Source organism: Petaurus breviceps, unplaced genomic scaffold, assembly GCF_028583685.1.
Source record: "Petaurus breviceps papuanus isolate PSGF00001 unplaced genomic scaffold, PetGlider_PUasm1.0 91041, whole genome shotgun sequence".
Lineage (NCBI taxonomy): Eukaryota > Metazoa > Chordata > Mammalia > Diprotodontia > Petauridae > Petaurus > Petaurus breviceps.
In genome coordinates, this window is record NW_027187400.1 from 92,888 (window position 1) to 164,423 (window position 71,536).

The following is a 71,536-nucleotide window of genomic DNA, read 5'->3' on the forward strand; positions in this document are numbered from 1 at the left end:
TCTTCACATGCTTGAGGTAAACAACCCCCAACTCACCAACAGGTTTGAGACCCCTCAGTTACCCTCAACCTGGTTTAACAAGTATGCTGGAACAGTTTACTGGGGTGTGGCCACTATGCATGTTAAACTTCTTAGAGCCACAGGGGAGAGTTGGGTGAATCAGGTGAACACCAAAGGTAGAAAAAAGCCCTGAAAAAGGCTTGTCAGTCCTCAAACCAGAAGTACTAGTCTTCCCTGAACACACCCTACATCCCCTGTCACACAGTAGGTGCTTAATACTTGTTGAAATAAATACACTAATAAACCATTGGCTGAACTGTGAATTGTAAGCTGGTCTGACATTCTGAAAAACTGCCCAAAGGGCTATAAACTGTGCACATCCTTTGACCCAGCAATACCACTACCGAGTCTATATCCCAAAGAGATAAAAAGAGGATTTATAAAGAACTATATAAATATTTATAGCAGTTCTATTTGTGTTGGCAAAGAACTGGAAATTGAAGGGATGCTCATCAATTGGGAAATGGCTGAATAAGGTGTGACAGGTGATTGTGATAGAGTACTATTATGCTATAAGAAATGACAAGGGCGTGGTTTCAGAAAAAAACATGGCAGGACTTTCATAAACTGATGCAAAGTGAAGTGAGAAGAACCAGGAGATCACTGTACTCAGTTAACAACAATGTTGTAATGAAGATAACTGTGAAAGACTTGGATACTCTCTGATCAATATGATACAAATATTGCCAAAGGTCCCATGATGAAAAAATTCTATTCACCTCCAGAGAGAGATATAATGAACTCTGAATGAAAACTGAAGTATAATTTTCCCACTTTATTTTCCGGCTTTAAAAAAAAAAATGTGGCTAATATGGAAACGTTTTGCATGATTTTAAATGTATAACTGATATCATATTGCTTGCCTTTTCAGTGAGTTGAGGAGTGGGAGGAGAGAATTTGGAACGCAGAAAAAAAAATTTTAAAGAATGTTAAAAATAAATAATTTTTTAAAAACCAAAAAAATAAATCAAATGAGATTAATATATGTAAAGTGCTTTGGAAATTTTAAAGTGATACGAATTCGCTATTATTAATAAACACACTTACTTTTCTAAAAAAAAAAAAAAAAAGAAATGTTAACTTGACGTGGTAGCTTGCTAGGAGAACAGTGTGTACAGGACAGCTGTCTTCCAATACGTGAAGGGCGGGTCACGGGAAGAGGGGTCAGCTTGTTCTCTCTGGCCCCAGGGGGCAGAACTAGGAGCAATGAATGTAATAGGAGATGTCAAGAGTCAAATTTAAGCGCGGTGTCAGTGGAGTCACATCCTAACAAAGAGAGCTTTTCAAAGAGTGGAATGGCTTACCCCTAGAGAGCTCCCACTTACAGGACAGATTGCACGACGGATCCCAAGGGGATGCAGCTGACACTGTCGCCCCGCCCTCTCCCGAACCAATAACTAAACAGGTCGCCTGCGATTGGTGAGCTTGACAGAGGACAGGAGAATTTTCTCCACTGGTAGGCTGAGACTGCTGTCACTTGGCCCGAGGCAGGCCCCAAACTCGGTGCGAGGCACCCTGGGAGGTGTAGTCCAGAGTATCGCCCGTCTCCCGGGAGAAAAGAGGCGTGAGGACCAGAGGTCCCAGAGACCCCTGCGCGTTAAGCCCTCGGGGGCTTCCGTAGAGCGAGCGGAGCTGAGCCGACCGTTGCAGAGAAAAGCTGAGTGGGCACCGGGACAGACTGGCTGGGGCAGGGCTGGTGAGTCGGGGACGGGGTGGGGGCGCTTTATTCCCCAGACAGATGTCCTGGACCCACGCCGCCTCTTTGGCCGAAGGAATGTGCGAGGCCCGGGAGCCAGAGCAGAACCCGCGGCGGCCCGCCCATTTTACAGCTGGGAAGACTGAGGTCCCGCAGGAACTCCGACTCCACAGTCAGCGCTCAGAGCTGACAGGGACCTCAGAGGCCATCTGGTTCAACCCTCCCCCGTTTACCGTCAAAGACACTGAGTCCCAGAGAGGCCAAGTGACTTGTCACCCAAGGTGTTCCTCGCAGTGGGAACTCGAACCCAGGTCCTCTGACTCCCAAACCCAGGGCTCATAGATGACACTTTACCCCGAATCCACTTTTCCCCAGACCCTTAATGCTTGTTGAGTGTTTGAGAAGCTGCCCTAAACTGAAAGAAGAGCTGGATGCGGAGTTGGGGGAGCAGGGTTCAAATTCTGTTTCCTCTTTGCCCTTTTATCTTCAGCAGGGTGCAGAAAGCCCATAACAAATGATAATAGGTAGCATTTATATGCCTCTTAATAAACGTTATCTTATTTGATCTCACAACCCTGGGAGGCAGGTGGTGTTTTTGTCCCCATTTTTACATCTGAGAAAACAGAAGCGACTGAAATTAAGGGGTTTGTCCAGGGTCACACTTTCGAGGTCGGATCTGAATTCTAGTCCTCTTGCCTCCCGATCTAGTTACCTTCTAGCCGCCTTCCACAAATGCTTGTCGAATTCCAGCCTTCTATCTGTGTGACACGGGGCCAATCTCCTCCCGTTTCTGTGCTTGGGTTTCTTCTTCTGTAAACTGAGGCATTTTCCTGCCAGCAAGAGGACCCAGCTTCTTCCCACGGTAGACTCTTAATAAATGCTCATTGAATGAATGAGTGGATGGGTATGGGGTTTAGTGAAAAGCTTTGTTTAGAGTATCTAAACAAAGGGAGAGAGTCCTGCCCTCATCGCCTAGTGGGATGTTTCCCTAGATCTCTGAGCTCATGATTTCACCCTCCATAAATTTAAAGTACAGAACCTTAGCAGCGCACCCTGACTGCTCCTTAGAAATAATGCTCTGTGCTTCTTGCCTCCTAGATTCATTCTTCCACAGAAACTGTTCCAAGCCCTTTTTGGTTGACAATCCCTTTTGTAATATAGCCTTGAGTTACTTGGCATGCTGCAAGGTTAAATAATTTTCCTGTGGTCAACTGTGTTAGAGGCAGTACCGGAACCTAGATCTCACTGACTTCAAGGCTAACTCTCTACTCACTGTGCCAATCTCACTCTCTTTGCAAGACCAGAGCAGTGTTCTCGGTTTTGTCCTCTCTATTTTTTCCAGGACCTTGTCTCAACCATTATTCCCTTTCTTTCTTCTTCACTTTATTTTTTCTTTCTCCCTTCCATTGCTCCTTCCTTTTTTCTTCCTTTTTTTTCCTTCCACTCTTCCTTTTATTTCTCCCTTCTTTCCTTTATTCCTTCCATTCCTTCTTCCTCTCTCCCTCATCCTCCATCACTCTCCGTTCTACCCTCCCTCCTTTCTTTCACATTGAATCTTTCCTCCACTAGCCCCTTCCCATCTATTCATTCAGCAGGCAAGCATGTTTAGATCTTCCCAGTCTTAAAAACAATTTTCCATTAACTCTTCTACTGAATCCAGCTACAATTGCCCATCTCTCCTCCCTCTCAGACCAAGCTTTTTGGGAAAAAACAAAAAGCCTCTACCTAACTCTTCCGTTTTACCACCCACTCTTTTCTCAGCTTCTTGCAATCTGGTTTCTGTCTCCACTTTTCTGAAGGTCACCAGTGACCTAATTACCAAATTCAGTGATTTTTCTTTTTCAGTTATTATGCTTGACCTCTCTGTAGCATTTAACATTGTTCACCACTTCCCTCCTGGTAAATGTTCTGTCCTCCTTTAGCTTTTCAAACTGCTAGTTTCCTGTTTCTGCTGATTTATCATCTTCTATCTACCCTTTAATATTTCTCAAACTTCCACCATTGGCTCTTTTCTTTCTATATTCTCTCCCTCAGCAACCTGATTAGCTCTCAGGGCTTCAGTTATCAAATCTGTAAAGAGGACTCCTAAATTTCTATCTCCATCCTAGATGAGTTCTAGAGCTACACCTGAAACTGCCTAAATAAAATCTCCACTTAGATATCCTCCTGGTATCTCAAACTAAGTATGTCTAAAGTCCAGCTTCTCATCTCTCCCCCCAAAATCTGTACCTCCTCCTGATTTTACTATTTCTTTCAAGGACCCCACAGTTTACCTAGACCCCCACATACAAAACTTCAATGTTCTTTCTCATGTTAGTGAATATAGACTAGAAAGACCTTGGGTTCAAGTACCATTTCTGCTATACTGGCTCTCTAACCTTGGGCCAGTCACTTAAACCTCTTAGTGCTTCAGGCAGCCCTGTAAGACTATAGGAAGCAGAAAAGGTGCCAACCTGAATTGGTACTAGGAATTTCTTCACCAGGAGTTCCCTATAGCTAAGAAATCACAGTTCCAGGGGCATCTAGGTAGTGCACTGACCCTGGAGTCAGGAGGACCTGAGTTCAAATCCGGCCTCAGACACTTAATACTTACTAGCTGTATGACCTTGGGCAAGTCACTTAACCACAATTTCCCTGCCTTCCCTGCTCCAAAAAGACAAAAAAAAAATCACAATTCCAGCCACCGTTCTTATCTAAGCAGTTACTTGCCAAAGTTTACTCTGTTTCTTCTTTATCTTCTTTGTCTATCCCTCCTTATTTCCACCGCCAGAACTTTACCACTCACTTATTATCTTCTAAGAATTCTTCTAAAGAATCATATAATATAATATATATTATCATATAATATAATATAAGGTCCTGAGAGGACCTTAGAAATCATCTCTTCTAATCTATTCCGGAACAGCATTCCTGACAGGTGATACTATAGTGTCCACTTGAAGACTGCCAGTGAGTAGTAAGCCACCACTCCTAACACAGCCCATTTTACTTTGGAGTAGCTCTAATTATTGGACAGTTCTTCCTTTTATCTAGCTGAAATCAGCCTCTGTGCTATTCACACCCTTTATATTCTATTTTGACTCTGGGATCCAAACAGAATATGTTTGAAAGGAGGCATCCTGCCCTCTCTAAGTCTTTTCTTCTTTAGACCAAACATTTCTAATTCCTTCTCTTTTTAGCTACCTATTCATCTCTCTGCCTTCTACCTCCTCTCTTACCAGTCTAGCCTTCTTGCCATTGCTGTACTAATGCAAAATCTGATCATATCACTTGGTGCTCAGAAACCTCCTTATGTCATAGTATAGGGATAGGGAACCTTCAGCCTCGAGGCCCCATGTGGCCTTCTAGGTCCTTGGGTGTCTGAGTTTTACAGAAAAAAATCCATTTATTAAAGGGATTTGTTCTGTGAAGTTTAGATTCAGTCAAAGGGTCACACTTGAGGATCTAGGGAACCACTTGTGGCCTCGAGGTCATGGGTTCTCCACCCCTGTCCTAGTGGATCAAGTTTAGACTTTGTCTCCTAACATTCAAAGCCGTTCATGCTCTGGCACAACCCAACCTTATCTCATACTATTTCCCATGTTCTCAGACTCCAAAGTCTCATGCTTTGCCCTTTCTTGCCTCTGCACTTTTGCCAGAGCTGTTTCCTATGCTGGGAATTGTCCTTCCTTCCCCCTTTGCCTGTTGGATTTTGAGCTGTCCTTTATAGCCTAACTCGAATGCCACTTCCTCCAGAAAGCATTCCTTAATTTATCTCGCCCTCTATTGATAATGCCCTTTCCTCCACTGAACTTCACAAAGCAGTTTGCTTGTCCCTATCTTATGTAGTTACAGTGTATTATTTCATATTTGTTCTGTTTGTGCTATAACCCCTTTCTAGATTGGAATCTCTATGAGGATACGGCTCATGTTTGAACATTGTTCTTTTTCCAGTTTAGAATATAGTGCTTAACAAAGGAATCACTTAATTTGTTCTCTGTGAAAGCAAATTTGAATTGAATTTTTCTGTTCTGAAAACTTAAGATGAAAATTTCTTTGTGTCCAGTGGAGAGACTGCAGTTTCTCCTGTCTAGTGGGTGGTTCAGAGGATGAACCTGTCCACATACTTCAGTATGTCTCTTTCTCCTTCCTTCTCCCCTACTTCACCCCTCCCTCCTCACTCCAACTCTTCTTAAATTTTTCAGGCATGATTTTTACCTTCACTCAAGCCCTTGACCCTCACACTTGTCTGTCACTTTGTTCTTTTGTTTATTTTTCTAAATTAGAGTCTTGTGTAACTTTTTCATTTTATATGAAATGAAATATGAAATATTTCAAAATGAAATATGGCCCTCATCCAGGATGCTAACTTCCTTTCACCTCCCACCAGGAATATGCTAGTTAGCTAGCTATATCTGACCCTGGGCAATGGACCCTTGGTTTTCTCCTCTGTAAAACAGGGATAATACAGCCCCTACATCCTTGAGCTATTATGAAGATCAGATGAGAGAATGTATAGGAAGCACTTTGTACACCTTAAAGTGCTGTATAAATGTCAGCTGCTTTTATTGTTACTTGAACAGCCTCTCTCCCAGTCTTTCTGTCTTTCCCCCATTCCCTTATAAATCTGTAAGGATTCTCTTTATCATAATTTAATATATCATTCCCATGTTAGGATTCTTCTGTGGGTCCAGTTACTCCTTAGAGCAAATTAGAATGCCTCATAATGGAACTTAAGCCCTCTACTGATCAGGCCTTCCATTGGTTTATAGTATTTAGTCTGACTAGCAAGACTTCCTTCCCTTCCCTCCCCTTCTGCTTCTGAGACATGAGTAGTATGACTCTTTCTGGCCAACCCTTCCCCACCAAAATCCTTCTCTCCAGCTTAGTGACCTTACTCCAGCCGTTCTCATGTTCTCTGTGCTTCCTTCCCACCCTCACAGTTGTGTCTGTGCAGCCATCTATGTCTATCTGTTTGTCTATATGTATACTATGTAGTTAGTCTCTATGATGTGTACACTTTCCTCACTTGGAAGATAGGGCTGATACTGGCACTGTCTGTTAGTTATATTTCTACAGTTTGTGTTTGTATGTATTTTATCACCCACTTCTATACTATAAGTGCTGAAGGATAAGAAACAGCGGTGCCTCCTCCACAGTATCATTAGTGTTGGGCAGTTGGTGCAGTCTGACTCTTCTTTCTAGACAAGTAGATATCCTGGTGTTTATTTAATTCTTTTAAGTCTTTTTCTGACCAGAGATACTCTTAACAATCTTTTTGTACTGGTATTTTTGTTTTTGTATCACCTTCATTTCCCAATATAATACTCCCTTTTCCCTCTCAGAAAACCATCTTATAACTAATAATAATAAACCATTTACAGTGTGCCAGGCACTGGGCTAAATACTTTGAAAATATTGTCCCATTTGATCATCACAGCAATCCCAAGAAGTAGGTGCTATTATTCTTCCTATTTTACAGATGAGGAAACTGAGGCAGAGATTAATGACTTTCCCAGAGTCATGAAGCTAGTGAATGTCTGAGGCCTGGCTCAATTTCACTGCCCAATAAAAAGGGGGGGGGGGGAGTGACAGTGCGACAAAACTGCCAGCCCTATCGACCAAGACTTCCATTCCCGGGCAGTGTTTTGGGAGCCCTGTGCATTTTCCTATCTCTTCGGGGCCAAGCATGGTCATGATGATTTCCATTTAGGTTGTTATGATCAAAGGGCATGTTGTAGTCCTGGCTCTGCTTCCTTTCCCATCAGCCTGTATGAGTTTTCCCAAGCTTTTCTGTGTTTGTTAGAGTCATCATTTCTTCCATTCCATTCCATTCATCTCCAGAACTTGTTTAGCTCTTCCCCAGTGGCTGAGCATCTTCTGTTCTCTCCTACTACACAAAGAGCTGCCATAAATGTTTTGTTGTGTCTGGGACCATTCGATCACTGGCGTTTTGGAGGCATATGTCTTGCAGTGAGTGGGCTCTCTGGGCCAAAGGTTCAGTTTTTAGTGAAATTAGATAGTTTAATTACTTTCTTAGCATAATTTCAAATTGCTTGCCAGAGTAGTTGGCCCAGTCGCAGCTCCACCGGCAGTCCATTGGTGTGCCCACTCCTCCAACATTGACAGTGTTCCAATTTTCTAGATATGAGATCAAACCTCAGAGTTGTTTTGATTGTCCCCTCTCTTCCTAGTGATTCGGAACAATTCTTTGTATAGTTGTTACTTATTTACTGTTCTTTTGAGAACTGTTCATGCCTTCCAGCCACTAACAATGTGCTTTTCTTGCGTACACTCAGTACCCTGAGTAGACTGGGCTATTCTCATGGTTCATATTCCAACTTCATAGGGCAAGAGAGGCCCATTTTCTAAGAGGAAATGAGGGAAGGCATTTGCAGAACTCACTCACCAAGTCAATCCAGCAAGCCCTCATTAAGCACCTGCTGTATGCCAGGCATATGGTCTGCAGATATGGTCTCTGTTCTGTTTAATATCTCAAAGAACTTACATTCTACAGGTGAGAAACAACATGTACATAGATAATTAAATACAGAGTGAACTTTTTCACCCAGTGGGGGAGCACTTTAACAAATGGAAAAATCCGAAAAAATCCCTTGAGAGAGGCAGCACATGAGTGGGTCCTTGAAAGGGGTTCAATACTCCAGGGTGAGAAAGAATGTTCTGGGCATGGGGGACAGTCTATGCAGTGACACATGGGGGGAAAATAAAATGTCATATACAGAGAACAGCAAAGTAGGACAATTTGTCTCAAATACAACTAACACTTTTTTTTTTTGATACACAGTTTCAGAATATATATAACATGTTTTGAGGCCAACCTATCTACACAGATGGGGCAGCAAGGTGGCACAGTGAATAGAGCACCAGGCCTGGAGTCAGAAAGACCAGAATTCAAATTTAGCTTCATACACTTACTAGCTGTGTGACCCTGGATAAGTCAGTTAACCCTGTTTGCCTCAGTTCCCTTATCTATAAAATGAGCTGGAGAAGGAAATGGCCATCCACTCCAGTATCTTTGCCAAGAAAACCACAGGATGAGGTCACAAATAGACATGACTGAAAAACAAATGAATAGCAACTGAATTCACGATCCTCCTAGTCTTTGATGTTGTAAATAATCTTGAATCTGTTTTCAAATTCTCTTCAAATACTTTGTACGTTTTGCCAGAGTATATTATTAATGTTCATTTGCCACAAATATAATAAATACAAGACAAATAATTAGTACCAAATACTGAGGAATTCTTATGGGACCTGATAATTAGGTTTCTGTTTTCCTGTTTTTATCTTGCTCAGTCCTCTCTCTTTCTCTCTGTCTCACCCCTCCCTGTCCCTCTCTCCCCCCACCATGTCTTCCAGGAGCAGCTCCAAGTGATTTTTGAGACAAACAGAGATGTAAGCCCTAGAAGTCAGGCCTGCGCTGGAGCAAGGCTGACCTTCCCCCCAGACAAACAATGTCTGCTGTTCTTGCCCCCTCATATCAAAAGGAATTCCTGTTAGTGAAATTGGAGGAAGATTCCTGTTTGGATCAGGACCCTAATCTCTGGGGATATGACCCTAACTCTGAAGCCTCCCGCCAGCACTTCAGGCAGTTCCAGTATGAAGAGTCCACTCATCCTCACGAAGTGCTTTCCCGACTCCAAGAGCTTTGCCGTCTGTGGTTGAAGCCAGAGAAACGGACGAAGGAGCAGATTCTGGAGCTCCTGGTCCTGGAGCAGTTCCTGAGCATCTTGCCAGAGGAGCTGCAGGCCTGGGTGTGGGACCATCATCCCAAGAACACAGAGGAGGTGGTGACCCTGGTGAAGGCTTGGCAGCAAGAGCCCAGGAGACCAGATCAGCGGGTGAGAGCAGCATGGTCTAAGGAAAAGGGCCTTGCTCTGGGAAGGGGGAGATGTGGTGCCAATCCCAGCTCAGCCTCAGGCCAGCTGGGCAAGTCACCATTTCTCTGTGCACCTGTAAAAGGAGGATGCTAGCTCTGTCCTCAGAGGGTTGTTGTGCATACAGAATTAGAAAGGAAATTCAAGGCGACGTTTTCAGGAAAGATAGCACACTTTAGCAGTAGGTGGAGCAGAAGAGAATCTTGGCATTTTCCTTCTCTCTGTGTTGAAAATTCAGTTCAGGCTTCTTTCCTGTCTCATGGGGGTGCCTTTAGTTTAAATCATTGTGTAAGTTTATGTTCTCTGTGCCCACCATAGTACTTTCTATAACCATGACCCTCAGTTCTGGATGATCTCTGCCCCTCAGCCCAGTAACTTGGAATCTGTTACCTTAGCCTCTGAATTTGAAGGGCCAAAGTTTTCCTGGATGGGGCTTATGCACAGTTTGCTTTTGAATTAGAGTTCTATTGTCCTGGTTTCAGAATAGTCACAGACTAAAGTTAAATCGAGAAACACAGAAGCCTAGCTGTTCTCTTGAGAGGTTATCTGGTTCCCCAAAGTGGGCCATACACGAACTCCTAGCTTTTAATTTAAATATATACATAGCTTCAGTTCTCTTATTTGGGGGGCTAGATGATGTAACACTTTTGACCAGACTCCCTGCACCAGATAGAGAAAAACAAACAAACAAAAATACCATTGAACTAATTAGTTAAAAACTATTGAGCACCCACTAGACATTGTGGGGAATGCAAAAGAAGTCTAAGAATGAATACTTGTCCCCAAGGAACGTAGGATCAGGTGGACAAAACAAGACAAAGCATTAAACAGATGCCAATTAGCCGCTAAAGCATTTTGTACTGACTGGAAACAGACTAAGAATTTGAAGAAAAGAACAAGAGGTGAATATAGTTAGGAAACATTCCTGCCACTCCCAAGCAGTAGTGCCCCCATTGCCAACATGATAAAGTCATTAACCTGCTGCTTCAAGATCCCTCACAGTCAGGCCCCAGTCTAGTTTCCAGACTTCTGTGCTCTTTTACACATGTCCTACGCTCCAGTCAAATAGTCAGTGTACTGTCCCCTAAATGTGGCTCATGCTTTTAAAGCCTCTGGGCCTTTGTTCATGCTGGCCCCCTAGACAAAGATACCCATGACCTTCTCTCTATCAGAATACCCATCCTTCAAGGCCCAGTTCAGATCCTCCCCCTTGAAGTCTTCCTTGCCTGCCCCAGTCGGACTTGATCTCCCTCTTCTCTGCATTGCAGCACAGTGTTGGCACCACTTATCTGGCACTTAGGATATTCTGCCTGATAGTGTGTTGTTATATCTTCATGTCTCTCCAAGTTGATTAAGCTCTTTGCGGGCAACAACTGTGTCACTTTTCTCCCTCTTTTGTGATACCTAGCCCAGTACCTTGCTCATGTAGTAAGTGCTCAGTAAGGATTTTTGATTACCTGATTGCTGGACAGGAATGCAAAGCAGTGAAAATTTGATTTTAGGGCACCTGCCTCCCCTAGATCTGGCTTCTTTTTCTTTAAAAGCTCTAGATGACAAATTGCTTTCCTCAGAATAAAATAGATTTGATTAAAGAGGCAATGCGGTGTAGTGGACAGATGTTTGGATTTAGAGTCAGGAGGCCTGGGTTTCAGTTCCAGTGCTACTGCTTATTAATTGTGCAGCCCCCGGCCAGTCACTTAGCATCCCCAAGCCTTGGTGTCCTCATCTGTAGAATGGGAACAATAGTTGTTGCCCTGCCCATCTTCCAGGGCTATTGTGGGTCTCAAACAAGGTAACTACAGATAAAGTGGTCTATGTCAGCAGTAAAGCATTGGGCAGATGGTCTCAGCCAGCATCATTGATTACTCTTCCTCTGTCCTGGGTTCCTGTCTCCTTATGGGGGTTTTCACTTTGATTTCACCAAGAATCCCTGAGCTTCCATGACAGGAAGCATGCCATCTCCAGGTCCCCTTTTGTGTACAGGCACAGGAAATGCTTTCTGAATTGCCAGCACCCTGGGGTACGGCACAGGAGTCACGAAGCTTCCACTTAGGGTCAGCAGATATCAAGCCAGAGGGAGTGTTCCAGGAGAAGGGAATACAGAGCCCCTACTGGGAACCACTGGAGCGACTGAGCCCTATGGAGGAGCCCAAGCCCCTGCACAAGAGTGGTGAGAAGCAGAGAATAAATTCTAAGATGGCTGGGGAGGAGCCTCTGCTAGGAAGAGGGATCTGTGGTGTGGACAACAGGATGGTGGGACTGGGGAGGAGGGGCTGAGGGGGAGAACACACAGGTCTATCCCTCCTGTCCCTAAGTGGCATCACACAAGGGGATGCTGCCTTTGTTGCTGTGAGTGATCACCCTCATGTATGATTGGCTTCTTTTGTCCTGGCACTCTGAAGATGGGCTCTCCTTCTCTCAATCCCCACTGAGGCCAGAGAATCGGGATAACCAGACCTTGGGGAGCAGGGAGCTCCAGAACAGGGCGACCATCTCATGCATAGGGCACGTCAGTTGTGGTCGAGTGCATAGAGCCATTGAACTTGAAGAATGATAGGACCAAGTACAGAGTCATGACAGTACTGGCTACGAGGATAGTGGTAATTGGATTCAGAGCAACAGATTCTCAGAATTGATGTCTCACCAAAAAAGTATGACTGTGGCCATCTGGAAAATAACTGGGACTTACACAGCTCCTTTTTCTTCTTAGACAGCCTGACTCCTCAGGTTTCTGCCCTTTCTAAGATGAAGACCATTGGTGACTGCAAGATGGTAGCCGAGGCTCAGGTAAACTGCGGTTTGCTTTTCTTTCCTGAAATGTTTGTACCTTGGAGACTAGGCACACCATCTTGACAGGGTTCCCCTGTTCTCTCATTCCTTTGACTTCTCCAAGTGTAACATCCCACTGTAGACAAAAAGCCCATACTTGGGGATCTTCAGCCCCAGTTCCTGAATTACTCCCTTTGGACCTTAGCTCTCCCTGTTGCATTAATCAGGCAATGGAATGCCTGTGAGCCCTGAGTCCTGACTGGGGGCCTGTGGGTCAGTGACATTTGAGGATGTGCCCTTATATCTCTCACAGGAAGCCAGAGGCCATGGAAACCGTGCTCAGGACCTTAGCAAGCACATCAAGGGAGAGAATTATGGGAATGAGCTCTTGCTGGGTAAGAACATATTTCCTTCATAAATGAGAAGTTTTCAGGTGTCTGCAACTCCTAATTCTCTGGGACTTCTGAGGGTGTCCACCTCACTGAGCCCAGCCTTAGGAGGTTTAAAGAGAATGGCCTATGGTCTTCAGGCATGTCCATAATAGAAGCACAAGACTGGGAGAGCTCTCCAAAGACCGTCTAGTTTGTTCTTTGCCCTTAAAATCACCCTCTGTCTCCACTTACTTCAATTCTCCCTAGAGGCACATTCCACGGACTTCAGAGTTTTCATGTTTTTTAAATTCTTCCTTTTCCATTTGGTCCTGATTTCCTTGTTATATAGGCTTACCAGGTCTTGCTCAGAGGGAAAAAAGAATTTCACTGCCCTTGAGCCTTCCACTCCCAGTAGTAGAACCATCACCTTTCAATCATCATCACGTTGGGTGTCCATTTTGTAGAAGAGCAGTATAACCCAGAGCACCTCCATTGACCTTCAGTTGGTCCACAGCCAGTTGGCTCCCCAGGCAGCTCTCTTCAAGTTTACTTTCTATGCCTCTGTTCTCCTGACACTTTTTTTGATGGTCAGTTAAGATTATGTTTTCCTTCCCAAACATATGTTTCTTGCTCACAGGTAGAAGATAAAGAATGAGAAAAGGGGCAAAGGAAAATGGTTTTGAACTCTACTCTTAGACTCTACCCAGAGAAATTATAATGCAGGTTTATATTGCTGGTGGCCTGTTCTTTCTCTAATAAAGTCCTGCCTCAGTGGTGTAGCCATGGCTCTGGACTTTTGAAAACTATACCAGTAGAGTACAAGATCTGGTTGGCTTCAGCAGTGGGCCAGGTGGCACACCGCTATCTGTTGTCTGAGGCTGACATGGCTAAGTTCAGGTAGACTCATCACTAGAAGGTTGGCCACTAGTCGATATATTCTTTGGTCCACAACAGCTTACAAAGACCATCTGGTTTTGTGTAAAGAGTCTGACATCTGGTGCAAGCTCTTAGCTGGCTCTAGGTAGACTCTTTCTAGCACAGGATCCTGACAATCTAGTCCAGCTTTAATGGTAAAATGATGTGATTTTGCCTCACCTGGAACCTATCAATGGAAAGCAGAATAGCAGGGGAGAGGAGCTTGGACACTTGGATCCAGATGCCATCTCTGTCACTTCTCAGTGATGTGACCTGGAGCAAATCACTTCTTTCCAAGCCTTAGTTTCTTTGTTTATAAAATGGAAACCTTGGACCAGATGACCTTGTAAGTACTCTTCCAGTTCTGACCTTCTGTAATTCCTTAAATTCTTATAAGCTCCAGTGTTCACCAACCAAGTGATTATTCTATAAAGCTTTTGTATAGTTGGTTTGCTTTCTTTGTACTTTGTGTGCATTCCCTTGCTCATGAAAGGAGTTCCCTGATGGACAGAAGAGTTGAATTTCTTAAAGGTGCCTTCTGACTTCTGCTTATATCTTAAGTATATTCTTTCGTCCCTAACAAATCACTCCCTACCTGGCTTATTTTTTAAGCTAATTTTTAGTCTTGGCTCTGCCATCAAAGTTACTGAACCTTTCTGGCTCTCAGTTGTTATGATATAATGAGGTTGTCAAATTACATCATTCCCATAATCCCTTCTGTCCTTTATATTCTCTGATTCTCTCTTGCCCCCCGGGTGAGGCTCTGATCTCTGAGCTCATACAAATCTGTGAAACTCTCACTGTGACCAAATCACTAAGTCTCCTTATTCCCCTCATTCAGTGACTTAAAAGGAGAATGTTTAGGGTTGCACAGTGGTCTCTTGGTCATTCCCTCGGAATCTCCCTGATATAGCCCATTGAATTCTAAGAACAGCTTTGTAGTGATCATATACTGTCATTCCCTGTTTGCTTACCAGCAGAGTTTCCAGTTCCCAAGTCCAACATCACTTTGCCATTAGAGCAAGAAAGGGACCCATGGGACTCAAATCTCCAGTGCTCTGAGGAAACAGAGAATCCAAGAGACTCCCACACAGATGAAAAAGAAGTAAGGTCTGGCCCAGCATTTGCCAGGGAAGTGAGAAGCTGGAAAGAGCAGAAACAGTGTGATGGAACAGACACAAAAGTTTCTGGAATCCTCTGGAGCTATGAGGAAACTATGACATTTCTTGCAATCCTTGGTGAACCTCAGTTCTCAGAAAAACTTCAGTCCCGTCGTCGAAACCGCCAAGTATACCAAGCAGTAGCCAAACGGCTTCGGGAGCAGGGTTTCCTTCGGACATTGGAGCAATGCCGCTGTAGATTCAAAAACCTCCAAACAAGTTACCGAAAAGCGAAGACTGGCAGAGCCCCTGAGTCCTGTGCCTTCTATGGGGAGATGGCCACCCTACTAAGCACCGACACCTCCCCTTCCTGTCCTGACACCTTGAGAGAAACTTGGAATCCTTCTCAACAAAGGGACAGCAATGTTGACACTGAGGAACCAGAGAACAGGGAGCATGAGGAGGGGACAGAGGATTGTGACACTGACGGAACAGTCAACCAGGAACTGACCCATAAGGGCAAGATGCCAGGCACCCAAAGCCCCTTCTCTAGCTGCTGGGGTAAGAACCTAATAAAAATGCCTTCTATCAGGCATCAGCAGAATGAGGACTTTGTTTCTTCTTTTTCCTGTGGTGTTGTGACACTTATCTTTGTGTTTTAGTGGACCCCATTTGGTGATATTCTTGTCATTTCCCTCCACAGGGTGTTATTAGAATGTATTGTTTACCCAACAACCATGACCGGATTACCTAAAGATAATGAGTGTCAGTAGCCAAATTCTTCATTATAGTATCACTGATTTGAAATTAAGACCAATAGATTCAGAAAGGGGAGAACACAGTTACATCTCTGAGATAAATGCTGACAATATAACAAAAAGTTTTTTCTCTAAGGTAGACTCCTGTTTACCTAAAATTCAAATTACCAGATGTACACAAAGGACTAGAATCTGTTATTTTATGTCTCTGTCCAGTAATAATCTGTGTTCATAATGATGCCCTTGAGGTACTGCAAGGTCCTCGAGTGTTCTAAGAGAGGCAGTGATAGTTAGCATCGTGTGGGGCAGAGAGATGGCCGAGTGCCGGGCTTGCAGTCAGGAGAAGTCTTGTTTCACATCCAGCCTCTGATTTGTGCCCTCTGTGTGACCACAGATCAGTCATTTGCCTTCTTTGAGTCTAGTTTCTAGTAAAAATGGAGATGATAGGGGCGGCTAGGTGGCACAGTGAATAGAGCACCAGCCCTGGAGTTAGAAGGACCTAAGTTCAGATCCAGCCTCAGACACTTAACACTTACTAGCTGTGTGACCCTGAGCAAGTCACTTAACCCCAATTGCCCTGCGGTTTCCCCCTCTAAAAAAATAAAAGAAAAAAAATGGAGATTATACTCCATGTAGTACTCACCCCACAAAGTTGTGACGATCAGATGAGTGAATGTATGTATAAATGTGCTTCACAAATTCTGAAGTACTCTATAAAGTCAGTTATATTTTTGGTATTATTAGGCATGTTTTATTAAATTCTAATTCTTTAAACGTATTAACCCATATGTAGCATGTGGTATGTATGGTAACTCAATTAACAATAGCATTCAGTACCTTAGAAGACCTCCATTCCCAAAGCATTCTGGATAAACAAGTGTTTCCTGATGATTCAGTTTATCACACTGGCCTGAACCAGATTATCTTTGGCTGCCATTTGGACAGAGATTGCCTCAGTCATACACCATGGGAATACTGTGAAAATGGCTTCTTTCCTGAATCCAGTCAGATAATCAACCTTTTGTTCACCTAATTATCTTGGCTGTGGTAACATTATGTGAACACATGTTCACTGGTTTGTCTAAAAGTTGTCATAGAAACATAAATTCTTAGATTAAGAAGGGATCCATGAATCTTCCCTATAGTATCAGCAAGGTCATCCATCATCTTGAATACCTTTCATGATAGAACCTTACTATTTCCCCAGACAACTCATTCCATTCTTGAACTTCTCTAACAGTTAATCCTTTCTTCCTTCTATTAAGCCAAATTATGCCTCCCTGTAACTTGTTGTGGTCCAAGCAGAACAAGTCTGCTTCTCGTCCCCATCCCCTCACGTCATCCTCAGCTCTTCTCCACATGAAATATCCCTGATTCCTTCAGCCTAGTCACAGTATAGCAAGCAACATGTTACAGATGTGGTGTGGCCAGCATAGAATCACAGAATACCAGACTTGGAAGGGGCCTCAGTGGTCATCCAGTCTTACCTTTACTTAAACATGAGCTCCTTCTACAGAAGAATACAGCGAGACTTCCTCCTTCCTCATCCTCGATGCCTTACTTCTTTGGATGCTGCTCAGTTTCATGATCTTATTGGTTTGGGTCCTGTCTTTGTTGGTAGATGATGCTACATTTGGTCGATGATGGTTCTCATCCTTTGTGACTCTTGTCCTTCTTGTCTCATAAATATTCCATCCAAGATGTGCCCAATACACTGGATTCCTCCATGGAGATGGTCCGGTTCTCTCCCAGGCTGTCCCATCACCATCCCAAACTACATGACCAGCCCACATCTCTTCTGATCTTCTGTTTCCTGGTTGGTAGCTTTCCTATCGTTCTTACATGCAAAACTATGCTTATTAATATGCTTCATCCAATCCCCATAAGCATAGTAGGCTGGATCCTAACATCACTTGATTTTTCGATTATTTTAACTACCACTTAGACTGCAAACATACTACATGCCAGTGAGGGACATTAGGCCTGCAAACTTCCATCAAACCTCCGGGTCTTTTTAACATGAATTGTCTAGCCCTGTCTTCAACCCCAACTTGTTCATTTAACCTTTTTTATCAAAAGACTTGAAATATGACAGGAATGAATAGAATCTTATTAGATTGGGCCATTTCCCCAGACTATTTTTCAGATCTTTTGGGAATCTGATTCTATCAGTGTATTAGCTATGCCTTCCAGTTTCCTGTCATCTATAACCATTTATACCTTTATCTAAATCATTGATAAGAAGTGTTGCACCTATAACCATTTATACCTTTATCTAAATCATTGATAAGAAGTGTTGACCAAAGCTAGACCAGGGACAAAATCCTTAGGCAGACTCGAGATGCCATTCAAGCTTAGCACTGATTCATTAATCAACATTCTTTTGTTCTGGTTTGTTCCAAGTCAACCTGACTTTCCATCTTGTCCATTAGTATATGGCGAGGAACTTTGTGAAAATCCTCCTGTTGAGCTCATCCCCAGGACTTCACACTACAGAAAATGGACCTAAATTCCTTAGAGTCAAGCTAATTGTTTATGCTTACAGCTTGGTTTGCATAGCTTTTGCTTGGGACTAACCCTTTTCTTAAGCTTTAGAGCCATAGTGCAGTACATGAGGCAGCTCCTACAGCCCCCTTGCAGCTACAACCCCCCTGATGCAAGAAAAACTTCATTAAGTGAACGTTGGGTACAGTCATGAAAGAGAAAGGTAAAAAGAAGCATTTATTGAGATGGCACGGTTGAGTGGACAGGACAGCAGATGGGGTGTTAAGGAGACTGAGTTCTAATGGCTGTGACTAACTCACTGGGTCACCTTAGACAAATCATTGTATTTCCCTGGCCTCAGTTTTTGCATAGATGAAGTGAGGAGCTTAGACCAGATTATTTCTAGCAGGAGTGGGAAACCTGCGGCCTCAAGGCCACATGTGGCCCCCTAGTCCTCAAGTGCGGCTCTTTGACTGAATTCAAACTTCACAAAATAAATCCCCTTAATAAAAGGATTTGTTCTGTAAAACTTGGACTCAGTCTAAAGTCTACACCCAAGGACCCAGAATGCCACATGTGGCCTTGAGACCACAGGTTTCCCACTCCTGCCAGCACTCTCCAGTTCAAACACTCTCAGATTCTTGGAACAATCATAAAAGACAGCTTGCCAGTGGGAGAGGAAGGTATGGATATTGTTATCAGAGCTTTAAGTGATGACCTATCAATCAATAAACATTTTAAAAGCACCTACAGGTGACAGGCCCTGTGCTAATCACTAATAGAAAAAGAGGCAATAGATAGTCCAATTCCCTAGAACCAGTTTCCAGGCAGTCTTCTTTGCCCACCACCTTTCACATGGTTCCCCTGACAGTACAGCTATCCCCCCTGCCAAATCCCACATGTTTTTAGCTGACCCAGAGTCAGCTCTGATTGCAATGTGTGTGTTTGTGAAAGAATTCCTAGTTTCATTAACCAGGGTTGCCAGGAATGAGCTTATTCTGGATAATAAGCAAATAAAATAGAAGTTCTTACGAGAAGACAAGCACGAATAATGTAATGCAAAGAACACTGGCTTTGGAATCAGGAAACCTGAGGTCTAGTTCCTGTTCTGCTATAAACCATGTGACTTTCAGCAAATTCCTCCTGTTTTTCTGAGTCTCAGTCTTGTCTATAAAATGATGAGGGTAGGTCTCAGTAGTCCTTTCTGGCTCTCTAATTCTGCGATTCTGCATGATAGGGTCATTGCTCTCAGAGAGTTTGCAGTCTTGCTGGAGAAATAGGAATTCTGCCAATGTCCTATCCAGGTGTACCTGAGAGACGAGGAGATGGTGACAGTAATGATAGTAACTAGTAATTATATAATAGTAATAATAACCAGCATTTATATAGCACTGTAAGGTTTGCAAAGCAATTTACATATGTTATCTCACAATAAGCCTGTAAAGTGAGTTCTGTTGTTATCCCCATTATAGATAAAATGTAGAAGATGATAAATCTGTAAAAGAAGCCATAAAGTTACAAGGGGAAATTGCTTTGAACTGGGGAAAATCAGGAAAGGTGTCCCGGATGAGATGTCATTTGAAGAATGAGTTATATGTCAGTAGACTGGGGTAGGGGGTAGATTTAACAAAGGCATGGAGGTAAGAAATCCTGGTATATTTTTGAAGGATCAGCTGGAGTGGAGATCTGAAAAATAGTCTGGGGAAAAGGCCCAATCTAATAAGATTCCTTTCATTCCTGTCACATTTCAAATCTTTGGATAAAAAAGATCAAAGGAACAAGTTGTGGATGAATATAGGGCTAGACAATTCACGTTAAAAAGACCTGGTTTGATGGAAGTTTTCAGGCCTTATGCCCCTCACTGGCATGCAGTATGTTTGCACTCTAAGTGGTAGCTAAAATAATCAAAAAATCAAGTGATGTTAGGATCCAACCTGTTATGCATATTAATAAGCATGGTCTTGCATGTAAGAATGATATGAAAGCTACCAGCCAGGAAACAGAAGAAGATCAGAAAAAGATGTGGGCTGGTCATGTAGTGGGAGACAGTGATGGAACAGCCTGAGAGAGAACTGGACCATCTCCATGGAGGAATCCAGTGTATTGGGCACATAAATGGGAGAAGTGTGAGATAAGGCCCTGGGAAAGAGCATGTAGACTGCCTTGAATGCCAGGTGAAGTCCAGTCTGTGTCCCACAAGCAGTAAGTGCTGGGGAAGGATTGGGGGGAGGGGGAGAGAGCTAAGTGTTGGAATGATCAAGGCTGAAAGGCCTTTCAAAGGACCTTAAAGGATAGATGGAATTTGAGAGGGATACAAGCCCTTGGAATGAAGACTCCTAAAGCCCCTCTACACTAACTCATGGCCCAGGCCTCTCAATGCTCTTGGGACTCAATACAAACAGAATCTGTCGTGCTCTCCTCCAGGGAAGCCACAGTCTTTGCACAGTCCAGAGTATAAATTGTTCTGAGTTTCTGTCTACCATCGGACTGTTATCTTTTCATTTTCTCTAAATTATTAAGTCAACTAGGACTGAGTTTTTTAAAAAATACCAGATAGTCTCTGGGACAGGCAACCTTGCATAGTAGACACTTAGTAGATGTTTGTTTTATTTAATTGGTTACCAATACCAGTTATTATGTCTGCTATTTATTTCTCCTCCGTTGGCCTCTCCAGATCCCAAATCCAAAGTGGCCCACCAAGAGAAGTCAGGAAAAGGCTCATGGGACTCAGATCTCCATAGATCTGAGGAAGGAGAGAACAGCAAAGATTCATACCCTGGTGAGGATCAAGGAAAACCGTATCAGGCTCCAGCAAAGAAGGGCATGAAAGGCTGGAGGGACCAAGAGCTGGGCAGTGCAGAGGATGAGAAGTATGCAGGTGTACATTGGGGCTATGAGGAAACCAAGATCTTTCTGGCAATTCTCAGTGAGACTTCATTTTCTGAAAAACTTCGGACCTGTCACAGAAACAGCCAAGTTTACCGTGCCATCGCCGAGCGACTGCAAGAACACGGCTTCCTCCGGACTCTGGAGCAGTGTCGGTACAGATTCAAAAACCTCCAGACCAGCTACCGAAAAGCAAGAACCAGCCATCCCCCAGGGACCTGTCCCTTCTACAAAGAAATAGCAGCTCTGATGCATTCTCGGGCTGCCATTAAGCCAACTTATCCTATGAAGAAGATAATCTGTCCACTAGGGAGGACAGGTGGAGACTACCAGGGGCAGGAGCCAGACGATTGGGAACAAGGGAATACTGGAAAGGGGGCCATGGCCAAAGACTGTGAAAGGAAGGAAATAGGCCTCAAGGTGTTTACCCAGGAGCCCAAAGGTCCCAGGACAACAGCCCTTTTCCAGAGTCGAACAGGTAAGGAACTCTTTAGTAATGAGGCCTGGGCACCTCTTCTAAAAAGGAATGCAGGATGATCTAGGGCATAGAGTAGTGGCATGAGGTTCTAATCCTCTTGCAAACTGAATTGCCCTTTCACACCCCCCAGAGGAACTTTACAAAGTTAAGGAGAAGCTGTGTTAGAAGTCCATAAGAAAGGTGCCAGAGAAAGCAGAGACTAGATAGGTAACAGACTGCATGAAAGGATATTGAAAGGTCTTGATAGATTAGAACATTAGGCCAAATCTAATAACATAAAGTCCAGTAGGGCAAATGTAAATTTATGTGTAGGTTCCAAAAATCAGCTTCTTAAGTATGTATGACATGAGGAATGAGTGACTAGATAGCCATTTATCTGACAAAGATCTGAGAGTTCCTTTGAGCTATGAGTTAAATGTGACTAAAAAGCATGTTAAGTCACCCAGGAGAACTAATGCATTCTTAGCCCAAATTAAGGAGAGCATGGTATCCGGTACTGGGATGGCAAAAGTCCCACTGTCAGGACCATATTTTGAGTCATGTTCATTTCCAGGCACCACCTTTAAGGAAGGTCATTGATGAGGTGGAATGTATGCAGAGCAAGGCAGCCAGACCAGTGAAAGGCCTAGAGAACTGACTGAAGAAACCGGGTATATTTAGCACAGAGAAGACGAGACTGGATGGATTATGACACGTCTCTTTAAGTCCTTAAAGGACAGTTATATGTGAAAGGGATTACATTTGCCCTGCGTGGTCCCAGAGGACAGAACCAGGAACAATGGGTAGAGTTTCCAAGAGGCAGATTTAGGCTTGATAAAAGGAAAAACTTCTGTCAGTGAGCTCTCCAAAAGTAGAATAGGCTACTCCTTGGGGTCTTAAGAGTCCCCTCCCTGGAGGTCTTCAGGCAAAGAATAGATAATCACTTGTCAGATACATGGTAAAGAAGACTTATTGAAGCAGAGGTAGGGCTAGATGGCCTGTGATGTCTCTTCTTACTCTGAGACTCTGCACTCCTGGTGTGAGAGCATGGTGGAAATCAGGGCCTCAGTTCTGTAGGCAGACCTGACCAGTGAGCTCCTCTCCCCTAGGATAATCATGATTATTCATTATTATTATCACTCCCCTGATTTTCGCTTGCTCTGTGGAAACTGAAGTAGTAGCATAGCAGGTGTCCCTTTTAATATGGTACCAGTCCTGAGGGTGGCTCAGTGTTAGGGTGATGCTTCTACCAAGGCTGGGTTTTTAGAGCAAACTGAGAATTCCCTGGATCCACCCTAGACTCAAAGGTGGAAAGAGAGCATCATCAGGAAAATAAAGGGTATTCACTTTGGACCTGGGCCAGGATCCTTGCAGGTGCTGGAGCTACTCCAAGAGTACTAGGGGCTCACTAAGTCTTTGCTGGAATAATTTACCCATCAGCAGTCTGCACCCCCCCCCCCCCCGGAGAGCCGGTAGAGTCTCCTCACCTTGGCTCCAAGTGTGGGTTTCTGCCTAGACCACTTTTCTTTAACATACAGTTGTTGTTTCAGGTAACTCCACCCAATTTTTAACCCAAGCCCTGTGCCTCCATTTACCCCAGAGAAATGTGAAACTATGGAATGTCTGCCTCCAAAAGGTAGTGTAATCTTATTGATAGGAAAGCTGGTTTCACAGAGGAAGACTCATTATCACTGATGACCTGTAGAACTGGACTCCCACTGGGCACTGTGGCAGATCTTTACCTTGGAGAAATCATTGTAAGCTATAAAAAGGAAAAACAGAACATGGAAAAAATGGGATATGCCTCAAAGGGCCTAGAGAATTCAGAGCATGGCAGCCACATGCTCCCTTTCTCTTAGTTCCTCCAGCTCCTTCCCAGTGTAAAGAACTGGCCAGCTTCCATTGGCAGAGGAGCCTCTCATGGACACAGAGCTTGGGGCAGCTACTCAACACGTACTTATTGTGGGCCAGGCAAGGAATGTCCTTTGGACTCTTCATCTTTCAATCTGTAGAACAACATGATGAGACATGAGTCATGTGCCCAAAGCCCCGCTTACCTGGTAGCACTTGGGTCCTCTGTAGACGCTGTTACTGGAGTCATTTAATCAATGGTTTATTCATCAAGTATGAATTGAATCCCTGCTGTGCAAGGTTCCCTCTAGTCAGGGCTCCTGGGGAGGCTGAGATAAGTAAGACAAGGTCCTTGTTTGCCTCCATGGAGCTTCCCACTCAAGAGGGTGGGTCAGGCACAGAGAGATAACCAAAACACAGGGAGAACTAAAGGGTCCTGAGCACTATGGAAAATTTCAGTCTTGTACGGAACCCCATCATGACAGCTTTAATTTCTTTCTTCCTGTGTCAGGTGTGCACTGGGGCTATGAGGAAACCAAGGCTTTTCTGGCAATCCTCAGTGAATCTCAGTTTTATGAAAAGCTCCAGACTCGCCACCCCAACCGGCAGGTGTACCAGGCCATTGCTGAGCGCCTGCGTGAGAGGGGCTTCCTGAGGACGCTGGAGCAGTGCCGGACAAAGTTCAACAGCCTGCAGACCAGCTACAGGAGGGCAGGGAACAGCCGCGCCCCCGACACCTGTGCTTTCTATGACGAGATGGATGCCCTGGTGAATGCGCCCACAGCTGTAGCAGCTATCAGCATCCTGAAGGAGGAGGCTGCCCAGCCCGGGCAGGCAGGCACTGATGCTGACCCTGAGGAGCAGGAGCAGGACATGTGGCATGGTGAAGAAGCAGTGGAAGATGGTGACAGTGATGAAGCGACCATCAGAGGAGCCAGGAGTCCTGTCCAAGTCTCAGCTGGTAAGACAAGTCTCATTTTTCATTGGAATGTGCCCCACCCCCTCCAACTCATGGGCTTTATGCAAGGGGAGCTGCCTGGTTTAGTAATAAGTACAGTAGACAAGAAGGTTCATTTCCATCCATATGCTGAAACTGATTAACTACATTCATCAATGCAAATGCATTTTTTGATTTGCTATTTGCTTAGCTCTGAGCAAGGCATTGTGAGTAGTATCCTATGAAAGGGTGTATAACATGGTCCCTTCTCTTGAGGAACTAATAGCCTTGTTGAGGAAAATTAGAAAATATGAAACAATAGAAAACATAATTGGGAGAATAAGAATCACCGACCAAGGTCCCAGCTCTGCCTCAACCTAGTTTCATGACTACCTGGGGCCTCAGCTTCCACATCTGTACGTTCCAGGTAGAAAAATTCCTTAATTCCATGTCGATAGCTAAAGTGCTAATTCGTGTGCTCTCTAATAAAAATGCTACAAGAATTTGGAAGACGATAGAGTGAATGAGGCTTCCGATAGTCAGCAGTGTGACCTGATGAACAAAAAATGACCAGCCTGGTAGTTCTCACCATAGGCAGGTAACCTAAACATCCTGAGCCCCAGCTGGAGGGGTACAACCTGTGGAGTCCCTACCTCCCAGGGTTATTGTAGGGCTCAGATTATAAGTGTGGATAGAACACCTGGACAGCTTGAAGGTGTTGTATCAGTTACGATAGCAGACTGATAATGCTCACAGTACTGTTGGAGCTGGACCTCAGAGGATGAATGGTAAAGGGGAATTTGGCTAGGCAGAGCACTTCTGGTCAGGAGAACATGAGTTAAGGGCTGGAGGTGACAAGTAGTGTGTGGCAGAAGGAGGGCAATGAGGATACCCCAAAACTACCTGATTTTGAGCACGTCTCTTTCCATGCTCTTGTGTCCTCCTGTGCAAAATGGCTATTTTAACATGGGATCCTTATTTGTAGGAGAAGATGGGTAGGGTTTATGAATCTAGCTGGAAGATAGAATTGTGTTCTCTGACTAATTTGGTTGGTTGGAATCATCCAGTTTTTTTGTTGTTGTTTTTCCCAGAGTTGAGGATCCAGAGTGAGAACAAGGAAGAGACTCAGAAACAGGGTGTTTCTGAGAAAAGGCAACCCTGTGAATCAGGAGATGTAACTCAGCTTCTTAAGTGGGGGAAAAACTGTGGTAGTAAGTACAAACCAGAGAGACCATGGGAGAGAGAACTAGGAGAAGGAAAACTGACTTCCAAAGAGGATTTACAAAATCCTACAGCTCAAAAAGGGGCCTCTGCAGAAGGAAAGCCATACAAATGCCTTGAATGTGAGAAGAGTTTCAGCTGGCGGTCACAGCTGGCTACACACCAGAGAATACACACAGGAGAAAAACCCTATAAGTGTCTTGAATGTGGAAAAAGCTTCAATTGGCGGTCACACCTCAACACCCACCTGAGAATCCACACAGGAGAGAAGCCCTATAAGTGTCTAGAATGTGGCAAGAGCTTCAGTGATGGAGCAGGCCTCACCGCACACCAGAGAATCCACACAGGAGAGAAGCCCTATCAGTGTGAAGTGTGTGGCAAGAACTTCAGGCTCAGCCCCAGCCTGGTTGTGCACCAGAGGATACACACAGGGGAGAAGCCCTACAAGTGTAGTGAGTGCGGAAAAGGCTTCAATAACAGCTCCCACTTCAGCGCCCACTGGCGGACCCACACGGGCGAGAAGCCCTATGAGTGCCCCGAGTGTGGGAAGAGCTTCAGCAAGGGCTCTGCCCTCCACAAACACCAGAGGGTCCACACTTGACTCTGCATCAGGAAGCCTGTGTGGGAAGAGTTCTGTAAGTAGACTGGGTTTGGGAAGACCTTCCAACAGAGATGACTGCTGATCCACCCTGGTTTTATTCAGGAGCAGTGCTGAGCTCTGATGGAGGGGGAAATGCACTGTGTTGGAAGTCAGGAGACCTGGGTACTAATCCCAGCTTTGCCATAACTAATGATGTGACCTTAGGCCAGTCATGTCCTCTCTGGGAGACTAAATCGATAAATGTGAGAGTTGGACAACATGCTGTCCAAGGTCCTTTTACTCCCAGTACTCAGTGATTCTAACCCAGTGTTTCTTTCCACTTTGGGAGAGGGTCTTTTGTGTCTGGAGCTAGACTCACCAGATGGGGGTCTAAGATTGGGAAGATCTAGGTCCCCTTCCTAGCTGTGCCTTTACCTCGCTGCATGCTGTTCACCCTTCCCATGTGCCTCAGTTTTACTGTTGATAAAATGGGGGAGAATAATCCTGATCTTCCCAAACATGGTTTTGTTTTTTGTACTTTCACCCAAAACAGAGCCTTGTGCCCTACACATCTCCAGGTCTGGAAGTCTCCTTTCCTCTTACCTCAAGTTCTATCAGTGCCTCCATCCCAGAAAAGTATTTCACCTCCACTGGGATGGAACCATTAAACTTTGGGGTTCAGAGTATCAGGAAGGAGTCAGGAAAGAACACGAGGGATGATTTGGGAATTCTGAATATTTTTCATTCAGTATGAAAAGAGTACTTATAAAATGTGGAAAAACTAGTTAAGAATATATGCAGGTGGTGCCTCTCTGTCTCTCTGTCTCTCTCTCTCTCTCCCCCTCTCCCCCTTCCCCTCATGCTGCCAGGTCTTTTTGCTTGGAATTTTTTGGTGATAGCAGCACTGGGCTTGTAAGGACAAATGTAGGTTAGTAAATGGAATTTCAGGGTTTGGTCTGAATGTATAAAGAAACATCTAAACCTTGGAAATGGGAAATGTAGAAAGTGAAACTCATTTCCCCTTCCTCATATTAACCTCAAAGAATGCCTTAGACTATAGTGAATGTACTGCCTGTTCTTTTTGTTATATTAATAACATTGAATTTATTGATCTGTGTGGTTCTGGATGATAACAATTATAAGGTGGAAGAATTTAGAAAGCATTTGAATGGTTATGAGAAAATTGTAAGAATACTGTTAATGCTGGTCCTAATATCAAAACACTTTTTGGTTGGCAAGCCTCCATTGCTTGGTCTCTTCCAGCTCTAAACCTAATTCTGTTTGAGGGAGGGAGGAAGTCAGTCTTACATAATACCCAAATTTCTGCAGTGTTTTAATATTTGTGCCATCTGGAATTTTCTTTTCAAATCAAGCTCACATCTCTCCAAGGCCACTGGCAACATTTGTAAATTGCCAACAGTGTCTTAAAATTTCTGACAGGCTTTTACATCACTCATGCATGATGTCATGTGTTGTGTACACTGGAGTCAGAAGACCTGGGTCCTGCCTCTGACCCTTACTGGTGTAAACTTGGACAAATCACCAAAACCCTTTAAGCCACATTTTCCTTATCTGCATCATCAGGAGGTAGGACTAAATAACTTCCAAGGTAGAAGTTTTTCTCCCTTTCTTCCATAATCAAGACCCTTCCAGCCTCCACAAGATTCCACTCCTGTTTTAATGATCAGCAAAGGCTGATGATATCAACATTCTGCTTGGAATTAGCCTCAACAAGTTTCTCCCTACCTACATCCTCTCTCCTACCATGTCTAGTAAATCCCAATTTCCTGCTTCTCCAGCCTGTGTGATTCCATTCAGTTCAACAAAAGTACTGGGGATACAAAAGTGATGCAAAGACAGAAATGGAAGTGATTTAAACCACAGCCTGCCTAGGCTAACATCTAACATCTAACCCACACTCCTATCCAGTTTAGTCTACAGACTCTAAACTCTTCTGCTGTACCTTCCCCCCCCCAATCTCCACTGTGACCTCTAGAACCCCTACTGCCAATAAAAACTTTCCCCCATTCTTGGAACCTTTGGAATTGGAGAAAATATCCAGTCTGCCATTTTGCTCCTCTGTGTATATGGCCTAGCCACATGTTCCACAGGCATGCACTCCTCCACACGTGACGAATGTTCCCTGATCACACGTTCAGTACTCTTCGACACGTGTGCCCTGGCCACATATGATCCCTAAACATATACCTCTCCATGTGTGTTCATTCATCTCACTGATACTGTTTGTGGGAGGGGGCACTAGGTTTATGAGAGAAATGTTTTATTGCTACACACATTTAAAAGCCCACTGGTTTCCTGCAGATTTGACCTGTTGTCTAGTTATCTGCAAGAAGCAAAGGAAGAGGTACCCAGTATTTTATGTTACCCACACATTTTGTGTAGCACCTGGAGACCCCAACTCACAGTTATGTCCCCAAGGGAATGACAACCCGTTTCAAGATACTTTGTGGATTCACATCTCCTAAAACTCTAGCTCACAAACCCCTATCTGTGTTTACCTTTAGTAGTCAGCTAGCAGACAGTTAAAATCAAAGCATCTAATGAAATGATAGTAACTTAGGGCTCCCTCCCACAAATAAAGTCTGACTTTCTTAAATTTTAACCCATGGCTAAGAAATCCAAATCCCAGTCCCAGAAGCCATCTTCTTAACTATCTACTCATTTCCTGTATCACCACCATTCATCCAGATTGTCATTCCTCTGCAAGGGCCCAGGGCCCAGAATAAGCCATGTTTCCCCTGCTCTATGTGAGTCAGGTGCATAAAGGCAGGGGGGGACAGAGGAGTCCGACCATGCTCTTAAAAGGAGAAGCCACTCAAGTCAGTGTCTGCAAAGGACTGAGGCTCTGAGGAATGCTTCATTAACAACTATTCTGTTGGAACAATCTTAAACCTTGACCTCATGCGCCATTTCCTATAGGTACCAGGAATAAAATTATTCCAGGATGGTCTCTCAGTCAGGAAGATGTTGAAGCAGAGGCATAAGGAGAAGGAAAGGAGTTGGGGGAGTTGCTGGAAGCTTCCTGGCTAGCAGTCTCCACTCACCCTTCTTCCCATGCTGAGTGGTGCCTCCATCAGGTTCCACATCAGCTACTTACAGGAACACTGAAAAAGCTTGTGACAAGGGGAGATGATGTGGGTGTATATGTATATTTTATCCTTTTGACCAGAACTAAATGATTCTTTTAAGAGTAAGAAACTTCTAACTCTCTCAGAAATGAGGAGGGGTTTTTCCTGTTGTTTCCTAGTTAATATATGTAGCCAAGGGGTAGAGGATTACCACCTTAATCTGTTAAGCAAAATTGAAACATTTTCATTTTTCTAAATTAGCAAAGCAAATAGCCACTGAAATTTATTTTTTACAAACTCCCAAAGATATGTGGGATTACTAACTACATTCAATGTGAAAATAATTATTTTTTTATTGATGGAAAATATTAAAACATTTTTTAAAAAGCTGTGAGTTTAAGAAATATTTTAAAGACATGTCAATTATTTTCCAAAAACTGGCAATGAATCTCTAGACTTTTAGGAGTTGAGTTCCCAGCATCAGATCTCAAGATCTCTCCACTGTCCTGTATGAAGAGCTAAATGGGTGAGGGCACAGTGGTGTCTGTAAACACATCTTAACTTGCCAGAGTTCTCCAGCATCTACTGAAGGCTAAGACAAAGTGAGTCATTGACACTAGAAGTCTGCAATGACATCTCAGTGTCCATGTTCCAGGGACAGTACCTAGACTATATTCTGTTGTTGTGCTAACATCTGAACTACATTCAGGACTTTTATTTTAATACCATTTATAAACAGAAGGGAAAGAATTCTGTTTGCCTTATAAGGTTGAAATGTTTTTCTATTAAGTGCTTTAGGTTTGCTAAAAAAACAGGGACAGTATGAAGGTCCCCAAACATCCCAAGCTTCCTTGAGAACCAAGAAGAATTAGAAATTGTCTCAAAATGGCATTGCTCAGGAACCAAGAAAAAGAAATGACTGAGATCCACGATTCTTTTAATGTACACTGGGGATTTCAAACTAGTCTGATTCCTCTGCTTCCTCTGCCCTATTGGTTCCATCAGCAATTATTTTGGAAGACAATTGAGTCACCCTAAACTTTGGATGATGGTACGGACTCCAGGTTTTCCATCACATAAATAAGTTTCTTCATTTCCAGCATGGCTCAGACCACAAATATTCCACCAGATTTCAATTAGTACTCAAGAAACAGTTCTCTCAGTAAGGCAGAATGAGAATGGAGAAATCCATCTGCACACAACATATCAATGTGATCCTCTACCAATTACTCATCTGTCTTAATTATTTTAAGACAATCACAAGGACTAAATTCTGCTTTATTTAAATAATTAGGCATTATTTTTGTTCCTGGGCAGAATTCCGAAACAAGTTGGCATGGAAAATATGAGGTAATATCACCATCAGCATTGCCCCCCTACCATACTCAATTCATGGACCACTACCATCACTAGTTTAAAAAAGCAACAAACAAAAAACCCCTGGGCCTTCCCATAATGACTCCGCCAGGGCTTTGCTAGCATGGCACCAAGCACAGAAATGAGTTCCAGTTTCCACCAGACTAAAAGCTCTGTTTTCAGCAAGCTATGGATTCTATTGTTGTGCTAACATCTGAGCTACATTCAGGACTTTTGTTTTAATCCCATTTATAAACAGAAGGGAAAATATTCTGTTTGCCTTATAAGGTTGTAATGTGAGGTTGAAATGTTTTCTATTAAGTGCTTTAGGTTTGCTAAAAATCAGAAATATGTGATAATGTGGTGATACTTTTTTATTGCTTCAATTCCACACGATTCCTGAAACGAGTGAGAAAGTTCCCATGATAATGGCTTGTCTGTATTAAACTAGTAATTCATGTCTGGACTTGTAAAGTTACTTGCTTAGCTCCAACATTTTTCATTAGCCAAGGTAAGGCTGGCCTAAGGAATATGTGTTTGGAGGAATACAGGGGTAAGGGTTGCCAACACAAAAGCAAAATTGTTTTTGTGAAATGTGTTTTAATGTTCAACTTGTTAAGAGTTTTAAAATTCACATCCAAGCTGCTTGGCTTTACACCAGTATTGTTTCCCTGGGATGAACTGAGCCTAAAGCTTAAAAAAGTACTTTTTTAGCAAGTATATCATATGATGCCTGAAAATTAAAATAAACACTTGGTTTTTCTCTCCTACATAACTTTATGTCCAGTGTGTGTTCTCCGGTGGGCACTAAAATGTGAACTATTGTTGAAGTCTTTTCCACACTCAGTACATTTGTAGGGTTTCTCTCCAGTATGGATTCTCTGGTGTATAATAAGGCTTGAGCTCTGGTTGAAACATTTCCCACATTCACCACACCTATATGGTTTCTCTCCTGTGTGAATTCTGTGGTGAGTAATAAGGTTGGAACGGTCTCGAAAGTTTTTACCACATTCCAGACATTTATATGGTTTCTCTCCTGTGTGAACTCTCTGATGAGTGATGAGCTTTGAACGTTCACTGAAGCATTTCCCACAATCAACACATTTATATGGTTTTTCACCTGTGTGAACTCTTTGATGGTTAGTAAGGGTTGAGCTCTTACTGAAGCTTTTCCCACATTCTGCACATTCATAAGGTTTCTCCCCTGTATGGATTCTTTGGTGACTAGTAAGGGCTGAGCTCTTACTGAAACTCCTTCCACATTCGTTACATTCAAAGGGTTTTTCTCCAGAATCAGCTCTTTGGGGCCCAGGACAGGTTAAGCTCATACTAAAATTGTTTTCTCCTTCAAGCTTCTCAGAAATCTCCCCCATGTTCAAATGTGCCCTCAAAGATGAATCGTTAGCAAAGCTTTCCCCATGCTCATTATATCTGTCAGTATTTCCTCCCATGTGGATTCTCTGATGTTTAATAAGATTTGAACTCTGGTTGAAGCTTTTCCAACACTCATTACATTTGTAGGGTTTTTCTCCTGTGTGGATTCTCTGATGGGTGACTAGGTTTGAATGATCACTAAAGCTTTTTCCACATTCAAGACATTTGTATGGTTTCTCTCCAGTATGGATTCTCTGATGAGTATTGAGGTTAGAACGGTCACTGAAGCTTTTCCCACATTCAAGGCATTTGTAAGGTTTTTCACCTGTGTGGATCCGCTGATGTGCAATGAAATGAGAGCTCCGACTGAAACTTTTCACACATGTATTACATTTGTAGGGTTTTTCTGCTAGGTACAGTCCCTGATGATCTATTAATTTTTCTAAATCCTCTTCAGAAGCACATTTTTCCCACTGTTCCTCTGAGGGACTTTCACACTGTCTTGATGATTCATATTCATCCTCACTGTCTTTCCCCCAAACAGGCTGGTGACCATCTTCAAAATGTTTTGATAACGTCTCATGCAGCTCCTCAGAAACTTCCTGCTTCGAATTCTGCTCTTTGTTCTCCCATTTCATGTCCATGCCTGAAAAGGAGGAACAGAAATATACTGTGATAGTGAAAAAAGAAACAGGGAGCTGGGGGAAATACATGGAGAAGAAGGAAGAAAATTAAAATTAAACTAAAGGTGTTAGTTTGATTGCAACCTCCCTCCCTTCTTTGAAAAGGAATACCCTGTGTATCCCCACTCGCTGGGGACTATGAGTATACAACAGTGCCTATAGAATGCCAGGCTTGGGTTGTGTGTCTTAGATTTGAACTATTTTTCCCCTCTTTCTTATTCTTTTTTATAAGGGATGACTCTATGGGAGCAGGAAAGGGTAAGGATATATGGGAAAGTGTAGGTGATATAAAAACAAGATATCAATAAAAAAAATTTAAGATAGACATGCAACAGCTCATTTTCAAAAGTCCCAATTTTTTTAAAGCACCTCAGGGGCAAGGGTTTTGTCTTCTATGTCTTTTTGTAAAGTTTTTGAAAAAGTGTTCTACTGAGTAGAAATTCAATATTCATATTTTGAAATCAGTCTGACTGCTCCTTGTCTGAACTTGGAAAAATCACACTAGGACAGAGAATGAGAAAGTAATTTTGCTTAGGAGACTAATAGGGACTATCATAATGAGACCTAATTACAGAACTTTCCTCAGCTAAATCTCAGCCTCTTTGCCATGATCAGCCTACATAAATCAGAACGAAAATGCTCAGAGAGACTCTTGAAGGAAGTATGGGGCCCTCTGGAGAGGTCTTAAACACGATTTCCATTCCAGGACCTAATCAATTTCTTTTGGAACAAATCTCTTAAATGCCCTCCTGACCCTATGATCATATTTGCTGGCTTAGGTTAATAAAAACCATGCTCCTCAGAACTCTGAAGGCTCCTGCTCTCTGACTTACTGATGGATGACTAGGTGAAAGAAAACCCTCTAACCCCAAAAGATGGGCACTGATTCATTTATAAGGATGCAAGAGGAGACTGTGAGTGACTGGCCACTTCAGTCCATTCCCACTAAGCAAATATGTGTTATGTGCTTGCTCTGCTAGGTCCTGGGAATGGAAAGACAGACAAATAACCACCTTTGCCCTCACGGAGCTTACATGATTTTAAGCCTGGGCCTGTGATTTCACTGGTGTAGGAACTTCCAATGAGGAAACTCCTTCTAACAATGCAGGTTGTTATTTGATTTGCAACTTAACAATATTAGAGAGCTGCCCTGGGCACTGACTGCCTCCGCTACGGCCAACAGATGTTATAGACAAGACTTGAACCCAAGCATTCCAAAGTCAGTCACCTGGCTCTCTTTCCATGACATCTCGAGAGTTTACAATTTATCAGGGGGGATAAATGTGTACAAAAAAAAGTATGTCACAAGTGATGATAAAATAAGTACAAAAATAAGTATGATACAAATATGGGATCAAGGCAAAAGGAAGGCCTAAAGTAATTGGAAATCTGAGGAGAGAATGGACTAATTTCAGCTAGGAGGATAAAGTAAGATGTCATGGAGAAGGGAGCACCTCAGCTAGGATTTTAGTAGGAGGAAGTAAAGAAGAAGGGTATCAGGCACAGGGGATGGCCTGCATGACGTTGAGGGAAAAGATGAAGAGAAGATGAAATCCAGGAACAATTAGCAGTCTCGTTTGGCTTACATGTAGGATGGGTAAAGAGAATTCATTTACAACAAAGCTGGAAAGGTAAGCCAGGGAGACTATCTAAGGTTTCAGATGCCAGGTCCTCACTATTTATCCCATCACAATGAGAAGCCATGGAAGCTTTTCTGAGCAGGTGAATGACATGCTCTGACTCAGAGTAGAAGACAATTCCAATAGCCATTTGAAAGATGACTTGGAAGAGGCAGAAACTGGATGTAGGGAGATTCACAAGAAGACCACCACAATAGTCCACGGGGAAGTAATAAGATGGTGGCAATGTAAACACTGAGAGAAGATAGATTTGAGAGAGATCATGAAGGGAGGACTTGGCCACTGACTGGATTGGGAGGTGAGGAGGATGGATGATTCAAAGAAGACGCTAAATGACCACAAAGAATAATTGGAAATGTGGAAGAAGAGGCAGATCTGGTTAGGAAGAGGTATGATTCATTTCAGACATGTTTTGAGGCGCTGTCATGATAACTTAACAGGCAGCTTAAAATGTGGGGATGGAGCTTAGGAAAGCTATCAGAACTGGATATATGGACTTGGGATTCATCTGCAGAGATAACTTCCCCATTAAAGTCATAAGAGTGAGTAAGAGCCCCAAAAGAGGTTGTGGAGAGAGTGAAGGAACAAGAAAGATGAGCCAGAAGAGACAAAGAAGATGCAGCCCTGGAGGCAGAAATGCTAGGAGAAATGAGCATTATAAAAAGTGAGGAAGGAAAGAACATCAAGGGGTCAGTAAGGTCAAATGCTGTCAATTGGTGTAATTAAAAGGTTACAGGTGCCCTTGAAAAGAGCAATTTCATTAGAGATGGAAGCCAGACTGTGGAATTCTAAAAGGAAGTTAAGGAAATACAAATGTTAAGAGTAAAAACTATTCTTCATGTTTAACAGTGAAAAAAAGATACTTTAGGGAGTTTCTGGATGAAGGGAAAGATTTTTTAAGGTAGGAGATCTGAGGTTCATTTTAGGCACAGAAGAAAGAGCCAGAATATAGGGATACTGAATGGATGGGGGGGAAAGATGAGAAAAGGTAGAATTGAGTGTGAGTGGGATTTAGCATTAGATAAGGGAAGGGAAAGAGTAAAAGATGAGTAACTACAGAGTTTCCAAGATGGTGAGGAGGGCAGGTAAGATAGCCTATAGCAGCCTTAAATCTCAGTAAACAGAAGGCAACAGCAACGGCTGAGAGGGAAAGAGGTAGGGTAGAGTTGGGGGCTTAAACAAAGACTTTGAACAGCTGTCCTATGGAGTACAGTAGAAAGTTCATCAGAAACGAAGGAAAGGTGTGCCACACGGTGAGCCAGCAGAAATTAGATGACAAGAATTTATAATCATCTCTTGCACAGCTTCATGACTTCCTTTAAGAATGCTCAGCAGCTTGAGAGAAGGAAAGAAGGCAGATGGTGAAGGTGAGGGCACACTGAGAGCCATCAGGGCAGGAACAGAGGAAGGAAAATGGAACATACAACTGAAGGGTGAGATGGCTGGTTACATGGTTAAGCTATTTCAATGGTCAGGACTACACATGAAGGAGGGACGTTAAGTCAGAACAGAAATAATGAACTAAGAAAGCAGGAAGAGTCTAAGGGCCTAGAGATTACAGGATCATGGATTTAGAGAGAGAAGGGACAAAAGAGGCCATCGAGTCCAACCCCCTCATTTTACAGGTAAGAAAACTGATGCACGGAAATGTGAAGTGCCTTGGTCTGGATTCCATGACTAGGAAGTGTCTGAGGCAGGATCTGACCACAGATCCTCCTGTTACCTTCTACAGCATGCTGTCTCAATAGTTACAATAAAGAGCTTCTTCTAAGGCAGAAATTAGGCCCATTTAACATTTGGGAAGATGGAGGCAGTGACAAAAGCTCAAAGTCACAGTGATTAGCAGAGCTGGAATAAGGCTCCTAACCATTAGATTCTCAGTCCAATGCTATTTCCATTAGACCACGCCCATGGCTGCCCAATGTACAGGGAGAAGCTTACCAATGCAGCTTTTAAATGGAGCTGCAGTGTCAAGGGTCTCAAAATGCTGGACTGGCACATCATTGCACCCATCCTCTCTGGCTGCTTCTTCTTCATCCTCCTCTTCCTCCTCCTCCTCCTCCTCCCCTTCCTGTCTCCAGGCCTGTTGGTCCTGCTCTTCAGCTTCCCTCCTTGCTGGCCTTTCTGGGAGGCGGGCACTTCTCAGAACTGCTCGTGCACGCATGAGAGTGTCCAACTCTTCATAAAAGGGGCAAACCCCTGGGGGCTGGCTGCTTTTAGCTTTCCGATAACTTCGTAGGAGATTTTTGAACCTGTAGCGACACTGTTCTAATGTCCGGAGGAAACCCCGTTGACGCAGCCGCTCAGCAATGGCACGATACACTTGGCTATTCTGGTGACAGGTCTGAAGTTTTTTGGAGAATGGAGATTCACCAAGAATGGCAAGGAAAGTCTTGGTTTCTTCATAGCTCCAGTGCACACCTGCTACCAGAAGAGAAGGTTTTAGAGCTCTCAAACCTAGAAAGGATCATTCTGGTTGACACCTAGTGACCTAGGGATAAAGGCATATGAGGAATTTTGAAGGTAAGGAAAAAAGAATCAGCACTTAAATCTGGATGGGACCTGACAGATTAGCTAATAAATGCATTCCCCTCTATAGAAGGCCTTCCACTGGGGGTAAGACAATTACTTGTCAAGAAGACTGTAGAGGGGAATTTGTGCTTCAGACAGGGTACTCCCCCTCTTCAAGGTCTCTTCCAGTTCTAAGATTCCAAGACTTTTTATTTCAAATCCCTGATTTTAAAGATGTTCAGGAAACTGAAGCCCAGGAAGATAAAATAACTATCCAATAGCCAACAGCCAAGACCAGAATCCACATCCAATGATTCTCCCATTAAAGGAGTGTCACTGACAATCAGGCTGAGTCATGCCCTCTGAGTCCTCAGACCCACGCCCCCTAAATAAAAGAGCCCATCTAAGCCCTAAAGTCAAAATTTGGGCCCCCAAAGAAACATGTCAAGGATGTGGCTAGTTACAAAAATCTGGGCCCAGATCTTTTTGTCTCTCTCCTATATTTACGTATCTGTGCTTATGCTTTATTTACCTAGCAGAATATAAACTCTAAGTAGGGATTGCTTCATTCTTTGTACTTACATCCCTCACATAGTACCTGACAAATACATACACATACATGTATATGAGCAAGATACAGTGCCATAGATACATGTATTTATGCATGTCTATATACATGTATATGTATTATTGTGTGTGCATACACACATATGGCTTTAATGTTCACTGAATTGGATGGTACCTGATCCCCCTGCCCCAGCACGCTGTCTATGTTGGAAGAATCTAGTTTAACAATCCAAAAGGACTCTTCAATACTTTTATTCGTGCCACACCAGGGTCATCAGATTGAGGAATGCTAGTCTACACTGTATGTGTTTACTGTTGCTTTAATCCACATTGATTTTTTTTATTCTAAACTTCTGGAGGATATTAACTAGAGTTAGGCAATGTTGGACCAGTGACAACTTCTCAAAGCCTCAGTTCCCAAAACTCTAAAATGAACTGGCACATCTAAATCCAATTCAAAAAACATTTATCAAGCATTAATGTGTGTAGCAAACTGTACCAAGTGTTGGGAAATAAACAACACTTAGATAAAATGTGGCCTTTACCCTCACAAACTTTACAGTCTGAAAGATAATCTTTAGGGCCCTTTCCGGCTCTAAAGGTCTTCAACTGTAACACTTCCGATTTCAGGCGCTCATTATTCCCCCTGCTACCCCACCCCACACCCTTTGTTTTTTATGTGTACATGGGTTAATTTGGGGGGAACCACTAGGGGGAGAGAAGGCAGGGGATGAAGCAGCTGAGGGGAGGGGTAGGTGCGAGGATCCTAACAGAATCTTACCAATACGACTTTGGAAAAAGGTTGAGCCACTAGACATCCTGGGTCCCTGGATTGGTTCTTCAATGACCATCTCATCCCCATTACAATCTTCAGCTGTCATGGCCTCTGTAGCTGCCTCTTGTTCCCAGCTGCCTTCTTCCTGCTCTTCCGTCTCGGCATCACTATCCCCTCCCAGCCTGGGAAGACCCACAGCCTTCTCTGAGACTTCTGTGGTTCTGACAGCAGCCCGGGCCTTCACCAGAGTGTCCAACTCCTCATAGAAAGGGCAAGTGCCAGGGGGGTGGCTGCTCTTGGCTTTCCTATAATTTCTTAAAAGGTTTTTGATCCTGTAACGGCATTGCTCCAGGGTTCGCAGGAAACCCCGCTCTCGCAATCGCTCAGAGATGGCCCGGTAGACGGGACGGTTCTGATGACAGGTCCGGAGTTTTTCCGAAAATGGAGACTCACCAAGGATTGCAAGAAAAGTCTTTGTTTCCTCGTAGCCCCAGTGCACCCCTGTAACCCTCATATCTCCCACATCCCACTGTTCCTGCTCTTCCTTCGTGGAGGAGGTCTGCCCTAGTCTCACTTGCTCTTCACATGTACTATGGTCTGCAGGGTTCTCTCTTTTCCCAGAGTCCAGAAGGTTTGGTACACATGGCTCTCTTCCTTGCTCTGGCCAGGAGATCCTGCTAGGTTTCAAAACTGGATATCCGGTTCACAGGGAGGCAAAAAGGAGAAATGATGGTTTGTGCAGGTTCCTAAACTTTCCCAAAGTTCAGTCCCTTTCCCTGATAGAGGCAGACAGAACATGACCCCATAGGAATGATGATGGTGATGTTGATGATAATAGATGATGTGTGAAGTGCTTTAAGGTTTACATAAGTTCTCATTTGATCCTCACAAAAACCCCTGTTGGACAGGTACTTGGGCACAATATCCTTTGTGACAAAGAGGAAACTGAGGCTGAAAAGTTAAATGACCTTACCAAGGTCACAGAGCTAGTATGTATCAGAGGAAGGATTCAAACCCAGGTCACTCCACCATGCCAGCCACACCATGCCAAAGGGAAGTGAGTGTACATTTGGCCTTAGGGAACAAGGAAATGGAATGTTTATTAGAACAGCTGTAGCAAAATCTCAGTATGCAAGAGACAGATACAAGACACTGGGCTGGAAGCTGGAAGACAAGCCTCAAGTCAGGAAAATCTGGGTTTGAATCCTGCCTGTGGCACTAACTGGTATGACCCTGACCAAGACACCCCTCTGAGCTTCAGCTTCCTGTTTGGAACCAATGATTTGTAACATCTCTTCTAGCTCTAAATCTGGAATCCTCTGAGTCCAGAACCTGGTTCTGCCACTAACTAGCTACAGGACCTTGGGAGTGTCACAGAGCTGCGCAGAGTCTCAATTTCCTCATCTGTAAAATAACCTAATCTCTGAGGTCCCTTCCAACGCTAAAATTCTACGATTCTCATCATTCTGGTCTTAACTTAGTTAACTAGTAACTGCCTAGCTAGAACTTTCAATTAAACAGTTTCTTTTTCTGAACACACTTCCATTTTTAAGAGAAAGATGCAAAAAAGACAAAACAAAATTTGACTGGAGATGTAGTGAAAATGAGCTCTCTTCCCCTTCCTGGCTTCCCAGACTTCCTCCAAATCCTGGCTCAAATGCCACCTTGTGCAGGAAGCCTTTCCCAACCCCTCTTAAGCCCAGCGCCTTCCTGTGTACATCTCACAGTTTGTCTGTGCAGCTTTGTTTTCATGCTGTCCCCCCCCCCCAGACTACGTGCTCCTTGGGAGCGGGGCTGTCTTTTGTCTTTCTTTGTATCTCCACAACGCTTAGCACGGTGCCCGGCACAACCAGAGTTACCCCCCACCCCAGAGAGCAACACTCGTGTAGGAAGCGATAACGCTGAAGTCCTGCAAGATATCTGGTTAGAAAAGAAAAGCTCTGTTACAGTCACATTCTCTGACTTTCCTAGAAATAAAAGTGGATACGGATTTCCAAAATATTTTCACTAAGTGCTGAAAAAGACAGTTATAAATAATCCTTGAATAACTAGAAAATTCCATTCATCTAAGACTTTTACTTCTGGGGTACCTGGTTAATCAGTTAGATGATGTTCTATTTCTGAATATACAGGGAACAAATATTTTGGGGACCCATAATAACAGTCTATATTAATGTTAACTCCAAGTAGTGTACTGTCAAAGAAGATCCAGCAGCCCAAGTGATGTTACATATAGGATCATAAAAGAACAAGAATTTTAGAGATATTGACTAGAAAAATAAAAGAGACCATTCTCTCTCAACAGAATAGAAGCTCCTTGAGGGCAGGAATTGCTTTGTTTTTGCATTTATATCCCCAGTATCTTACATAGCACCTGGCACATAACAGCCCCTTAATAGAAGCTTATTGACTGCTTCTGATTAAAACAGATACAGCAAAAAAAGATATGGCACAATAAAGTTGTCGGCACCAGTGTAAATGAGGAAGGGGGAAGGAGGTCAATGGTAGAAAGAAAATTTTTGTATAGGCCAAAAATTATCATAATAATACTTTTGGAGCAAAAAACAAACTGGAAACAAAAGAGGTACCCATTGACTAGGGGATGGTTAAACAAGACGGAGTGGATGAATGAAATAGAGTACTATTCTGTCACAAGGAACAAATGTGAGAAATGTGGGAAGACTTGTATGAATTGACACAAAATAAAGAAAGTAAAACTTGAAGAGAAATATACACAGTGATACTACAAACGAAGACAACATAATTCAGATCAAGTATGATGACCAATATCAGTCTCAACTGATATGGGAATGCACTGCCTTTCTCCTGGTACAAAGGTGGTAGCCTCTGGGTGTGGGATGCTGCACACACTCTTGGAGTCTACATCACATGGTTTTCTTAACTTTTATTTTTTCTCTTAGTAGGGAGGAAATCAAGGAAAGGAGAGGATCCTTATAAGGTGACAGTAGTATAAAAACAAAAATGCATCAATAAAAAGATTTTTAAAGAAACAAATAGAGCAAGTTAAGCAAAGAAATGATCTGCTTAATAAAAGGGAACAGTTCTGGGGTTTTGTTTTGTTTTTTTAAGGAGGAGGGAGAGGAGCAGAAATGTAGTCCCATCAGCTCCAGATTCCAGAAGGAATTCTTTAATCATATGCAAATCATTAGAGTAAAAGTGCTCCTTTGTGCTTCTTGCCAGGATAAACTCTGCAGCAGCAAAAGATCTGGCCAAGGGGCAGCTAGGTGGCACAGTGAATAGAGCACCAGCCCTGGAGTCAGGAGGACATGAGTTCAAATCCGACCTCAAGACACTTAACACTTACTAGTCATGTGACCTTGGGCAAGTCACTTAACCCCAATTGCCCCTCCAAAAAGCAAAAAAAAAAAAGATCAGGCCAATTCAACCTCACCAGAAAGTGTCTGGCTACAGGCAGAAGAGCATCTGTGGGTCAAGGATCTCTTGCCATGTATGAGACACACAAAAGAGGCTCTCAGACTCTCTTAGTTCACAGTGCCCTTGGTATTTTTTCAGTTCCCTGAGGCCAAAAGAAATACCTAATAGTTCCATGTATTAATAAGTTGTCAAGTTAAAAATGTTTAAATGTCCCACTGTACTCCTGTGAGTTTGCTGCAGGGTTCAGGAGCCCCAGATCTAGAGAGCTGTATGCCAGGTAATGGGGGTGAAGAATGGTTTGGCCATAGTGGCCCATAAAATGAACAAAAAAATAAAATGGGTCTCAGGGTTGTGTATCCTGCACCTCTTTTGCAGGGATGGTGGTAGAAAAGAAATTCTAAAAATCTCATGTTTCTCAGACTACTCACAAACAATTTATGGGGTCCTTAATCTATAATCTCTAACAGTTAACTACCTGACACACCACTGAAAGAACTGAACCACAACCACGTTGATGTTGTCACCATAAAAAGGGTATATATACAACTGGAAATATGGCAGACAGGTGCACATAGAGGAAAAGATAATGCTCAGGTTCTCCTTGGAGAAAAGGGCAAAAACTGGTGGACTTGGTTTCATCATATACCCAGAAGTGACAAGAAAAACCTTTCCCAAGTGTCCCCTGACCCCAGTCAGCAGGAACCTGCCTCCCTGACCTCATGGAGTACTTTTTTTCTACTTCTCTAATAACATATATGGGGCAGCTGGATGATACAGTGAACAGAGCACCAGGCCTAGAATCAGGAAAACTCATCTTCCTGAGTTCAAATCTGGCCTCACACACTTACTAGATGTGTGACCTTGGGCAAGTCACTTAACCCTATTTGCCTCAGTTTCCTCATCTGAAAAATGAGCTGGAGAAGGAAATGGCGAACCGGTCCAGTGTCTCTGCCAAGAAAACCCCAAATGGGATCATGACTGAAACAAGTGAACGACAAAAATACACATCTGCTTTGTTTTGTATTCTAGTTATGTGTAAATGCGGCATGTCCCCCATGAAGCAGCTGATGACAAAATGGACAGAGTGCTGGGCCTGGAGTCAAGAAGAACTGAGTTCAACTATCGCCTCAATTACTTCAAGCTGTGGGACCCTGGGCGTGTCACTTATTCTCTGTTTGCTTCCATTCCCGCAGCTGTAAGATGGAAATAATAATAGCACCCACCTCTCATTAGGCTTACAGTCTTAATGACAGATTTTACGTCTCAAATGAGGTACCAGAGATATTTTTTAAAAAAGCACTGAGCACAGAGTCGACACTCTTTAAATGCTTATTTCCCTTGTAAACTCTATGGAGACAAAGACTTGGTTGCACAGGCTGCACTTAAAACATTTGAAGTGGGTGCTCCTCCTCCTCTGCCCTATGGTCAATCATTTTGTGTTAATGAACGACACGAGAAATATGGATGACCTAAAAACTAACCATTTTTAGACACACCCACACGTAGACAACCCTGACAGAGGTTCTGAAAACACGAGCTGACTGAGTTTAACTGTTCTTTGATTTTTTTTTTTTGGACGGGGGAGGGCAGGGCAATTGAGGTTAAGTGACTTGCCCAAGGTCACACAGCTAGGAAGTATTAAGTGTCTGAAGCCGGATTTAAACTCAGGTCTTCCTGACTCCTGGGTCGGTGCTCTATTCACTGCGCCACCTAGCCGCCCCTTGTTCTTTGATTCTTAAACAAAATGCCATTTTTTAAAAAAGCATTTTTTCTAAGTTGCATCTGTCCAAGAATTCTGTATTATTGTAACATATACATGAGAAATATCAGATTTGAACAGAGATCCAAAGCTTCCCCAGAAAAGCCATAATTATTTGAAAAATCAGTCCAGCCATTTACCCTGAAAAAACAAAGTGAACAAAACATGTCTGCTGCCTAGACTATTTCACCTGGCTGGACAGAAGCCTCGTTGACTCAATACCTGGCAAGCCTCATAGGAATGTAACAGAAAAACTTTAAATCACTTTATTTATTTTTTCGAAACAATCCATTTTTAAAATGAAAGTGAGTCTAACACACTTTCAGATTCTTTTTGTTTGTGTTTTTACTATCCTAACTCTTTCTGAAGAGAGCCAGTGTGGTATAAGGAAAAGTGAGTAAGCCCCAAAACCAAGAAGGCCTGTCTGTGTTCAGGTTTTCTCTCTGCACCATCCTGGTGGTGTGACTCTGAGCACATCCCTCCAGGTATCTTTCTAAGACCAGAAGTTGTACAGAAGGAGCTGATCTGCTTTGGGAGAGCTCAAATGAGATGATATTGTAAAATGCTTAGCAAAAAGCCTGCCACTGGTATACCAGCTACTTCACCAATGCTTGCTCTCTTCCTTTGTTCCCTGGTGATGGGAATTTCCTCATCAGGAGTTCCCTATAATGACGAAACCACAGGCCTGAACAACACCACTCTTTTGAGCTTCCTCCTCTATTAAAAAGACTGTGTCGTTCCTGCACCAGATTTCATGAGCCAAATTCCAGGCAGACTGAGAAAATCTATCCTGGCAGGGGTGGGTACCTCATCTTGACAGGCAGGTAACAGAAAATAAGCAGCAATCCCAGGTGACACCCAGTAGCGCAGGGGCTTATTTAATGTTTAGCCAAGGGTGCAGCGAACACTAAAGGAAGGAAACTGCCAGTAAGGACCAGCTTTCACAGGATCAAGAAAAAGAACCTTTGGTCTGGTAAGGAAACTTCTAATGGGAAAATACTGTTAAGCCTGATAATTTCTTCTGTATGAGAATTTTACAAATTCTTAATCTGATCCCTCTACCAATCAACATGGCCAGTGGTTAATGAAGTAACTGAACTTGGGCAGCTCTATAGGGACTTTTCCATTAAGCCCTATGGACAAAGCACAGTATGGCTCTCCAGAGCACTATGGCACCTCCCTGGTGCTCCTCCTAATGGCAACTTAGATCCTAGTCAATTCTCTCTTCTTACAGAAAAACATGGAGAAAAGCCCAGGGAACCTCAACACCTGATACAAAAACTTTTAGCAAACTTAAACTGTGAATTAGTAAGGAAGCCAAATCTGCCTGTGAGCAGCTCAAACTACACACTGGATGATGATGATATTTATGCAGCATTTTAAGGTTTGCAAAATACTTTATATATGTTAGCTTATTTGATTGATCCTCCTAACAAACCTACTGTAGGTACTATTATTATTCCCATTTTGCAAATGAAAAAACTGAGGCAGAGGTTAAAAGATTTATCCAGGGTCACAGAACTAATATCTGGGGCTGAATTTGAACTCAGGTTTTCCTGACTCCAGGCCCAGCATTCTCCCCACTATACCACTAAGCTGCCTAGGAAAAGAGTTGGAGAAAGTCAGAAAGGAGAAAGAGAAGGACAGAGAATCCAGTCATTTTCCTTATATTAATGAGGTGATCAAAAACAATCATGAGGCACTGGAAATAAAATTTAGATTAGTATGCAGAAGGCTTAAAACTAACTAGAAAGGACCTTGAAGATCCCTGAGCAGTCACCCAACCCCTACAGAAGACTCTTTATTCAAATATTAAATATAAAAACATGTCTTAGGACTTTTAGATCATTCCTGCTTCTAGCCCAAAGGCTCTTAACCAGGTTTTTTCGTGTCCTCTCAGCAATCTGGTGAAGCCTGGGGACTAATTCTTCTCAGAAAGTTTTAAAATGCATTAAATACATACATGGAATTTTTGAGGAAACAAATTACATCAGAATGCAGTTATCAAAATATTTTAAAAGACCAAGTTCCCAGGTCAGTCGACAAGCATTTTAAAGTACATTCTATGTACCCTACTATCTGCCTAGCACTGTGCTAAAACTGCTAAACAGTCCCTGAGCTATAAGAACCCCTGATCTAGTCCCTTAGATTAGAATAATTGGGAGCAGAACATTGGATTAGTTGAAATATAGATAGAATGAGGCAAAATGAGATAAGATAACCCAAGATCCTCCTTGCCCTCAAGAAATCTAGAGGAATATGGCACAGTGACAGAGATGAACAAACTAATCAGACACATCATAGTCAATGATACATCAAGGTTTTACAATGAGGGGTTTGAGTGACAAATAGGACCCAAGTAAAACAGAGAAGAAAGAAAGAGAAATAAGGGGCTGGCAGGACATGCAGACAGAAAGACATGTTGGGAGCTCAGAAAGGCCAAAGCTAGAAAGAGAGACTGAAAGAGAGATGACAGGGGCAGCCAGGTAGCACAGCAAGTAAGAGCACCGGCCCCAGTGTCAGGATGACCTGGAATCGAATCTGGGCTCAGACACTTAGCACCCACCCAGAAATACCTGGCCATGTAACCTTGAGCATGTTACTTAACCCCAATTGCTTAGGGGTGGCCAGGTAGCACAGCGAGTAAGAGCACCGGCCCCAGTGTCAGGATGACCTGGGATCGAATCTGGGCTCAGATACTTAGCACCACACCCAGAAAGAACTGGCTGTGTAACCTTGAGCAAGTTACTTAACCCCAATTGCTTATAAAAAAAAAAAGAGAGAGAGAGAGATGACATGAGGATCGAATCTGTAGGAGGGTTTGAGGAAGTACAGAGAGAGAAAGTAAAGGGGGAATCTTAGTCAGGCAAGGGTTGAGCTGGATGACCTCTTGTGACAGACTCTTGGAGGAGAGTCACCTTAATAAGGGGCTAGGAAAAAGAAAAGGAGCTAGTGAAAAAGTCAGAGAAGGGAGTTATTATAAGAGACCTTGATTCAATAGGCTGGCACCATTCAAACAAAGTATTCACTTATTGGTCAATGCCTCAATTGAGCAAGCATTCTCTTGGGATCTTAAAGACTTAGAAAGCATACCAATCTAATCTGGAGATGATAAGAAATATTATTAAAGGAATGGCTTGGAAGCACTTGGAAAGGGAGGAGAATGTTACCAAGGGTTCATCAAAAACAAGTTACACCATACTAATGAACTCACCTCCTTTTTCTGGCAGGATAACATGACTGGTCATATTTATATATTCTCTTTTCTATACCATTGATCTTTGTTTAATCCAAAACGGATAGTTTTGATAATCACTAATATATTAACCTGATAACTCAAGGAAATGCCTGGTTTTCCACAAGGAAAGTGACAATGTCTCTCAAGATTTCCTTGTGGAGACAAGTGGCCTCCTCCAAACTTTTTGATAGCACACTCCAACTGTAAAAAATATTTTAAGCACATACCCCCAATGTGTGTATTTACTTACAAGTTATATACATTACTACTGGGTAAATAACTATGTACATTATAAAACTTACACAAAAATCAACATTTTAGAAAAAGAGAAAAAAGTGAAATAATATTTTGTTCTGGGGTCAGTAAAGAACCAAGGGAGTTTACTAAGTAGGGGAGTAACATGGTCAAACCTGAAAATCACTTTAGCAACTTTATGAAGAATAGATTGCAGAAGGCAAGAAGGGTAAGACTTGAATCAGGGAGCCCAATTAGGAGCCATCTGCAACAGTCCAGGCAAGAAGTGATGAGGGCCCTAACTAGAATGGTGGTGCTTTAGTGAAGAGGAGACACACCTGAGAGACATTATGAAAAAAGAAATGACAAGACTGGGTAACTAACTGCATATGGGGAGTGAGGAGTCAAGGATGACAAAGAAGTAGTCTGGGTGACTAGAAGCATCAGGATGCCCTCAGCAGTAAAAGGGAAACTTGGAAAAAAAGGTGGGTTTTCAAGAAAGTAAGGGAAGGAAGGAATAACCATTTACTGAGAGTTAACTATATGCCAGGCACTGTGCTAAGATTTAATTTAATAATGGCATAATGCTAAGGATAGCTTCAATCCAGATCACAATACATCCATGCCTCTTCATCCTATGTAACTCATTTTATCCCACCCAAAATAAAAAGGAAAGAGAGGAAGTCTTACTTATTGGTCAGCTTCCTGAAACACAGGACCTCCCTGCCAAGGGGCACTAACCACAGCTGTGAGGTGATCTGGGGGGAAAGAGTTTGGTATGCTGGGCCAGTGAGTGCCCAGGGAGTGAGCCCAACTCAGAAGGGGAAATGGGATCTTGCATAGTGGAAGGAGAGGGAAGGGTAGGAAAGTATTGAAAGATAAGAGTGGGTGTATTTGTGTTGGAGATAAGCATCACAATTGGATACTTCAGGCAGAGTAGAACGTGAGCCATCTTTCCACTAACCAGTTTATCACATACCATTATTTCTTTGGGATTAAACCACAGTCCCCACTTTAGAGAACACAGGTAAATTCAGAGGTAGCTGAATGACCAAAATTCTACTGAGAAATTACAAAAAGACATGGATGAAATTTGTATCACTGAAGGGCGTTTCCACATTGATCTCAGATTCACTATAGCACTGAGGTAACTAAATTTTAAGTCTTGTACTTGGATTCAAAAAATCAACTGCACAAACACAGGATGGTGGAGATATGGCTAGGCAACAGTTCATATGAAAAGGATCCAGGGGTTTTCAGAGCCATCAAGTTTGTTATGAGGTAATGATCTGTCCTGGCTGCTAGAAAATCTTAAACAATCTTGGAGCTACATTAGGAAGAATGCAGGAGGTAGCAGTCCCAACATACTCTGCCCTGTTTTAGAAATGACACTAACAAACTAGAGTGTGTATAGAGCAGGGCAACAAGGTTGGTGGTGTAAGTGGATGCCCAACCATTGGAGGGTTAGTGGAAGCAACATCTATTTAGCCTAAAGAAGAGAAGACTTAGCTAAGGGAGGCCTAAACTCCCTTGTTCACAGTTTGTAAGGATCTGAAGGGCGAACATGGGTAAGAAGGACTAGACTTGTTGCCCTTGGGCCTAGGGGAAAATCAAAAGAAATCAGTGAGGGTAGAGGTGAGGCTGGTTTTGACCCAAGAGTACATAAATAAATGAAATAAATGGATGGATAGATAGATGGATGAATAAGAAAGGGGGGGGGGGGGGAGGGAGAGAGAGAGAGATTGAGAAAGGTTTCCTAACAATTAGAGCCACCCAGAATTGGAGTGGGCTTCCTCAGGTGGCAGCCAGTCTCCCCATCAGCAGAGACCAGAGGACCATGACCATGAGACAGGATTGTTATACAGGAGATATACAGATATAGGCTGGACAAGGCGACCTTTAAGAGTCCTTACAGTTCTGAAATGTTATGATTCTAGGAGCCAGCTACCCCCACCAATCTGGTAGCTCTGAGTAGTCACAGACTGCTGCTTGGAAATCCCTTAGGAAACAACCTCCCTATTTACAGACAGAGAAACAGAGAACCTGAGAGGTTAAGTGATGTGTCCATGGCCGCTGGTCACTAGAGCCCTGATTCCTAGGGTTCTCTGTGCTCTTTCCACAAGATCACCTGTACATATGTGACAGCATGTGTCTGAATCAGAGTAAACAAATTTTGTGATTTGTAAATCTTTTAAAAAGTAGAATTCTGCATCTATTGGTATTATGTCTTAAAGCTTCTGTCCCTTGGATATATGTTTAATGACAGTCTTCTAACTTCATGCCCACTGTTCATCTTCCTACATCACATAGTTACCTCAAAAAATGTGAAGCAACCCCTGGAGAAATGCCAAAATAGCAGAGAAGCACAAAGCACCAAAATCTTATCAATGAACCACGAAAGAAGCTATTGCTGTCTTTATAAAGATGATGTAGCTGACAACAATTTCCTTGAGACATGCATGAAGACATGGGACACCATTGGGAATGACACAAGTGATGAAACCTGGCTAGGCTATTATGAAGAAGGGAATGCGAGATGGAATGCAAGCATGCTCTCCCACCCATGAGAAGACCTGGGGATGGGTAGCTGGCAATGATGCTGGATATAAGTCTCTCCTGTTGAAGGTACATAGCAAGGTCTCAGTCCTAATCACACAAGCACTGGACTCCCTAGAATGGCACCCAAAGAGCTATCAGAGAACAAAATGCACTAGAATAGGGGGCTTCTCAATTACAAGAGGATTCAGTCCTCACCCAGTGACAGCTCACTTCCATAACTCTCTCTTGCGGCATGCTTGCAGACAGCCTTCCGAGCAGGGTTCCCATGGATTGCAGAGAAGTACAAGGATGCGTCCTCATCTGTTACCGACCCCTGAAACAACCCAAGGTCCCCCAAGTCAGGATCTATAACTCACGGATAATCATCCTGCCCAGCTGGCATAACAGAGAGAGCTAAGGTCCAAAGGGATGAATCCAAGACAAATTACTAAAGGAACTCAAGGTTTTCCAAGGATGAGGTTTGTGCCAAAGAAGCAACGTGAAAATGGAAGAAGACCAGAGGATGGGGAAGCAAGGGAGTGATCTATAGGATAGGCAAGATCCTCTAGCATGGACCTAGAGACAGGGTGACTATCCTAGAAAGAAAAAAGGTGTGGGGGAAGGAAGAGTACTGGGGCCCAATATGAGAGTGGATCTGATTTCAAGAGAGGGAAGAACAAACTGCAACTTACCTGGGACTCAGCTGCCATCTCCCAGTCACCAATACTACCCATCTTAGGCATAGCAGGAACCCTGGGAGCAAGAACAGCTGAGGAGAAGAATGAAGACATTTAAGGCCCAGCTGTTTTCCCAAGTGCCCACAACTTACAGCTTTGAAAGACACTGACCAATTCTTCTTAGTATCTGTTGCTGCCCTTATGTCTGGGGGCCAGCATATCCCGATCTTGCTGATGACTAACAAAGGAACCTCAGACAAATGCACACAGCAATGAATATTAGCTTCCTGTAGTATACCTTCAGATGCAATCTGAGAACTGAACAAATAAATGTAGAGGGAGAAAGGGAAAATCCTGACCCCAAAATCCAATACAGAAGATGATGGGTATACTCTCACTCAAGCCCCAGAGTATACTGGTACCCAACTGCTCCACTGAGTGTTTACATCTACTAAAACCTCTACAATGCCACCACCCACTATTATGGGATGTAAAATGAATAATTTTGATTATATTAAATTGAAAAGACTTTGCTCAAACAAAATCAATGCTGCCAAGATAGGAAGGAAAGTAGAAAACCAGGGGAAAAAAATTTTGCAGCAAGTATCTCTGATAAAGGCCTATTTCTCAATATAGAGAACTGAGTTAAATTTATAAGTATACAAGTTCTTCCCCAACTGATAAATGGTCAAATGACATGAACAGGCAGTTTTCAGAAAAAGAAGTCAAACCTATTATAATCACATGAAAAAATATTCCAAATCACTAATAATCAGAGAAATGTAAATTAAAACAACTCTGAGGTACCACCTCACATCTATCAGAAAGTGACAGAAAAGGAAAATGACAAATGCTGGAGAGAATGTGGAAAAAATAGGGACACTAATACACTACTGATGGAGTTGTGAACTGATCTAACCATTCTGGAGAACAACATGGAACTATGCCCACAGGGGTAAAGAAACTGCATACTCTGACACAGAAATACCACTACTAGGCCTGTGTCCCAATGAGATTTAAAAAAAAATGGAAAAAGACCTATTTACACAAAAACATTTATAGCAGTTCTTTTTGTGGTGGCAAAGAACTAGAAATTGAGGGAAAGCCCATAAATTGGGAAATGGTTGAACAAGTTGTGATATGATTGTGATGGAATACTATTGTGCTATAAGAAATGATGAGCAAGATGCTTTCATTAAAATGTGGAAAGATTTACATGAACTGACACAAAGTGAAGTAAGCAGAACTAGGAGAATGATGCACACAATAATAGCAATATTGTAGTAGGAATTATCAACTGTGAGTGACTTAGCTATTCTAAGCAATACAATAAACCAAGACAATACCAAAGGACTCATGATGAAAAATGTAATCTACTTCCAGAGAAAGAACCTATGGGAGTATGAATGCAAATCAAAGCATACTTTTTTTTTTGCTTTTCTTATGTGGTTTTTTTTTTGGTCTGTGTATTCTTTCACAATGTGACTAATATGGAAATATATATTGTACAATTGCACAAGTATAAACTATATCTAATTTTCTGCCTTTTCAATGAAGGGGTATGGGAGAGAGGGAAAGAGAATTTGGAACTCAAAATTTAAAAAAAAACTGTAAAAATTTTTATCCTTTTTTTTTCTTTCAACAATTTTGAAATCCAAATTCTTTCCCATCCTCCTTCTCTTCCTCCCTACTGAGAAGGCAAGCAATTTGATAAAGGTTAAACATGTGCAGTCATACAAAATTAACAAAAGTGTATGTGTGTGTGTGTGTGCGTGTATTTTTTTTAAATGTTACCACCCACTTGCTGATGTTCAGACCCCTCAGGCAGAGTTTTCCTTTGCCCCACAATGCCGTGGTTCTCACCATTCTCTTTAAGAGGCCGTGGCTCCTCCTTGAGCTGGTGCTGCTCAGGCAGCCCTGGGCAGGGATTCTGCAGCATCTGTTTCTGGGATTTTCCCTTAGACTGGCAGTCCATGGGCTCTATCTCTGAATCCTTCACTGCTCCCAAAGGCCTAGACTCCTTTGAGGTCACTTCCTGTCCGTGTACATTGGCAGTAATCTGTGGGAAAATCTCCAATTATCATCACTCAACAAATCCCTGGTTGGGAAGTATAATCCAGAGCAAGAAATACTACTATCTTTGATTCAAGGTAGTTTTGGTTTATGTGGGACATGGCTAACTGTCCTAAGACAGGGATTTAAAAAAAAACACACATGACAGGATTTATATATTCATATGATTTAGAACTGAAAAAAGCTTAGAGACCATCTAGCCCAGCACTCTTATTTTATATATGAGCCAATTCCAGCCTAGAGAGCTTTAACAGCACTCTCCAGTTCACTCTGAGGTTAAGGGAGTTACTCCAGGAGAAAGTATATGCTAATAATAAGTAGCAAAGGACTTGAACCCAGGTCCTGAAATTTAAATTCTGAAATTTGTGAACTCCAATGGTCTTCTCACTCCACTGAATTATTGTCTATCCCAATTCACTTATTTCAACAATGCAGCCTTTGTTCAAGACATCTCTGGAATCATCCTTGGAAGTTAACACCAAAAAAGCAGATCCACAGTTTCACCCTCCCAAGGGCTTTACATATTACACAATGTTTTCCTCAGAACACTCTTGGAAACATTATTCCTGTTTTACAGATGTGGACACTGACGGTCCTGAGTCACCAGAGTCAAAGCCAGCAATCAAACTCAGGTTTTCTGACTCAAGTCCTGTGTTCTCTCCACTATCTCATGCTGCCTTTGAGCCCAAGTCATATTACCCCATTTACTGACCAGAACTGGCACTAAATTGGAGCTAATTCCAAACATCCAATTCACCTTCAAAGAACAAATATTTACCAACACAGAGGACACTGGGAAGGCAGTCCTCTACTGTGGAAACAGTGCTAGGTCTGGCATCAGAGAACCTGGGCTCAAGTCTTTGTGCCTCCCTGACTCTTAGCACCGGTGTGATATAGGAAGTCCCGGAGTATCCTGAATCCTAGGATAAGTCACTTAACTTCTCTAGGCCTCAGTTTCTTTGTCTGTAAAATAAGGAGGTTGGGTTAGATGACCTTTAGGGGCCATTCTAACTTTAAATCTATGGTCCTATATATAAAAGAATGTGCCATGGGTCATTGAAGAAAGGCAACTTCTGAATGTTTCGAGTTGCAGCAGCCTCACTGGAATGTCTGCACCTCCCAAGAGGTCTGCTTTGAAGGCGGTGATACTCCTCTCAATGTCCAAATTTTCCTAAGTTTCATTAACTTAGAGTCAGATGATACGTGGCCTTCGCTTGCCTGGTTCAACAAAACCTCACTCCTACCCTCCCCCCCCCAACCCTCCAGTATTACTGTTCCCAAGTGAAGATGACACCAGGGGCCAGTATCAAGGTAAAGATAAGGAAAGAATGTATTTACTAAGGAGGGGAAAATGAGCAAGAGTTAATGACAAATTGGCCGAGGCAAGCAAAGTCAATTTTCTCTACCTAGAATGCCGTTCTTTCTGCCCACTGAAGTCCTACTCATTTTGTAAGACTCAGCTCAAAGGCTACCTTCTCCATGAAGCTTTTCTAGAACACTTAACCAGAAACCACCTTTCCTTTCTCAGAGCCCAAATGTTCTTTGTGCCTTGGTGCTTCTGTGCTCATCGGCTCTCTTTGTTATGACAGCTATCTGTGTGTAATGTGAGAGAAGACTTAGAAGAGAGCAAAGTACTTTTGGAAGGACTGTCAAGAAGAGGAATCAGAATTCTGGTGCCCGGCCTGAGGGAAGAATGAGGAACAGTGGGTGAATGCTCCAGCTCAGCAGACCTGACATGGTGCAAGAGAAAATGTCCTAACAGCGCGAGCTCTCCTACAATGCAACTGGCTGCCTCAAAAGGTAGTGAGTAGGAGAATCTGGATACTAGTTGTTTGGCTTTTACAGAAATGATTCCTGTTCAGGTTTGGGCTAACCAAAATTATACGTAAAAGGCAGAAATCTCTTCCACCTTGGACATTCTGTGTCTCTGTTAGTACAAGGGGGAAAATGCTAATTGGGTCTAAGGCCAGGTTATTCCAAGGAAATGTAAGCAAGAAAACTATGGAAACAACATGGAAATCCTCAGTTCTACTGCCAGGCAGGGGGAAAAGTCAAAGGCTTTCTGGTGATCACTGGCAAAACAGGTGGCATAATGGACAGAGCATTAGACTTAAGAGTCAGGAAGACCTGGGTTCAAATCCTACATCAGATACTAGTTGTGTGACCATGGCCAAGTAGTTTCTGTCTCAGTTTCCTCACCTGCAAAAATGAGGATAATAATAATGCCTGTCTCATAAGGTCCTGGTGAAAATTAAATGAGATAATATATCCAAAGTGCTTTGCAAACCTTAAAGCTCTAAATAAATGCTAGCTATTATTATTGAAAACTAGCATGAATACCTGAGGATAACTAGCAAAGGCTGATGATCAGGTACAGCCCATCAGAAAAGAGCGGTCTGGCATGATCACCATGCTTGTCTCCCAGCACCAAGAAGAATGTTACTAATGCTACTATAGATCAGATGATTATAAAAGCTTAAGAATGGGAGAGGGGAGCTCATGAACCCCTATTATGGTTCACTTCTCTTCAGATGGACAGACGAACTAGAACAACAAAGTATCTCTATCTACAGGAGAGCTACAGACTTTCCTGTAACACATGGATCTGCTGCAGCTCTATCAGAGGAGAAATAAGCTTTTTATCAGCCACATTGTGTATTGGAGTGTGGGGGGGAGCAGAAATCACTGGGATCAGAACATCAGTTCTTACCTAAGGGCCATACACCCCCCAGCTCTGAAAGGAACAGTATGTCCAGCAAAGGGCAAGCTTTTTCAGAGAATTTAAAAAGAGGGAGAATTGTTAACATCCAGGCCGCAACTACAAAAGAGTAAAGCCCTTACAGAACTCTGTGCCTTGTGGCAGGATGAGGCTTCTTGGCAATGCCTATTGATAGGAAAGGGGAATTCCCCCTGGAGGGAGGAAATGAATAGGTGAGAGAGAAAACAACTACTGGTACAACTCAATTAAGGACTTAGCCTTATGGGAACCACATGCCAAGAAGCAGAAATTGCCACTTCCTTCCCTTCATATGAAGAGGGGGGTACTTACATGATCTGATCCTCTGCCCCTCAAAGCCCAATATTCCAATTTGCCATGTTTTCTAACCTGTGTAAATCCTATGACCAGGGCCAGAAGAAATTCTATTTACAGCTTTCAAACTCCCTAAAATAGGCTACAGCTACTGTCAGATTTGGGACCAGGCTGCTTGCAATGCTGGCATCCCCAAAATCAAATGTGTTCCAGGAAACACAGCCATAATAAAATGTATTTTTGCAATAAGAATCCTATTTTTCCCCATGGACTTCCACTGAAAAACTGGAGTTTACTGGGGAATTTGTGCCCACTGGTCTTAATCTTCTCACTGAAGTTTCTCAGCTCTAAGAAAAGGGAATTTTGGAAGATTATGGACTTGAAGAGGTGAAAATTTTAGTCAGCTGATATGGACTATGAGCTAAGCAGTCAAGGCCATTACAATTGTAATACTTTCTTATTTTGGATATTGAAGTAAAAAGAAGAAGGATAAGAAACAAAGACTGAAAAGACAGAGGCCAAGTAAGCAGGAAAGGAAGGTAACAGAAGTGCACCTAGCAGGGAATGGACCAGTAATACTAACAGGACATTGTCTTTTAACCTGAAAAGCAGCAAGGTGGTTTGTATACCTGCTCTCATAGAATGACCAAGGTTCAAGTCCCTTCTCTGATGAATATAGGTTATGTGACCCTGAATAGATACCCTTAGTTTTTCTGTGCCCCCAAACAACCCTCTAAAAGTGTACATTGTCAAATGTCTGCCAATCAAATTAGTTGAGAGAGGCTCCTCACCTGGTGCTCCCTACACCAATGAAATCAGAGGCCTGGAACGCCGCCCCCCCCCAAAAAAAAAAAATAGCCAGGCCCTTTACTGCATTTAACAAGGTCTCCTCATTCCCCTCCTTACCTGCTGTCCTGGTCTCCTAGGATTTTCCTGCCAATCCTCCACTAAAGCCACAGCCTCCTCACCACTCTCTGGATGATGCTCTCGTACCCAGCTTTGGATCTCCTTGGGTAAGATATTCAGGAACTGCTCCAGCACCAGCAGCTCCAGGATCTGCTCTTTCATACGCACCTCTGGCCTCAGCCATCGACAACAAAGCTCCCAGAGCTGGCTAAAAGCTTGGTGGGGTCCAGACACCTCCTGATACTGAAACTGTCGGAAGCGCTGACGGGAGATCTCGAGATCGAGTTCATCTCCCCAAAGAGAAGATTCTTGTTTCCAGGAGGAATCCTCTTCTAATTTCACTATGAGGAGCCCCTCCTGCTCTGCTGGAGACTGAACTGGTGACTCGAGGGCAGTGGCCATAGTAGAGTGTAGTGAGTGGCTTCAAATAGGCTGGGCTCCAATCTAGATGGACCTCCTACTATTCAGTCTTCTTGTTTGCCTTATCACCTCCAGGTGGGCACCTGTGAAAGGGGCTTCTCCCCCTAGGTCCCTAGGAACAGAGACACAAAGGATGAGAGCAGAAAGGACCAAGTAGTCTTTTTCTGCTCTCATCTACCCTGGCATTCAAAGAATAAAAGGTTGCTATATAATCCCAACCCAGGCTTCTCTCAATGACAGTCAAAAAGCTGCTCTCATGTGCCTGCTTGCCAATCTTTCTCTCATCAGGAATGCTTTGTGAGGCCCCCTCACCAACAAACAGGAAGCTGGTTCACAGTCTGACACCAAAGCCAGAAAAGGTAGTGGCAGGCCTCTTTGCAAAAGACAGCAGAGCTAAGTCAAATGATTTAGATATGGGTCTGAAAACACAATTTATTCACAAGGAAGTACAGTGTTTCCATCCATGCTATATACAGTGACAAAAGCTATCAGCATTACTCAGGTGAGGCAGAGATGTCCAGGCTGAAAACTGTCTTCCAGAGCTACAAAGGGAATTACACTGCAGGATCAAATTAATCCCATTTCTGAATCTCACAAAAACTGAGCTCAGATTAACATGGGTCATAGGAGTGGTTTGGGCATTTTTGACATTTTGACGTGCTGTTTCCCACTGGGCTATGTACTGATAGCCAGCCAGTGACACTACAGCAAAAGAACTTAGGTGGGTGGAGATTTTTCCAAATTTTGGGAAGCAGGGATCACAGATCATAGGGCAGATCTGGTGCTTAAAAGTTCTTTACCCAAAGAGCAGGGCAGGTACTCTAAAATTGCTAAATATATGTATAATTCAGTTAAGAAACAGAAATCACAACTCTTTCATTACCAGAAAATCATCACAGCCTTTTCTCCACCTTTCTCAGAAGAATTCTGATAGCAGTAAAATAGTCAAATGTAGTTAGCCAAACAGCTTCTCAACTCAACTCCATGTCAAAAGCTGGCCCAGTTCCATATAAATTCCAGATGTTATGGCCTATAGAAGTCTGGCCTGGAAAGATTCTACTCCCGTGAGTTGGCCCTAAGTCTCCTCAGGAGACTAACAACACTAAAACTGCACTGGAGGTTAGCTATCTAACCCCAAGAACTGCAAGTGTGACTTAAATTCCCTACAAGGATTTCAAGATTGAACCTGACCTACTCAATCATTCTCAGTCCTAGTATAGACTCTCTTTTCCGCATTCCACTATGGCCATAATTGACAGGGATGTATTTCCCATGCTCAGACCCAAACCATGGAGTTTGGCTGGACTCTGACTAACCTTAAATTTAATATGGCATGGCCAAACAGCCTTTTGATTCCTTTAATGGGCACTCACCCAACCAGCATATGTACACAATCCATACAGGATAAGGGAGAGAGAAACCTGAACATATTTCTCCTAAGTTCTATAGCATTACCTAGAGAGTCCCCATGTTTCTTCAGAGAATAAGGAAAAGTAACAAGCATTTATTTAGTGCCTATTGTGTGCTAGGCACTGGGCTAAGTGCTTTGGTATCTTTTTTGATCCTTTACACTGTGTCCCCAGGACTTCCTACCCTATTCCCCTTCCCTGACCCATTAGCTATCCCTTTCTAAAACCTCTTTGTCCCCAAATATCAAGACTCTTGCACCTTGTCTCCACACTACTCTCCGTAAGATTCCTCTTTGCCTTTTCATCTTAGTCCCTCTCCCCCCTTCTCATTCTTGTCTCCCCAGCCCTCACCACTTTGTTGCCCTTTCCTCTTCTTTTGCCTGTATGTCACTACAGCCTTTGTCCCAGCTTGCCCCCCAGTCCTGCTCTGATCTCTCTCTGCCCATCCCTTCTACTTACCCCTCTAACCCTCTCTCCACCTTCCCTACTCCTCCATCATTCCTCCTTTCTTCACCTCCTCTCTCTCTCACACACATACACACAGACACTTTTTTCTCTCCCTTTCCCATATTTCACAGTTCCTCTCTTCCCCACACCATCCATTTATTATCACCTGTCCCACTATCTCTGTCCTCCTCCCTCCTTCTCCCCCCCCTCCTTCCTCAGCCTCCCAGTCCCTCCCCCCTCCACTTCCATCCCCCAGGACCTCAGGTCCCCCACTGTCCCTCCTCCTCAAGTCCCTTCCCCCCCCCCCCCCTTCCCCTTCCCCCCCCCCTCCCCTCCCCATCCCTCCCCCCCTCCCCCCCCCCCCCCCCTCCCCCAGGATGTAACGGCCCCTTGGTCCCTCCTCCGGCCCCCTCCCCCCTCATCCTCTCCTCCCACTCCAGGATGCCAGGCTTCTCCGTCCCTCTCCCAATCCTGTGTCCCCCCATTTGTCCCCCCTGCACCTCCCCAGCTGTCACGACCCCTCTGCCCCTTCCACGTCCCCCTCCCATCTCATAGCCCCTCCCCCCTCCTCCCTCAGGATGTCACGCCCCCCCCCAGCCCTCCGCCCCACGTCCTCTCTGCACCCTGGCCCAGACGCCCCTACCTCTGCCCTGAGGCGTCTCCGGCCCACCCCCTACTCTAAGATGGACGCGAGCCTCCCTTCCCCCGCAGCCCGCACTCACCTCACCCCGGCCGCCCCCCTAGAGCTTCGGTGGAGCCGACCTCCGGGCGGAAGTGACCATTGGGCTCTCGCTGGGCACGCTGGGAATTTGAGTCCCGAGGGGCGGGGCCGCCTCTGAGACTACAACTCCCAGAGGGACCTGCGCCGCCGGCCTGCGGGCGGCTCGCGCTGCCTGACTTTCTTTGAAATTGACAGCTCTCCTAGCCAACAAGCGAGGAAGCCGCCGCTGAGGCCCTCCTCTGGGTGTGCCGGGGCGGAGCGCCAAGAGGTGGCACAGCCTGCGGGGCTGAACAGCTGGAGGCTCTAGCTTAGTGTGAAGGTGGCCCGGGCAGGTGCCGGGACCCCTCTCTCCCTATCCTCTATCTCCAAGACCAACCCCTTAGGAGCCCAACCGCGCGAGAGACTCAGACTTTAGAGAGACAAAAAGGGACAAAGCTCAGAGACGACACTAAGGAGAGACAGAGAGAGAGAGATACCAAGGGACAGAGACACCAAGACAGAGAACATAGAGACACCAAGGGACAGAACCAGAAAGAGAGAGCCACCAAGTCCAGAGATACAAAGGGCCGGAGCCATAGAGACACCAAGGGACAGAACCAGGGAGAGAGAGAGAGCCCAGAGACACCAAAGGGCAAAGCCACCAAGAGAAAAAACACACAACACCAAGGGACAGAACCACCAAGACACACAGAGACAAAAAAGGACAAAGAACCTCAGAGAGGTATACCAAGGGACAGAGCCACAGAGAGAGAACACAGAGAAATTAAGAGACAGAGTTACAGAAAGAAAAAGACCAACCAGAAGACAGAGCCATAGAGAAGAAACACAAAGACATCAAAGGTCAGTCACAGAGAAACTAAGGGATAGAGCACCAGAGAGAAAGATTAATTTTAATATTATCTTCATATAGAAGTAAATCAAAATGGTGGGAAAAAATTGGGAAAGTGTAGGAAAGAGGAGCAACACTCCTATCTTTTGTGATTGATTTTATTTGGGGAGGATGGGGTTGAAAGCTCTGAGCCAGACAGTAGCCCCAGCTGGCAGTGGTTTAGGGACCACTGAACTTAGGAACATGTGCTGCTATCCTCATCATTTGGCAGTTGTTGGGCTCTCCAGCTGCTTTCCATCCTTCACACTTGCCAGCCAGCCAGCCAATTCAGTAACTCACTTTAATGCTGATTGGCAATGTTCCAGATCCCTTAATGGTTAGACCATCTTGGCAGGAGAATGTGATAAATAACTTCCATCCTCCTTCATAACACGTACTCTAACTGGCACCCTGTTTATCTGAGACTAAAGCACTTGCACTGGGCAGTAATTATAGATCTGCATTTCTTTCCAAGCTTGTGTGAAGAGATTTCTGACTACTCTGGCCCTCAAGAATGTCTTCCTTCTCTGAACTTCTATAGGACTTAAATGTTTCATATGACTCTTAGCATACACTACTTGATGTTACGGATTATGCTTTTTTTTGTGCACCTATTCTAATATTGTCCTGCTGGTGCTCTATGGCTTGTAATCATGGAACTCTATAATCTCAAAAGGATCAATTCTAAGTAACCAAAAAGACACATACTAAATTTAAATAAGCAACAGCATATTACCATCAATGAAGAAATAGGAGAAATGGTATAAAGTTCATATTCATCATAGAGATGGACCTGGAAGGCACTTGATAAGTCTGCTAGTCTTCCTGACTCCAAGTCTAATACTCAATCCACTATTCTATGTAGCCATTTAAAAAAAAAAACCCAGAAGAAAGGACCATAAAATTGAAGTTGGAAAGGGCTTTAGAGATCAAGTTTAATTGTATTTTGGAGTCAGCTCCCACCAAATTCTGAGAGATTATAGTACAAATCAAGTCTGCTAATTGTCTGGACTTAAGAAAGTGATGGAGAATGTATTAATAATGCAGGTTAAACTTGAAAGTGTATCCTGTGTACATGGGGTTTTTTTGGGGGGAGTGGATGGAGGCTGGCCCCTTTTATTAGGAAAAAAGAAAAAAATCAAGCTGGGAGGGGAAGACCCTCAGGGGAACTTAAGGGATGGCCGAGTGAACACACCCTGGACCTTACATCTTGCTGATCTAAGCCATATGGAGGGATGTGGTTACTGGTCTTTGGATGCCTTCAGCCAGTTACACCCAGCTTTGTCTCAATTCAAATTAGCAAATATCTATTAAGTGCCTACTATGTGTAAGACTCTGTACTAAAGCAAAGTATTCCCTAGGAATTTATAGTCTGGGTGGGGAGATTGGCTGGGGCAAGGGTGATAAGGCAGGTGCATGGGTAATAAGGCAGGTGCATAGATAACTTATGAGGCAGGTACATTTGATAATAAATCAGAGATAGAGGCAGAGAGGCAAACAAAGTGCTTTAGGAAAATTCAAGGAGAAAAATATCTATATAATGATGGAGCTGGTCTATAAAACCAAGGAGTCTTCCAGGTGTAAGTCCTTTGATCACTTTCACTCATAAGAACCAGAGAAGGGGGGCAGCTAGGTGGCACAGTGAATAGAGCACTGGCCCTGGAGTCAGGAGGACCTCAGTTCAAATCTGACCTCAGATACTTAACACTTACTAGCTGTGTGACCTTGGGCAAGTCACTTAACCCTAATTGCCCTGCTTTCCCTCAAAAAAAAAAAAGGAAAGGATACAAAGAAGAAGAACCACTGGAGCTGGGCCTTAAAGGAAGAAAATATTTCAACAAATAGAGATGAAGAGAGGGATTTTTGTTTTGTTTTCCCTGACCTCAGCAAATGCACAGAGGCAGAGGAGAGGAGTGTGAGAAGGAGCAAACCATCATCTGGAGGATTGGGTCCTTGACGGAGTCTAATGAGAAATAGACCGGGGCCCAAACAAGTAAGGAACCCCTTCTCTTGGAGGCAAGTGGGCTGAGAATGAGTCCAGGCTTGGAATGCTGGTCAAATTGGATGCTAAAATGTGTCAGTCATATAGGATGTCATCCATGTGGGTCCTGCTTCTGTTGGTGTGAAATACAGTCCTTGCCACTGTGGGCAGAGTCCATAGACCACCTGGACAGAGAGAGAAAATACATCAGGAGTTTAGAAAATGAGGGACTTGAATCATCTTAGACATCTGCTAGAGCTAGCTTTCATTCTGCCAATAGCAGGAGCAGCTCACAAGTTCTTTATTTGCCTCAATGATAATTTCATCCTTTAAATATTCTATTATCCATCCAAATTCCTGGATACTTTCCTTTAGTCCTTTTACCTGTTCACTGGTACTGGTGCAATCTTTGTACCATCCTTTGCTAATTTCCCACTCCCATGACATAATTTCCCCCACCTCCTTTTCCAGTCATATAGTCCTTGATGATATATTTGATACCATTGCATGAGCCACTGTAGTGCACAGTAACAGGAGCCAATAGTAACTATGTGCCCAGTGGAAGAGCATCTGCCAAAGATAATGAGTCAAGTGGAGGTCAGTGGGTAGCAGGCATAGGGGGATGATCCTGATTATAAGCAGTCCTGCAGTGCCAGAGGCATGAGTCCTTCCATGCATGCACCCTGACCACATGGGTTTTCTATATGTGAACTCCATATGTGCACTATAACTATGTGTTTGTCTCTCCATTAATCTACCCTAAGGTGTATATTCTTCCTAGTGATGGTCAATATATTATGGGGAAAATATTTTGTTATTGCTTTCCAAACTCTGCTATTTCATTAAATGCTTTTGCTTTGAAATGATTGTGCCCTCTGGCTGATTAATAAAGATAAACATGGGGGGGGCAGCTAGGTGGCGCAGCCAGTAAAGTGCTAGATGGCACAGTGAGTAAAGCGCCAGCCCCAGAGTCAGGAGGACCCAAGTTCAGTTCCAGCCTCAGACACTTAACACCCACACAAAAAAACAAGCCGTGGAACCTGGGCAAGTTACTTAACCCCAATTGCCCTCCAAAAAAACGCAAAAAAATAAAGATAAACATATTGGTGGGAGATTTTGAAGTGATGGTTTTGCACTCAAATGGTACCTTGAACCTGGAATAGCTTCATTTGGGGGGCCCACTCTGTGAGTGGAGGTATTTCTATGCTACCTATAAATGCCTGTATGTATAAACATACACACATATCTACATGCACATGTAGATATGCATGTGTGTATATATATATGGTGGTGTATGCCATGTGGATATATAATAACAATAGTTAGCATTTATATAGCACTTTAAGATTTATAAAAAAACTTTACAAATATATCATTTTATCCTCACAACTACCCTGGAAGGTAGGTGCTGTTATTATCCCCATTTTGCAGATGTAGAAACTGAAGCAGAGTAAGTGACTTACCCAGGGTCATATACCTAATATGTGTTTGAGGCTAGATTTAAACTCAAGTCTTCCTGACTTTGGGTTCAGTGCTCTATCTACTGTGCTAAGTAACTTTCAACTGCATGTTATAATATGGGCAATGGGTACTTTTCGTTCACTTTATGAATGATTAGGCCAAACTCTTTCCTCTAAGATTAAGAGAATAGTCTACATTTGCATCAAAAACATCATTAATGAAAAATCAAGTCCATAACCATTTATTTTGTACCCAATGTGTGCCAGGAACTGTGCTAAGCACTGGGAATGCAAATATAAGCAGAAATATAGTTCCTGCCCTCAACGAGCTTACATTCTAATGGGGAGGAATAACACCTAGAAGGAAGCTGAAAAGGGGAGAGGAAGGAAAGAAGGTACTCTACTTAGGGCCATGATAGAGAAAATCTGGAGAGTCAGGAGTGCATCCTGGAGAAGAATGAAGATAAGGTTGCTCTATAGTCCTACTTAAAATGGAGGTCCTAGGAGAAATCATCCAATCAAAGAGAGAGGCTGTACTTTCAATGTTGGAAGTCTGGGGGAAGTGTCAGTTTCGAGGGTGAAGAGATTTCTGTGGAATAGTAGAGAAAGACTAGGGAGTTTGGAGTGCAACTTGGAGAGGAATGAAAGTATGGGAAGGGGAAAAGCAGATTTTTCACAAATCATATTCTATAGAAGACTATATCTTTATAGTCACTCAAATGACTGAAAAGTATAGAGAACACAAGATCCTACCATGTTTTGTTTGTTGACTATAAAAAACTATTTGATCCAGTGAAGGTACCTTTAAGGCTGTCCTCCAACAAAATACCTCATATGCATGTCAAAATATATGAGATGCCTTGAAAGCTATAATGACAGAGACATAAAAAAGGAGTTACAGACTCACCAACAGTGAGCCATAGTCATGGAGAGGTATAGAGTTCAAATAGCAAATCACCTAACTTCTCTGAGTCTCAGTTTTACTCATCTGAAAATTGGGAAATATGAAGCTCTCATGAGATTACATATATATACATATGTGTATCATATACACAAACATATATAATACATGGATTATAGTAGATATAGTATATACATATATCTACATAATATACATATATCTACATATAGATAGATGTAGCTAGGTAGAACAGTGGATAGGGCATGGAGTCAGGAAGAGTCATCTTCCTGAGTTCAAATCCAACCTCAAACACTTACTAGCTGTATGACTCTGGGCAAGTCATTTAACCCTGTTTGCCTCAGTTCTTCATATGTAAAATGAGCTGGAGAAAGAAATGACAAAGCACTCTAGCCCAAATGGAGTCACTGAGTCAGACACAACCAAAATAACTAAATGACAACAAATGTGTGTGTATCATACCATATACCACAACTTGTTCAGCCATTCCCCAAATGATGGGCATCCCCTCAATTTCCAATTCTTTGCTATCACGAAAAGAGCTGCTATAAATATTTTTGTACATACAGGTCTTTTTCTTTAATCTTTTTGGAATACAGAGCCAATCATGGTATTGCTGGGTCAGAGCACAGTTTTATAGTCCTTCAGGCATAGTTCCAAATTTTTCTCCAGAAAAGTTGGACTAGCCCACAACTTCACCAACAGTGCTTTAGTGTTCCTATTTTTCTACATCCCTTTCAACATCTGTCATTTTCCTCTATCATGTTAGCCAATTTGATAGGTGTGAAGTGGTACAGAATTGTTTTAATTTGCATTTCTCTAATCAATATAATCAATACAATAGTGATTTAGAACACTTTTTCATGTGACTAAAGACAGCTTTGTTTTCTTCTTCTGAAAACTGCTTATTCATAACCTTTGACTCAACTTGGGAAGGGCTCTTTATTTTTTACAAACTTGTCTCAGTTCCCTATATATTTGAGAAATGAGGCCTTTATCAAAGAAACTTGCAATAAAAATTTCCCACTTTTCAGTTGGATTTTTTAAAAACATATTTCAAATTTAGCATAGGAGTTCCAATACTGCCCTGTTTCCTTGTCCCCTTCTGAACTTCTGCTCTCTCCTGTGTATTTTTAAATGGTTTGGTGACACTCTTTTTCTTCCTTTTTGTTTTTAGTATCAGTATCTTTACTCCTTCTGTCCTTACATACCCACAACCCCACACCCCCAGCCAAAACATAAAAACCCTCCCTTGCAATAAATAAGTATAATTACTCCAAACAAATCCCTACAATGGTTGTGTCTGAGAACATATATCTCATTCTATACCTCTGAAAAGGAAGGAGGGAAGAATATATGAGTGATGTAGCATGCATGGCACAGAGATGTCCAGAAGGAGTGGAGGTGGGTCAGGGTCAAGGCAGGCTAGGAGGAATATTCAGCAATCAGAAGCCCAGGGACATAGGAATGACTTCTTCCAACCTCTGCCTCATAGCACCCCTCCCTTCTTCCAAGATACAACTCAACCACTACCTTCTACCTGAAGCCTTTCCTGATTCTCACAAATGCTAGTGCCCATCCCCCCAACGACCTCTTTTTGTATATATTTTTACACACTCACTCACACACATCTCCCACAATAGAATATGACCTCCATGAGAATAGCAGTCACTTCATTCTTTGTCTTTGTATCCCCAGTACGTAGTATGGTTCATGGCATACAGAAAGTGCTTAATAAATGGTCACAGATTGAAACTGTTTGACTCAGTTGTTCTGGCACCAGCTTTGGCAGTAGCTGTCAGCAGCTAGAATACTTAACCTTACTCCAGAGCTCCCCCACGTGGTTGGACAAATAAATACAGGTACCATAATTCCTAATTTCCATGCAAAACCTTTCTGGCTTAAATTTTCCTGCTTGAGCCTCCAGCTTCCCAAAGCTCTGGCACCTAGCATTCCCCCAAAACTGGTTTCTGACCAGACCTGCACGCTGGTTCGGTGTTGTCTCTATGGATGCTGCCCCCTCCTTCCTTAAGAGGAGTTTTCTTGAGATGCTGTAATCAATGTAGCACTGAGTCAACACGAGTCAATTAAACAAATTGTAGTCCAGAAAATGGAAAATGTACAAAAGGAAAATAACTGACATTTTATGATACTTTTAGGATTGAAATGTTCCGTATATACTATTGGCCTTTGTTTTTTTGGATTTTTTTTGGTGGATGGGGAGAAGGAAATATGAATTTGTGGTGTTCTCCTTATATTCTTAGAGAGCTGCCCAAGGCACTGAGAAGTTGTTGAGCACCTTGATGCACACAGCCATCAAGAGTCAGAGGCAAGACTTAAACCCAGGTCTTCAAGTTGCTAGGGCCACTACAGCATGCTACCTGTTTATCAACATTTTAAAAAGAGATCTAATATCTATCTATCTATCTATCTATCTATCTATCTATCTATCTATCTATCATCTATCTATCTATCCACACATGTGAATATATAAAAGCATATTATACACACATACATATTTTTGTACACACACACATTTGTATAAAGTCAACCTGTAGAAAGCTTGGTGTGATCTTAATTATGACAGAGCATTTACAGATGAAAATGACAGGTAGGAAATGGAACAGATTCACCAGCATTTCTAGGGTGATCAATTCCCGTTGTCAATGGCAGTGTAACCACCATTTTGGGATGATGACTTCTCAGTACTAATTCACAGTGGAAGTGGATGTGATACTCAAGATGATATTGAGAAAAACAGATGAATCTAACCAAATATCTGCAGAAGGAATCCATGTGGGACCACACAATTTTTTTTTTAAAGCAATCGGGGTTAAGTAACTTGCTCAAGGTTACACGGCCAGTTATTTCCGGGTGTGGTGCTGAGTATCTGAGCCCAGATTTGATCCAGCTCATCCCGACACTGGAGCCTGTGCTCTTACTCACTGAGCCACCTGGCTGCCCCTAAGCAATTGGGGTTAAGTAACTTGCTCAAGGTTACACGGCCAGGTGTGAGACCACACAATTTTAAAGGTAGATTAAGATATGGCGGAGTGGAATAATGATAATAACAATAAATTATGTTTTTATGATACTTATAGGTTTGAAGTGTCCTGTGTGCACATCATCTCATTTGAGTCTCACAACAACTCTGTGAAATAAATACTACTGGTGCCATTATTCTTATTTTACACATGAAAAAACTGAGGTTCAGAGGTTGCCCAGCTGTTAAGTGTTGTAGATGGGACTTAAATCCAGGTATTTCTTGACTCTAGGTTTAGTTAGGTATAAATGGGGTGACACCCAGATGTAGTGGGAAACTGAGGGAACCACTAATCAGGCAGCAAAGTTTCTAGATAAGGAGTTTCTAGGAATAAAAGGATTAAATCATTGAGCCATGATTTTTTATCTGAGTGGCAAGGTGTCTAGTTTTAGGGATGAAAACAAAAGCTATCAAGATGTAATTAAAACTGTGCAAATATACAGGATAATAATTAGCATAGGTAGGAGTACTCACAGAGTGTTCCAGTTCTAAATTTCCTGACCAGTACCGAGGAGGGATGGCATCTAATAGTTCTCTGGAGTGGGAGATCAAAGATTCTTTGAAGTCAATCAGTCAACAAGCATTTTTTTAAGCATTTAATATGAGCCACTGTACTTGGTACCAGGGATATGAAGAAAGAGATATAGATAATTCCTGACCTCAAGAAGCTAAAATTCTAAACATGCAAAAAAATTGGTCATATGTATACTTCAAATAAAAGAAGGCACTAGTGGGGAGGGAAAGTGAGGCAGAAGGTAGCTTTTGAGTTTATTTTGATGAATATAAGAGTCAGAAGTAAGAAAGGAGAGAATTCTAGGCATGGGAGACAGACAACACTAAAGTACAGATTTGGGAGATATCAGAGTGCATGAAGGGGAGGAAAATACAGGAACATTAGAAAGGTAGGGAAGGATCAGATTGCTAAGAGCTTTAAATGCTAAACAAAAGGTTTTATATTTATATTTGATCCTAGAAGTAATAGGGAACAAGTGGAGTTTATTGTATGGGGACTGACATGGTCAGAACTTTGATTTAGAAAGATCATTTTGGCAGCTGAGTGGAGAATGGGCTGGAGTAAAGAAAGACGAGGCAGAGAGACCAACCTGCAGGACATTGCAATAGTTCAGGTGTGAGGTAATGAGAGCTTGCACCATTGTGGGTTGGTGGCTGTGTGAGTGGAGAGAAGGGGACATAGAACTGAGATGTTTTGAAGTGTGAAAAGATTTAGCAATAGATTGTGTAATGAATGCAAGAGAGGAGTCAAGTATGATGCCAAAGAGTGAAGTTTGAAAGAGGGGAGGGTTAGGGAGGGAGGGAAAATTATTTCCTTTTTAGATATATTGAGTTTGAGATGTCTACAGGAAATCTAGTCCAAGATGTCCAGTATGAATTGGTGATGAGACTGAAAATCAGGAGAGAAAATAGGGTTGGAAATGATAGATAGATAGATAGATAGATAGATAGATAGATAGATAGATAGATAGATAGATAGATAGATAGATAGATGATAGATAGATAGATCATTTGGAAACCATCTCCATAGAGATGACAATTGAATCCATGTGAGATGAGTCTAACAAGTGAGAATATATAAAGGGAAAAGAGAAGAGCACCCAGGCAAAGCCTTGAGAGACCCCACATTAATGGATATAGCCTTGTTGAAGGACCAAGGAAACAGAAGTCTGCAAACATGTAGGAAGAGATCCAAGAGAAAGTAGTGTCACAAAAACTTAGAGGGGAGTTAATATCCCAGAGAAGAAAGTGATCAACAGTGTCAAAGGCAATGAAGAGGTCAAGAGGGTTGAGCAATGGCCCTTAGAGATAGCAATTAAGAGATTGTTAGTGGCTTAGGACAGTCCATTTATGAGGTTGGAAGCCAGATCACAAATGATTTCATCTCTGTAAAATGAGTAAAATGAGAGGGCTGGAACTAACGGCTATTGAGGCCCTTTCAGCTCTAAACCTGCAATCCTATGGTTTCATGATTCTATACTCAACTTCCAACATGCATTCATTCACCAATGCATCCTCTCTCATCCTAGGGACAGCTAGACCACACAGTGTATATAGTGCCAGGCCTGGAGTAAGGCAGACCTATGCTCAGATCCAGCCTCAGATACTTATTAGCTGTGTGATTCCAGGTAAGTCACAACCTCTGTTTGCTTCAGTTTCCTCAATTGTAAAATGGGGTTCATAATAGCACCTACCTTAAAGGGTTGCGAAGAGGACCAAATGAAAGAATATTTATAGAGTATATTGTGCCTAGTGCCTGGCATATATTAGGTAATTAATACATTTTTGCTCTTTTCCCTTCCTTTTGCAATATTAGGATGTAATCTATTTATTCTTGTTAGTTCCTTATGATTGTTCATTCATTTTTTAAACATTTTAATTAATTAATTTATTTATAGAATTCTTTTTTTTTTTAATTTTGAGTTCCCAATTCTCTACCACCTCCTACCAGAATGTATGGGCATTCAGGAAAGACTAGTACCTCTGGTATTAGGGCTGCTTTCTACCTTTGGTGTTCATCCACCACCCAATTCTCACCCATGATTCCAAGAAACTATAGCATGTGCAATTGCCACAACCCAGTAAACTGTTTCAGTTGAACCTGATTGAGAGTAATCAAGAGTCTCAAACCTTCAGTGAGTTAGGGAGGTGTCTACTCCAAGCATGTGGAGTTTTCCCCCAGTGGAATGGGTGAATGTCAACAATCTGTTCCAGTGGCCATGAAGACAGCTGAAGTAGGTGCTGTGCAACATTTAGATCTTGGTTAGACATTGAAGAGGCCTTCTGCACTCTGGGCCATCTTGATTTTTTGTCTTGCCACTGTACTTCAATGAATCTGGAAGAGAGAGTGAGATTGATGACTTTGTATAACTCTGCCTCACTTAAATCCAATTTATGCATGAGCAAAAAGACATCATTCATGCTATTTTACCATTTTTCAAAGCCCTGTGGTGACAGGGAAGTGATAAAGTAGCAGATGAGGATACACTGGGAGTTGTAGTCACACCCCTGTCCACAAGTGGCTCAGGCTATAAGTTCACCTTTTCACTGCACTGAAGCAGCACTGGGATTCATCAGGCCCTTGACTGAACAGGTCCTTTTTTAAGGACCACACTGCTCACCTCCTAGGAAGGAGCTAGACAAGGTACCCTATCACTTTCAGAAAAACCTGGAAAAACTTACTTAAACTGATGCTGAGTGAAGTGAGCAGAACCAGAACATTGTACAGGGTAACAGCAACATTGTGTGATGACCAACTTTGATAGATTTAGCTCTTCTCAGCAATACAATGATCTAAGACAATTTCAAAAGACTCATGATGCAAAACGCTATCTATATCCAGAGAAAAAACTATGGAGTCTGAAGATTGAAGCATACTATTCTCTTCTCTCTTTCTCTCTCTCTCTCTCTCTCTCTCTCTCTCTCTCTCTCTCTCTCTCCCTCTCTCTCCCTTCCTCCCTCCCTCTCCCTTTCTCTCTTTCTCTCCCTCCCTCTCTCTCTCTTTCACTCTTTTTCTCTTTCTCACAGTTTTCCCCTTTTCTTCTGATTCTTCTTTCACAACATAACTAATGTGGAAATACGTTTAATATGATTGTTTATGTATAGCCTATATCATATTTCATGCTGTCTTGAGGAGGGGGGAGGAGGGGAGGAAGGGTGAAAAATTTGGATTTCAAAATCTTATGAAAGTGAATGTTGAAAACTAAAAATAAATAAAAAGGAAAAAACCCTAAATTTTTTTATAAAAAAGAAAAGATTCCCTAAAAATTGTCTGCTTCACCTAACCTAACCCTGGCCTGCTTACCGCAGTAGGCAGGGACCCTACCCTGAAGCCAAAACACACAATAAAGTACAAATACTTTTTCAAGAATGGTTCCACTCACCACTGCCACATGGAATGTGTGCACACTTATGAAAAACATGAAATCCAGTAGACCTGAAAAACAAACAGCTCTTGTTGTGAGAGAACTCAGCAGGTATCACATCCAAGTAGGAGCCCTGAGTGAAACAAAGCTTGCAAATGAAGGTTATCTCACTGAAGTCAGAGATAGATACATGGTTTTCTGTAGTGGCTGCAGTAATGAGGGAGCGCCATGAAGCTGACATAGGTTTCATAATCAAAACTAATCTAGTCAGGAAACTTGTATGCCTCCCAAAAGCTCATGACAATGCAACTGCCACTTGCAGGAAAATGCCGTCATCAGTACCTATGTTCCTACCTTGATGAACCCTGATGAGGTCAAAGAAAAAAATTATGAAGACCTGGAGACCCTCATCATAATGTGCCAAAAGAAGACAAGCTTATAATTGTGGGTGACTTTAATGCTAGAGTAGGCTCAGACTACCAGACGTGGCAGGGAGTCCTTGGAAGGAATGGAGTTGAAAACAGCAAGAGCCATAGTCACTTACTACTGAAGGTCATCTCATGACTTTCTCATAATGAACA

The 71,536-nt window shown here is 42.8% G+C and overlaps 2 protein-coding genes across 8 annotated transcripts; one reads left to right on the forward strand and one right to left on the reverse strand.

Moving 5' to 3' along the window:
- The first annotated feature begins 1,587 nt into the window (after positions 1-1,587).
- LOC138154228 (zinc finger and SCAN domain-containing protein 29-like) lies at positions 1,588-31,182 on the forward strand. Of its 4 annotated transcripts, none has more exons than XM_069078799.1 (9): positions 1,588-1,756; positions 9,116-9,597; positions 11,599-11,803; positions 12,344-12,420; positions 12,716-12,797; positions 14,666-15,349; positions 20,705-21,394; positions 23,736-24,185; positions 25,253-31,182. In XM_069078799.1, the coding sequence occupies exons 2-9, from the start codon at positions 9,211-9,213 to the stop codon at positions 25,981-25,983; spliced, it is 3,306 nt and encodes a 1,101-aa protein (XP_068934900.1). In that variant the 5' UTR covers positions 1,588-1,756; positions 9,116-9,210; the 3' UTR covers positions 25,984-31,182. The 4 variants fall into 4 exon arrangements, with proteins under 4 accessions (XP_068934900.1, XP_068934901.1, XP_068934903.1 ...); XM_069078800.1 differs by having other exon boundaries at positions 14,669-15,349; XM_069078802.1 differs by having other exon boundaries at positions 11,617-11,803.
- LOC138154229 (zinc finger and SCAN domain-containing protein 20-like) lies at positions 30,988-58,915 on the reverse strand. 4 transcript variants are annotated; one of them, XM_069078806.1, is made up of 8 exons: positions 58,808-58,915; positions 55,810-56,341; positions 51,663-51,858; positions 49,815-49,891; positions 49,339-49,456; positions 37,964-38,647; positions 36,046-36,525; positions 30,988-32,427 (listed from the first exon to the last, which is right to left on the reverse strand). In XM_069078806.1, the coding sequence occupies exons 2-8, from the start codon at positions 56,209-56,211 to the stop codon at positions 31,175-31,177; spliced, it is 3,210 nt and encodes a 1,069-aa protein (XP_068934907.1). In that variant the 5' UTR covers positions 56,212-56,341; positions 58,808-58,915; the 3' UTR covers positions 30,988-31,174. The 4 variants fall into 4 exon arrangements, with proteins under 4 accessions (XP_068934907.1, XP_068934905.1, XP_068934906.1 ...); XM_069078804.1 differs by having other exon boundaries at positions 36,046-36,528; XM_069078805.1 differs by having other exon boundaries at positions 36,046-36,528; positions 58,729-58,814.
- Positions 58,916-71,536: the final 12,621 nt, after the last annotated feature.

Excerpts from the sequence above, each read along its gene's own strand:
- LOC138154228 (XM_069078799.1), top strand. The coding sequence starts at position 9,211 with ATGTCTGCTGTTCTTGCCCCCTCATATCAAAAGGAATTCCTGTTAGTG. Across the intron at positions 11,804-12,343 it reads CAAGCCCCTGCACAAGAGTG|ACAGCCTGACTCCTCAGGTT; the intron begins GTGAGAAGCAGA and ends TTTTCTTCTTAG. Across the intron at positions 12,798-14,665 it reads TGGGAATGAGCTCTTGCTGG|CAGAGTTTCCAGTTCCCAAG; the intron begins GTAAGAACATAT and ends TTTGCTTACCAG.
- LOC138154229 (XM_069078804.1), bottom strand. The coding sequence starts at position 56,211 with ATGGCCACTGCCCTCGAGTCACCAGTTCAGTCTCCAGCAGAGCAGGAG. Across the intron at positions 49,892-51,662 it reads ACGGCCTCTTAAAGAGAATG|CTGTTCTTGCTCCCAGGGTT; the intron begins GTGAGAACCACG and ends TCTTCTCCTCAG. Across the intron at positions 32,428-36,045 it reads TCCATTTAAAAGCTGCATTG|GCATGGACATGAAATGGGAG; the intron begins GTAAGCTTCTCC and ends CCTCCTTTTCAG.